General features: G+C 36.4%; 1 protein-coding gene across 1 annotated transcript; it reads right to left on the bottom strand.

Annotated features, from left to right (window-relative positions):
- Positions 1–18,565: 18,565 nt before the first annotated feature.
- On the bottom strand, positions 18,566–52,335 carry LOC139132729 (RAB6-interacting golgin-like). The gene is made up of 11 exons (XM_070698996.1): positions 52,278–52,335; positions 50,791–50,865; positions 45,786–45,885; positions 44,926–45,059; positions 44,654–44,746; positions 36,418–36,543; positions 34,032–34,148; positions 31,836–31,952; positions 27,524–27,694; positions 26,710–26,784; positions 18,566–18,579 (listed from the first exon to the last, which is right to left on the bottom strand). The coding sequence occupies exons 1-11, from the start codon at positions 52,333–52,335 to the stop codon at positions 18,566–18,568; spliced, it is 1,080 nt and encodes a 359-aa protein (XP_070555097.1).
- Between the last annotated feature and the right edge of the window lie 19,754 nt (positions 52,336–72,089).

Below are 72,089 nucleotides of genomic sequence, written 5' to 3'. Positions count from 1 at the left end.
AATTGTTACAATGTTTTTTTTTTATTTTTATTCTAATAAATAGACGTATGGTCACCGAGAGGGTTCACTGCTGTTATATACCTCTAAAATTTCATTTCTGCATGACGTAAAGAAATCATGAAGTTTCAAAGTTTTTAAGTCGGCAGTATGATAACATTAGATTTCATTTAGTTTGTTCAGTTGGATATCAAGAACTAACATCTTATACAATGATTTTTCAAATATCATATAGTAATCAGACGCAGAAGAGGAAATATGCCATTTTAACACGGTATTTGAAAAAGTGTGTTCTAGTAAGCGATTTTGGAATTCGTATTTGTGATTTTACATAAATCAATAGAAATTATACTCTATTCGGTTCATATTTGTACGAAGAATTTGGTGCGATGTAGAGGTAGAAACAATTTCAAATTAGGGTGGAAGAGGCAAACAACTCAGAATGAATGTTGTGGAGACCAAACATATATATTAGCACAAGCATTTAACGAATGGATCTGATGCATTATTAACTCAAAAGTTTTGCTGGAATTTCTGCTTTTCAGTTTCAAATTGATTTGCCACAGTGAAAAAAACAGATAAACAAGAGTTTCCTCATTTTCTTGGCAAGCACCTGAGGGAACTTTAGATGGTGTCATTTTTAAATGGTGACTTTTGTAATTGGAACATTATGTGTCAGCTTCCACTTGAATTCAAGCAATTTGTATCTAAGGCTAACTGAAACGGTGACTGGTAAATATATTTTTACTCATGAATAAGACTGTTCAAAAGTTTTCATGAAATTATCTCTTATTGCTTAACAATACCAGTTACAACCCGCTTTGTTATGCACTGGTTAATATGATCATGAATGCTTCTATAATACTCGTTGAATAAAATGTCAAGCATACCCTCATCATGACCTACTTTAAATGTTGATATATCAGTATTCTGTTTCCAGCTAGCCGGCAATACAGAAATGAAAGCATACCACCTAAGGCTAAGAAAATGCTGGTTTGTTGCACCCTTCTAGACGCTCGCATTTTAGAATGTTACTATTGGTGTCAAACAGGTGACCAACATATTTATAGCCAAGTGCATACAAACCTCTAAAGAAAATATATTTCATTGTTCCAGATGAACTGTTCTAGGAAATGAGTATCCGTGCCTGGTGAAGATGTCAGTAAGTTCCATTTTTTAAGAATGGTATTAAGAAAAGGGCTTAGGTGAACCGGAAAAAACTCGATATCGGAATTGGAACGCAGAACTAGTTTCAAGCTACCCATACATTCCAGTTTCTTTGAAACGCTTTACAGATAGCGACGTAACCAGTTAATGCGTTGAGCTTTTACGATGCAAATATATCAGGCATTCCCAGATCCCCATTCTGAACGCTAGCAATGACTCTCTTTCTGGCGTGTGTTTTCATTTTCGTGGCCATGTCTAACATTGCGTTTTTAAAACCTGAGACTAATCCGAGATTAAAGTGTTCATAGTCAATTTTTCAAACGTCGCAGTAAATCAGTACAGGTAACATGCATTCTGTGGGTGTAGCTGGGGGTGTGGTCATGATTGAGTGAACATCATGGTCGACAGGCTCTGCAAAAGCAGCGGAAATTTAATGCAATATAATGGTTTTCGCCCAACACATGAATTGCAGTGGTGTTAGAAAGTTTATTTTATCACTTCATAGCAGTCAGTAAGTTTTGTTATATCGATGTAGACCCGTGCTGCCATGAAGAATTGTACGCAGGAACACGGTGCCACCTCTCGGTATTTCAAAGATGGCGGCCACCCGTGTTCACATTCTGAAAAGGAAAGTGGCCGTGGGATGCCCGAAACTGAAGCTGGACGACAGAGACTCTCAAAACTATCATTAAAGAATGATAAGACCAAAGTTAAACCACTTGAAGAGAGTGCATCAGGTATGGGCAAAGATCTGACAGGTATGCTCTGCCGTCTCGAGAAGGAAAATCATAGGTCAGAAAAGTTGTTTAAAAAGTCGTCCGAAAGAGTGAAGGTTGTAGAAAATACTTATTTAAACGCCAAACGTCATTCGAGAAGTTACGATCTGAGGTAGACTGCATCACAGGAGGTAAAGGTGAAAACTGTGCGGAAATCGTCTGAGAGAGATAGTCAGATAGAAGTTCAAGATGGCCGATGCCTTCATCGATATTGCGCATCGTACTCCCCCGTCAAGGCAATGGAAGATAGTCGCAGTTCACCTCGGCATATAATCGTCAAGCTTTCCATCAGATTGCAGCGGCACTTAGTCCTAAAGAAGAGGCATTAAAGACTCCGACATTGTTGTGCAAATTGAATTGTGCGACCCGGACTACATGGTGAAACGATGTTTGAGGGAGGTCATTGATAAAGCTTATAAAGAAAGAAAACGAGTTCGCTTTTTCAACGGTAATTTATACATTGCATGGTGAAACGATGTTTGAGGGAGGTCATTGATAAAGCTTATAAAGAAAGAAAACGAGTTCGCTTTTTCAACGGTAATTTATACATTGCATGTTCCAACATCAACGATGTAGTTTTAGCAAGAACCATTCAGAGACTGGGTTGTATTTTACAAAAAGTGGAAATGCTGTTTTTCCTCCGAGGCCAATTTGCTTTTGAAAAGTCTTTTAGTGTGCGTTAAAAGTAGGTAGATGCCGCTTTTTATTGCTCCTTTCTGCCTTTGAGCTGCATTCTGTACTGAGCTCTTTTCTCAGACAGTGAGTTTTTCTGCGACTGACTTGTTTTAGTCACAACATTGCCCAGTATATGTTTATGCATCTCATGTTTATGTATTTCATGCGTCTTTTAACAGACATGCCGACGCCAGATGTTTATCTGAAGTTGTAGAGTCGCTGCATATATTAACGGGATTGCTCTGACAGAGACTGACAGTAAAACATGCTACGATGGCGACTGACGGTATAACAATCTATACTAATGCCGTAGAGATTTCAAGCCGTTTTTTTCTCTTGTGAGCAAAATTAATCAATTGTCATTCTGTTTAGGAGCTCTGAAGTTTCTAGACATTTTTTCTTTTGTTGCAGTTTTTGAAGATAATGTTTTCCTCTCACTGTGTCATATAGATAGAGAGTCTTGTGAAGGCCTTTTAACGTTACAGGAAGGTCAGATGGCATTGCAGAGTGTGAACAAAAACAAAACTCACGGAAACTATGACCTGAATTTAATTAAACGTTCTGGCGTCAAACACGGCAATATGAAAAGAACTGCAAGTCTCATAGCAAATCTCAAGGTGTTATCACTCTTATTGAGAAAAAATAAAGACAAAAGATACATTTCAAACTGGCGCCCTTTTACTTTATTAAATACCGACTATAAAATAGCAGCTAGGTGTATTGCAAAGAGAATGGAGAAAGTCCTTGATAAAATTATAAGTGTCATACAAACAGCTTTTGTAAAAAATAGAATCACTGGCCAGTGTGTCCGACTAGTAGATGGCATCATGAATTACACAAAAGATACTGATACAGAAGGTATATTGATGGCAATAGATTTTCAAAAGGCTTTTGATAGCCTCGAGTGGAAATTTATGTTTAATAGTTTACAGTGTTTTAATTTTGGACCTTCTCTTATGAAATGGGTACATGCTTTTTACAGTAATCCTACAAGTTGTGTTATGAAGAGAGGTCTTTCCACAAAATACTTTAACCTTTCAAGGGGAGTAAGACAAGGCAATCCACTTTCTCCGATTTTATTTATAATTTCTCGAGATTTTTTGTTCACAAGACTGCAACATGACGATACAACATATGGTATCCGTGTCATGGGTCATGAGATCAAAGGATCGGCATGTTCTGATAACCTGACATATTTCATGAAAGACATTCAATCTGCTGAAAACCTTATTTCCCGTTAGTCCGTGGGCTAGAGGGGGTCTACGTGCACCCCCACAGGATAACAAACTTGTATTTTTCAGAAGCCTTGGGATCCCTAGAATACGAAATGGAATTTTAACAGAAAAAATATAGGGATGCAATAGCTTTTACGGTCATGTTTGAAGGGTACCGCAAAATCACGATTTCGCGACCCACATGCATTTTCGTCAAATCTGTCTTCTTGTAAGTCATCTGCTGAGCTTATTTTTTAACATAACCTAAAGGCAATTTATTCGTCTTTACTATGACATATTGTAATATGCAATATCTTATACAGTTATTGTGAAATAGGACCAAAACTTACCGCATACCCCAAAGTTTAACATCGCAAATTACAGTTAATCTCTATTTTTACCAATTTTATAGCTAGACATCATAAACCAGATATGAACTGAATATGCTCACGTGTTTTACAACAGGTTCATTAATAGTGGTACGCTTCACAGAACAATGAGATATATGTTATCACTATATGTAGCAGGTTTTTTTCAACTTCGCACAGTACTCTCAGAGTTTAATCACTAATTACAAAACTTTATTTAATATGCAAATGAGCTGTTAATTAACTTGACACTGCTCAATGCTTTATGGGACAATTAGATATCCATCAGATCAATGCTCAATGTTTCTCAGTACAATTTTATATTTGTCAGATCAACATTTTTTTTTGTCTTCAATGTGGTATTCAACGTGTCTTATAAGCCCAGCGGGCTGGATGTGGCAATAGAAAACATTCCATTGTAATTTATTTAAATGGTGAATAAGTCCACATAGGACACTTAAATAAATAAAATACAACAACAACAACAACTGTAGCACGTTTTATCTAATTTAATGCTGTAATTTTAAAGTAATGTCACTAATTACAAAGTTCATTAAATATGCAAATAAACCCTAAATTAACTTGACACTGTCCAATGATTCATAGCACAATTAAATATTTATCAAATCAATATCTGTAGCACGTTTCACAAAATTTTGGTGCCGAAATTTCAGAGTTATATACCTAATTACAAAGTTTATTAAATATGCAAATGAACCCTTAATTAACTTTACACTACTAAATGCTTTACAACACAGTTAGATATCTGTCGTATCAGTATGTGCAGCAGTTTTCATCACATTTGATGCAGTTATTTCGGAGTTATATGACTAATTATAAGACTTAATGAAATATGCAAATGAGCTAATTATTAACTTGACACTCAATGCTCAATGTTTCTCAGTACAATTTGATATTTGTCAGATCAACATCTGTAGCAACTTTCATCAAATTTAACGCTGTAATTTTGGAGTAATATCACTAATTACAAAGTTCATTAAATATGCAAATGAACCCTTAATTAACTTCACACAACTAAATTCTCTACACCACAATTAGATATCTGTCGGATCAGTATCTGCAGCAGATTTCATCACATTTGGTGCAGTTATTTTGGAGTTATATCACTAATTACAAAACTTCATAAAATATGCAAATGACCTATTTGTTAACTTGACACTGCCAAATACTTCTCAGTACAATTAGATATTTATCAAAACAATATCTGTACCCAATTTCACTGACTTGGGTGCCGTCATTTCAGAGTTATATACCTAATCACAAAGTTCATTAAATATGCAAATGAACCCTTAATTAATTTCACACTACTAAATGCTTTACACTACTGTTAGATATCAGTCAGATCAGTATCTGCAGCAGATTCATCATATTTGGTGAAGTTATATCGGAGTTATATGACTAATTACAAACCTTCATAAAATATGCAAATGAGCTATTTATTAACTTGACACTGCCTAATGCTTCTAAGTATATTTAGATATATATCAGATCAATATTTGTTGCAAGTATCATCAAGTTTGGTGCAGGAATTTCAGAGTTATCTCACTAATAACAAAAGTTCATTAAATATGCAAATGAGAAGATAATTGACATGACACTCACAGTATCATCACAATGTTCTGAGATTGTCATCTGTGAAAAGTTTCATGAAATTTTGTGCAGTATTTCTTGATATATGTCTACACTGTCATTACCGTCTCCATAGGGAAGCCATTGTACGGAAAAAAACGATATTGCATAACTTCATTAATATGTAAGCCATACTAACCAAAATCTAAACAGTTCTTGCAAGTAGCATATGGTACCTGTGTACCAAATCTGACTTGAATCCGTTCAGGCTTTTTTGAGTTATCGTGTAAACAGACAGACAGACAGACAGACACACACACACGGACAGACAGACAGACATCGCTATGACAATAGCCCACGTGTTTACACACGTGAGCTAAAAATGCAATGCTTTGTATGAAATCTGTTTCATATGGTACAGGAGCATGTTGGAAATATGAAATTGACTATTAACAGAAAAAATATTTGAATTCTTTTGCAGTAACAGACATATTCTGAGGGCTACCGCAAAATCACTGTAATGCAGACTCATATGCGTTTTTGGTAATTCTGTCTTATTGTAGGTCATCTGCTGAGCTTATTTTTAACATCACCTAATTTTTTGGTACCATTAGAAAGGTAATTTACTTGTCTTTAAAATGACATATTACAATATGCAATATGTTGTGTAGTTTGCATGGAATATGACCAAAACTTACCCCACGCCCAAAAGTTATATCGAAAATTACTGTCGTAGCTATCGTCAAATTCTGTCAATTTTTAGCTAGACATAATAAAAAGGCAATGTTTTGTATGAAATCTGTTTTATTTGGTACAGGGACATGTCAGAAATATGAAATAGACTTTAAACAGAAAAAATATTAGAATGCTATAGCTGTAACAGTCATATTTGAACGATACCGCAAAATCACAGTATTGCTGACTCGCATGCATTTTTGTTAAATCTGTCTTCTTATAAGTCGTCTGCTGAGCTTGTTTTTGAATATAACCTAACTTGTTAGGTATCATTAGAAAGGTAATTTACTAGTGTTTAAAAATTAAATATTGTAATATGCAATATCTTGTACAGTTTTCATGAAATATGACCAAAATTTACCCCATACCCTAAAGTATATATCGAAAAATTACTGTTATAGCTAACGTCAAATTCTACCAATTTTGTACATAGAAATAACAAATAAGGCAATGCTTTATATGAAATCTTTTTATTTGGTACAGGGACATGTCAGAAATATGAAATATAATTTTGAACAGAAAAAATATTGGGATTCTATAACTGTAACAGTCATATTTTGAAGGGTACCGCAAAATCACAGTATTGCCGACTCACATGCTTTTTTGTTAAATCTGTCTTCTTATAAGTCATCTACTAAGCTTGATTTTAAACATAACCTGGCTTATTAGGTATCAATAGAAAGGTAATTTACTAGTTTTTAAAATGACATATTGTGATATGCAATATCTTGTTTAGGTTTCATGAAATAGGACCAAAGCTTACCCCATACCCCAAGGTGTACACAGCAAATTACAGTGAATCTGAAACTCTACCAATTTTTTACAATTTATTAACTTTTATACAAAAGGCAATGCTTGTATGCAATCTATGAAATCTGTGTTTTTGTTACAAAAGTATGTCACAAATATGAAATTAACTTTTAACAGGAATATAATATGATTTAGTAGCCATTTGGATCATATTTGGAAGGGTACCCAGGTATCATGGCAAATTTGCTGAAACACATACACTTGCCATATATGGGTTCCCCTCCAAAAATGATCTACATGGCTACCAAATCATATTATCTTTCTGTTAAAAGTTTATTTCATATTTGTGACATACTTTTGTAACAAACAAATCAGATTTCATACAAGAATTGCCTTTTATGTGTAGCAAAAATGGTAGAATTTAAGATAAGCCGTAATTTGCGATTTGAACTTTTGGGGTATGGGGTAAAGTTTGACCCTATTTCATGAAAACTATGAAGGACATTGCATAGTACAATATGTAATCTTAAAGAGGAATAAATCGCCCTACTAATAATACTCCACAAGCCAGGTTATGTATAAGTTAGGCTAAGTAGATGACTGACAAGAAGACTGGTTTAACAAAAAATGCTCGTGGGTCGCAAATCGTGACTTTACAGTACCCTTCAAAGCATGAATGTAACAGCTATTGCATCCCAATATTTTTTCTGTTAAAAGTCTATATCATATTTGTGACATGTCCTCGTAGCAAATGAAACAGATTTCATACAAAGCATTGCAATTTGTAAAATGTCTACGTGAAAACTGGTAGAATTTGAGATTAACTGTAAACTTTGGGGTATGGGGTAAGTTTTTGCCCTATTTCATGAAAAGTATAGAATATATTGCATATTACAATATGTCATTGTAAAGACTAATAAATTGCCTTTCTAATGATGCCCAAGAAGCCAGGTTATGTTACAAAATAAGCTCAGCAGATGACTTACAAGAAGAATAATTTAACAAAAAAGGTGCCAGTCTGCAGTACTGTGATTTTGCGTTACCCCTCAAAATATGGCTGTTACAACTATACAATCCCAATATTTTTTCTGTTAAAAGTCTATTTCATATTATATTTCTGACATATAACCATGTACCAAATGCAACAGATTTAATACCAAAAAATTGCCCTTTTTATCATGTCTAGCTAAAACATTCGCAGAATTTGATCACGCTAGCTATGACAGTACTTTCTATATAAACCTTGGGGTATGGGGTAAGTTTTGGTCATATGTCATGGAAACTATACAAGATATTGCATGTTACCATATTTCATTTTAAAAACTAGTAAATTACCTTTCTAATGATACCTAACATACCATGTTATATTCAAAAACAAGCTCAGCAGACGACTTACAAGAAGACAGATTTAACAAAAACGCATGCGAGTCAGCAATATTGTGATTTTGCGGTATCCTTCAAAATATGACTGTTACTGCTATAGCATCCCAATATTTTTTTCTGTTAAAAGTCTATTTTATATTTCTAACATGTCCCTGTACCAAATAAAACAGATTTAATACAAAACATTGGCTTTTTTTATTATGTGTGGGTAAAACTTTTGTAGAATTTGACATTAGGTATGACAGTATCTTTGGATATACACTTTGGGGTATGGGGTAAGTTTTGGTCATATTTCATGAAAACTGTACAAAATATTGCCAACTACAATATGTCATTTTTAAAGACTAGTAATTTAACTTTGTAATGATTTCTGACAAGTCATGTTATATTTAAAACAGGCTCCGCTGACGACTTATAACAAGACAAATTGAACTAAAATGTATGCGTTTGCAATACTTAGATTTGTAGTACCCCTCAAAATATGACTCTTACAGCTATAGAATCCTAATATTTTTCTGTTAAAAGTCTATTTCATATTTCTGATATGTTTCTGTAGCAAATAAAACAGATTCCATTCAAAACATGGTCCTATATTTTATGTCTAGGTAAAAATTTGTAGAATTAGACGTTAGTTGTAACAGTAATATTCGATACAAACTTCGGGGTATGGGATAGGTTTTGGTCATATTCCATGAAAACTGTACAATATATTGTCTGTTGCAATATGTCATTTTAAAAACTAGTTGATTACCTTTCTAATGATACCTAACAAGCCAGGTTATATTCAATAACAAGCTCAGCAGATGACTTATAAGATGACAGATTAACAAAAATGCATGGGAATCAGTAATACTGAGATTTTGCGGTACCCTTAAAAATATGACTGCTACAGATACAGAATCCCTATATTTTTTCTGATAAAGTCTATTTCATATTTCGAACATGTCCCAGTACTAGATAAACCAGATTTCATAGAAAAACACTGCCCGATTATCTATGTCCAGTTCAAAGATTGGAAGAATTTGACATAAGTTATGACAGTAATTTTTATGTAAATTCTGGGGTATGGGCTAATTTTTGATCATATTTAATGATAACTGTACAAATATTGCATGTCACAATATGTCATTTGGAAAACTGGTTAATTAAATTCCTAATGATACCTAACAAGCCAGGTTATATTCAATAACAAGCTCAGCAGATGACTTATAAGGAGACAGATTTTACAAAAATGCATGCAAGTCAGGAATACTGAGATTTTGCTGTACCCTTACAAATATGACGGTAACAGCTATAGAATCCCAATATTTTTTTTTGTTAAAAGTATATTTCATTTTTCTAACATGTTCCGGTACCAAAAAAACCCCCAGATTTCATAGAAAACTCTGCCCGATTATATATGTCTAGGTAAAAGATTGGTAGAATTTGACATTAGCTATGACAGTAATTTTCGATGTAAATTTTGGGGTATGGGGTAAGTTTTGGTCATATTTAATGAAAACTGTACAAAACATTGCATATAACAATATATTATTTTAAAAACTTGTTGATTACCTTTCTAATGATACCTAACAAGCCAGATTATATTCAATAACAAGCTCAGAAGATGACTTATAAGAAGACAGATTTAACAAAAATGCATGCGAGTCAGGAAAACTGAGATTTTGCGGTACCCTTCAAAATCTAACTGTTACCACTACAGAGTCCAAATACTTTTCCTATTTAAAGTCTATTTTATATTTCGGACATAACCCATTACCAAATTAAACAGATTTCATACCAAAAATTGCCCGATTTTCTATGTCTTACTAAAAATTGGTAGAATTTGATTTTAGCTATGATAGTAATTTTCGATATAAACTTTGGGGTATGGGGTAAGTTTTCGTCTTATTTCTTATACTATACAAGATATTGCATATTACAATATGTCATTTTAAAGACTGGTTAATTGGACAAGTGACCCCGTGACCCCACAACCGCTAAATTCAACCGTTAACCGTTAGGTAAATTTCATACTGTCAGTGAATACAACTTCAGCTATCTGGCAACAAGGCAATTAACACAAACCATTGCCTCGGCAGCGTGATGTTCAAATCCCGCCATCTGACATTTGTAAACAAACTCTTCACGGGGTCACTCGTCCACTCGCAAAGGCTTTCGGGAGTAAAAAAGCTATTCAAAATGGCGGAGTGGCAATGCAAGTGCGAGTACTCGCCGGACAGTTAATTATCGCCCATAACTGGCAGATTTGAAAGAAATGCTGTAACCAGAGTAAAGATTTGAAAGTTTGAAGGTATTTCCGACCGGTCGATGTAATTTTTTTAGGTAGATGCTTTATTTCGTTTGTTTCGGGCAACCAGTCGATTTTTCGTGTCATACCTTCCTTTCTTATACAGTACCGAGAGTATAGTTGATATACGTTTTGAGCGAAATTCCAAAGTCAAATATCTTGTTCACATGAGCACTTGTAAACAACCCATGCAAATCAAGTATATTTATATCAGTTATTAAACATCTTTAGATGAACAATATTGCTAGTTTTATATTGCAAAATACACGTTCATAGTTTTCTTATAGTTGACTACCATGTATAGTGAATCAACATTATCAATGAAATCTAAAAATTACATTTTTGTACACGCATGCACTTTTTACCTGCCACTTCAAGTAAAGTACATTTACATGAATTATCACACATATATGATTTGATATTTTTTGGACAAAGCATCATATCGGCCACATTTTGCCTTCCTTTTGGCAGGGGAATTCAAAAGTATAGCAATTTAGAAGGAGGTCTTGAACACATTGCGGGTTTGTCGGGGGGACATTGAGTAACAGGGGAGGGTCACTTATTTTCATGCACAGATAAGGGGAGAGTCACTAGTTTTTGTGTATGAACTTTTGAAGGGTCACTATTGTTGATGCAGCGGTGTTTCGAAAACACCGGCCCACCCCTGTAATTTATGTCCAGTCCCTTACATGTGTGATCTTCTTTCCAAATACCAACCAGTTCGTTGTCTCCGCTCTGAGAGTAGTTGCATATTGAAGTTACCGAGAGTTTCAACAAAGTCATTGGTAATCGTGCATTTAACTGTGCTGCACCGAAATTATGGAATAACCTGCCGATTACCAACAAACAGTATACTTCCTTGGATAATTTTAAACGATTGTTAAGATTCGTCTTTTTAAACACATCTATGGATTTTAATCTGGCCAATGTTTTACGCTCTTTTATTGTTTAGTCCACTTTTTTATTTTGCTCTTCGTGATTCTTTTTTATAATCGAGTTTTTAAATAATTTGTGAGTGTGTTTTACTGATGTCAAAGCGCCTTTGAGCACTTTCATTAGCGGATGTATGGCGCTATACATGTGCTTAATAATAATAATAATAATAATAATAATAATAATAATAATAAATTTCCTATGATCATACTCACCGAGTTTATTGTTCAAGTCAATGATCGTGTCTTCTTGATACTTTGTCTCGTGTTCCATAGCTGCAAAGTCTTTTTCTGCAAAGAAGCATGAGCATTCACGAAGTTCAAGATTCTGATTTCACTACTTTCTTAAAATGTTCAAAATTATATCAAAACATTTGTGTTGTTTGCACCATATGAATGCTCGTCTACAAATAAAAGGGAATATGATGGAAATAAATATTGCATGAAAATATAATGCATTAACTAGGATTAAACTTCATGGAACTTGAATTACATAGCATCTGGACTAACAACTACATAAATTATGTAAATTATGTAAGGACTACACACACACACGTTACCAGGTTTTATTTGTAACGTGTATACCACTCATATCCACACGATACGAATCGTGTGTCTACTTTATGACTACAATTTAAGTAGCACTAGCAGACCGACAAACTGACACATCATACTCGTTAAATTAAGTGTGCAGTTCAATTTTCTTTACGTTTAATGAAACTTTCTTTTATAGCTGCACATTTAGGTTTTGCAAAGTAGAATAAACATCTCACAAGTTCAAGGTATTGTTGGACCTCTACGATTTCATAAATGATAATATAACGGAGAAGTGTGTATACCACATATTGTAAGGTAATATGACAGAGGCAGCTCGCAATATGAACACTAATAATAGCCGTTAACTGATAATTGGGGTCTCAATATATGGTTTTTAGTACTGAATTGAACTACTGTTCTCTGGGCAGCAAAGTTTCTGAAAATCAATGAAACGATAAAGCCGAGAATGACAGAACATTAAAAATGAAGTACTCCAGTAGCAAACAAAACGTGCTTTATTTTACCGGCATTACATGAACTAAGAGAAAGTGACAATAGAGCAACGGTTTGCCTGAAGGAAAATGTCGATTTTTAAATAAATTCATAAAATTTACACGTTCTCACCTGATGTTTGTGATCCAGCGAGCGCTCCAATGTTTTCTGCTCCGTGTTTATACTGTTGACTCTTTATTGCTGCTGTATCGTGGTCATATCTATTCTGAAGTTTCTATACAAATCATACAGTGCATCATATTCTTCAATCCACTTCTTCCTTTCCCAAGCTAAAGATACTGGAGATATTTTGACTTTAAAAGGTATTATTTCACACTGACATTGTTTGTACGTTTTCAGCTCCATACCGATACCTTATCCTCGCCAGTACTAAAACCCATGATCTAATGTAAGGGTCGAGTGTATCAGCTTTGAGAGAAATGTTTATTTCTCGAAGTCATGACGAGATCATCTTCATCGATATTAATACACATATGCTTGCAGCGTGATTGTGCAATGATAGGGAAATATATAAACCTGGACATGTTTCTTGAAAACTGTCGTGATTTCTCTGCTGCATCACAGTCACAAACCATTTTTTATTCACAAATCTGGACCAGGTCTATGGTTGTTCTTACTTAATTAATACAATTCGACATCGCTTGTTTTCCGAAAACACGCTGGCCGGCCGTGCTGAAGAAAACACAGTGTTTACTACATTACGTACGCCGGCCGACCGGTTACAATGTTTCAACCATGTCATCCAGAAATGAGTCAAAGTGATTGTACAGTACTATAGAGCCTTGAAAATCGTGTTTGTGTACATGTATATATATATATATAATATATATATATATATATATATATATATATATATATATATATAATATATATATATATTTGTGTGTGTACATTTTGTCGGATCACACCTTTTCACTGCATGATTATTAAACGGTTATTGATCGATCGCACTTTCACGCTACACATTTAACACGTTAATCGGATTTTTTTTATTGCGACAGTAAAGTAGTGATGACGAAAACGTCACTTAATTCGGAGATGACAGCCAATGTTATACTGTTTGAAAGCTCTGGAAAGGGCCTTTCTAAAGATGTATAGTTTTATTGGTAAAAATTGCATATTTTAAAGTTAAAAAACTTAAGCCTTTCAGATTGTGTCAATTTCAAGTGATTTTTTTTGAACAATATGCACAAAACAGTTAGTCCATTGGCCAGGTATCCAAAGCATCCCCTCTAAGGCATTTTACCCACTATGATTTTCTCATAATCTGCTTAGTTGCCATTTAACTGATGGTGTGTAAGAGTGTAACGACTGGTTTTGTGGGGGGGGGGGGCTGTCACGCCCTCACTAGTAAAATAGGAATGGGTTAGGGGTAACATGTTTACCGCTAGTCGGAAACGAAAACAACAATGTACCATAAACAATACATTCTTTGAAAGCCCAGATAATTTCTTTCCATTGGTATACAACTTAATGGGGATAAATCAATATTCAAACATCGATTAGATGTTATATCGGACATGAAATGTAAATTATAATATTTGCTTAATTTCAAACCCAATAATTAAGTTCCTGTTCCTCAAAACAATTTTACAAGGTATTTATATATTACTTGAAAGAACTTAAAGATCCGTCCCACTTTGCAACATTTTTAAAACACATGTTTTTAATGCCAACAGTCGAAATTTGAGGTGGCCACTGCGCGCGGATCGCGAGTTATCGATATCGTATTTTTCACATCCCGAAGTTTTACGATCGTTTCTGATTATGACCCGAAATCCCCCGAAGGTTTGTTGTTTTGCTGATTGACGATATTCTAGGGAGTGTATAATAAGTTCGAACGACGCAATTTTACCTCCGACTGCGAAGACTTTAGGCCTATATACAGCATTTATGCCTTCACTTGAGTAAGCTTTTTAAAACTTCTCCTTAGTTTTTGTCGTTTCATTATTCTCAATCAGTTCTATTATATTTTTAACCAATACCACATAGATATCAGTTTTTACGTGTAAAATATTAGCCGCCTCTGATGACTACATTTTGTCGTCTGCCACACATACAGTTGCGCGTGGTTCCATACAAAGCGGCCGCCGCGTGGTATGCATGCATAACAAGCGGCCCGGCGGCCGCTATGTATCAACCGCATGTAACTGTGCTAGTCACCTATGCAAATTCTGGTGGAATCAGCAAACTTTGTTTTTCGTTTTTTTGCCGAGTCAGTATAAGACTCAGCTTCCCCCCACGGGGTATGACCGATCACCGACGCGAGTGGTACTGCGGCGTACAGCAGCGTTAGCGTACACGCGTACTCCATAGCTTAGTTGACAATGGCCCCAGTGCCGAACGTTCGATGTTCGGAAGCTGAATTTAGGTGGGCCACCGGAATTCAAACTTTTACTTTTACTTTTTTGGGGACATGTTTTTATCGATATCTCGCGATCCGCGCGCAGTCGCCATGTCAAATATCACCCTTTGCCTTAAAAAATGTGTTTTAAAAATAAAATGTTACAAAGTGGGAGTGCCACTTTAATGCAATAAAGAAGTAAAAAAACATTAAAAGTGTGTATCTTGAGATTTATAGGGTGCGTCGATTGTTTTCCTAATATATGGTATGCCGTACACCCCTCTATAATATACATTTAAGGAATAGGGGTATGGGTAATGTTTCCTCTCCTACCAAACGCAGCAAATAAGGAAGCCACATAAATATCATATCTCTGAAACACTAACGCAGTTGTTTTCCAACAAGATATGGCTTGATGGGGTAAACTAAAAAATTATGCAGTGACAATGCCTAAACTCAAAAGTTTATGTTACTTTACTGATATTTACTTGTTAAAAGGAACATGGAAAAATACTCTATAGGGCATTAAATAGCACTGAAAAGTTAAAATGGTGGTAAATAAAAGACGTTTTACTCATTTCAATAACTCAAACAAGGGAAAGAAAGTTAACAGCTATATAACAGCTTGGATTTCAACAAAATCGCTTATTTGATATAACTTTTGGATGAGGCATCACAGGAAGAATTTATGCGCATGTTTTCGGGCAATTTCGGCATAAGGCATCAATATGAAAGTACTTTTTAATGATGTAAACAAGTTCAATGCGCATAATTTTTAAAACAATATGTCAAAAATTATATATTTCACACCCACAAACACTAAATTGGATTTCATAGTCTTCATGCTAAGTTGATATGACAGCAGCAACAATCAATCCCTTTTCGTTAATTGTATCGCGAGAGATATATAAGCAATAAAGCACCACTTGGAAGGGATACCACACGGTTTCGACCGGTAAACAAAATATTCGCACATACTCCACTCGTGAAATGGTCAAAACTGAGCAGTGTACCCAACCTATAGGGGTTGTTTATCGCTATATTATATCAGTATATTGAAACTTGTGATGAAAATAAAAACAATGTGAAAGTGTGAAAGAAACCAACTTTGGAGATATGAATGGCCAACTGTACAGTATAATGATAATTATATTATAGCTTTGTCAATACCAGTGAATTTTGTGACGTCATATCCATACATTATTACTGATAATGTATTCCATTATTCAGCATTGCGGCCCCACAGCGAGCAAGTTTTTCTTTTGAAAACGAAAAAAGGACTGCGCATTTCAAAGGAGGGAAAGTATCGGATAAACCATGTAATACACAAAACTATAAATCTTGATAATGGTGCACAATATTGATAATAATGTCTTACTGTACGATTTATCACATTTTTTTGAGTCCTCACGCATGCACTTGTCGTCTGTCTGGCTGGCGCTCAGCATGTCCCCGTCCGATACGCTGGTTGTACTACTACGTTTGTTTACAACATGGTTCGCTTCGTTGCCGTATAGGTGAAACAGAACTCAGTACGTTTGCAAACTCCTAGACGATACTTGGTTTGACACATGGCATATTATGTATGTCAGTGGCCATGTAAACTATGCAAGCGTGAAAGGCTACTCGAACCAGCCGTAAACGGGCCAACAACGGCAGCTTGCTGTCATCAACCTTGACCGGAAGTGTCTACGGAAATTACTACGGAGCCATTCAAAGTCTCGGTCCAAGGTCAGCTACTACCAACAATCATGACGACCGTGGACTCTCCGTTGATCTAACATCTCGGCCACCTAATTCTGATACACTGACTGTAATCGGAGACAACTTTCATTCATCGTTTTTTTTCCTTGTCTGTGGTTTTACCTTGCCTTGTTCTCGATATCGCGACGGTACGGAAACCCTCAAGTATGTTTGTCAACTGTACCTTTCAAGCACCCGTTTACGTCAAGTTTTCTCGTTCGCCGAAATAAAATAGCTCTTCTCAAGAAGCCATCGAAAATCAAATTTATAGACACCATTATTATTGAAATATAAACATTAGAATAACAATGTTGAACTCTGTTGATATCGTTTGCAATGAATGCTGTACTACTAGCGACATAATAATGATCGTATTGATCAGCTGATACCATGGCATGCAGCTCGCTGATCATGCTGATGTCGATGCATGAACATTCCGTTTTCTTCATCTCTGGCATTTCACCGTGTCGGCTTTTTGAATGGTATGATATTTAAAGGTGATGTTTCAAGTTTGATATAGACGGTAGGGATGCAGTTCCTTTTCATTTCCTTCGAAAATACATCGTTTTTCAATTCAAAATTGAACCGTGAAAGTGTTGGTCATTTTTTGTGCTGAACGTGCGTGTTCAGTGCAGTGCAGTGTGGAGTGCATGTGATGTGTGCAGAGTCAGGACGCTCACTGGCTTCAAACTCAGTTTAAATTTCCTTTTTTATTCGTTTTCTACAACTACAATTCACTGGAATTGCCAAAACTATAAAATAGTAGCAATAATGCACCCCTCCCGGCCATAATGGACTCAAGCAAACTTTGCACTCCATAATGTACTCGGCTTCGCCTCGTACATCATGTCGTGCAAAGTTTGCTTTCGTCCATTATGGGCCGGGAGGGGGTGCATTATTGCTTAAATATATGCACAGTCCGTGACCGTCTGGGCGAATCAGAGCTCACTATTAATAGTATTTACTTTTAATACCACACGGGAACACGAGAGAATCTTTTATCGCTCAAAACCAATCACCATTAATCCACAATATAGCTTCTCCATACTAAGATAGATGGATCGACAACACTTTACCTTACCAGAAAACAAGAGATCATAACCAATTTGTCGAAATTATTTTACAACGCAGAACACTATATACTCCCAATGAGGATTACATTTTCGACTGGGTACTAAAATTCAATAGCAAAATAATTCTGGAACTAAAACCCGAAAAGCCAAATGTCACAGAACGCATTCAAATTACGCAACTAAATAGTAAACAGAAGGTATACAAACGCTCTATACACCAGGCAATAAGAAGGCGAGACAAACCTCAGAAAATGACTAAAAAGGCTTATATTCCCATTGACACCTAAATGTTTAAAAAGCCTTGGAAGTGAATCTATCATTAGTTTCTTATCATGGATGACATTTAACCAATGATAGACCCTGACTTCTTTGAAGCATAGACCCTAAAAATGGACGTTTTAGGGTCCATGCTTGAAGACACCATTCCACCAGTATGACCGAATCAGAGAGACCAGATTGATCTAACATTCGAGTTAGATCAGCCACCAGCAGCTGAGAAAAAAAGAAGTCAACATAATCACCAGAGTCAAGCGAGCTAGACAACGGCTTTACACATTACTTTACACTCTCCACAGAGATGGCATTCTTACACAAAAAAGCGTTCAAAAGCTTCGTTAAAGGCATTGTTCGCGATCCCAGGGACTGCATGCCAAGATTCCCCGGCGCAAACGCTGTAGGTTCAAAATTATTTCAATATGAAAAGATACCTTACTTGAGGTGTGAACTGATTTTCAATCGGTGATTGCTCTGCAAATATCACGCATGGTGTCATATTTACAAACATTGTGATCTTTTGTTCTACTTGATCGGTAGTTTATTATTATTATTATCGGGAGTCATAAGCCATTAATTCGGTAACGCGGAAATTTTCCGCGTTCAGGGGATCAGGGGATAAGTCTAGATACATGGTTTGTGCCGGCCAATCCTTTCATGTGGGCGTGGCTGGTTGCGTGGCAAATGTAAAATATTAGTCATACTTCTTTGATTTGTATGTTTTACATTCCATGTTGTACAGTACTGCCTGTACTGTACATGAACAGTTCATACATTGGGAAAGTATTCTGTGCTTTTTTTCCATAGTAAGGTCCCCTCAGTCTGAAATAAGTCTATAGTGTCAACCATTTTTAGCTCACGTGTGTAAACACGTGGGCTAATGTCATAGCGATGTCTGTCTGTCTGTCCGTGTATATGTGTGTGTGTGTGTGTGTGTGTGTGTGTGTGGGTGTGGGTGTGGGTGTGGGTGTGTGTCTGTCTGTTTACATGATAACTCAAAAACGCCTGAAGTCAGATTTGGTACACAGGTACCATATGCTACTTGCAAGAACTGATTAGATTTTGGTTAGTGTGGCTTGCATATTAATGAAGTTATTGAATATCGTTTTTTTCCGTTCAATAGTTATCCTATAGGACGGCAATGACAGTATAGACATATATCAAGAAATGCTGCTCAAAATTTCATGAAACTTTTCACAGATGACAATCTCAGAACATTATAATGATACTGTTGGTGTCATGTCAATTATCTTCTCATTTGCATATTAATAACTTTTGTTATTAGTGACATATCTCTGAAATTCCTGCACCAAACTTGATGATACGTGCAACAAATATCAATCTAATATATATCTAATTATACTTAGAAGTACTGGGCAGTGTCAAGTCAATAATTGCTCATTTGCATATTTTATGAAGTTTATAATTAGTTATATAACTCCGATATAACTGCACCAAATTTGATGAATTCTGCTGCAGATACTGATCTGACTGATATCTAGCTGTGGCATAAAGCACTTAGTGTTGTCAAGGTAATTAAGGGTTCATTTGCATATTTAATGAACTTTGTGATAAGGTATATAACTCTGAAATTACAGCACCCAAGTCAGTGAAATCTGGTAATTTAATGAACTGTTGTTATTAATGAGATAACTCTGAAATTCCTGCACCAAACTTGATGATACTTCCAACAAATATTGAACTGATATTTATCTAATTGTACTTAGAAGCATTGGGCAATGTCAAGTTAATAAATAGCTCATTTGCATATTTTATGAAGTTTTGTAATTAGTCATATAACTCCGATATAACTGCACCAAATGTGATGAAATCTGCTGCAGATACTGATCCGACTAATATCTAACTGTGGTGTAAAGCATTTAGTAGTGTGAAGTTAATTAAGGGTTCATTTGCATATTTAATGAACTTTGTAATTAGGTATATAACTCTGAAATTACGGCACCCAAGTCAGTGAAATCGGGTACAGATATTGTTCTGATAAATATCTAATTGTACTGAGAAGCATTTGGCAGTGTCAAGTTAACAAATAGGTCATTTGCATATTTTATGAAGTTTTGTAATTAGTGATATAACTCCAAAATAACTGCACCAAATGTGATGAAATCTGCTGCAGATACTGATCCGACAGATATCTAATTGTGGTGTAAAGCATTTAGTTTTGTGGAGTTAATTAAGGGTTCATTTGCATATTTAATGAACTTTGTAATTAGTGATATTACTCCAAAATTTTTGACGAAACTTGCTGCAGATGTTGATCTGATAAATATCCAATTTTACTGAGAAGCATTAAGCAGTATCAAGTTAATAAGTACCTCATTTGCATATTTCATGAAGTTTTATAATTAGTCATATAACTCCGAAATAATTACATCAAATGTGATGAAAACTGCTACATATACTGATCCGACAGATATCTAAAATAATCGCAATCATACCAATCCATAATCCAATAACACTAGGTCAAAATTTGTAAGACAATAGTTGTAAACATAGACACAAAACAGCACAGAACAGACAGTAAATAGACGGTACACGAACAAAGTCAAATTCATGAAAGAAAGATATATGGACCGCTGGCCAAAAGACCAAGAAGTTGTAAAGCAATAAGTAGTGTGAAGTTAATTAAGGGTTCATTTGCATATTTAATAAACTTTGTAATTAGGTATATAACTCTGAAATTACGGCACCAAATTTGGTGAAACGTGCTACAGATATTGATTTGATAAATATGTAATTGTGCTATGAAACATTGAACAGTGTCAAGTAAATAAACAGCTCATTTGCATATTACATAAAGTTTTTTAATTAGTGATTAAACTCTGTGAGTATTGTGCGAAGTTGATAAACCTGCTGCAAATAGTGATATAACAGATATCTTATTGTTCTGTGAAGCGTACTACTATTAATGAACATGTTGTAAAAAACGTGAGCATATTCAGTTCATATCTGGTCTTCGGTTACTGTAATCTACTCCAATAAATTCCCACTTAACTCATTTGTATGATTACACAGGGAAGCCTAAGCCTATCTCTTACAATCTAAGATTTGAGATATTTGACAACAACATGTATGCAATTTTCATATTTTTCATTGGCCTAAATAACACACAGGAGAAAGTCATACTCAATGTTTTGTCCAATTGAAAGTCAAATTTTCACCGAAACAAGTAGAGGTGGCCATCTGTAAGCCAAACGAGAATTAATATTAGCAAAGATGGATATTAATTGAGCCTTTCCCATTTCCGATCCCAGTTACTCATACAACGGGGTATAAGCGAGATATGGTACCTTCATGACAGCCAAGATTATCGAATGTGTTGAAACCTAAGTGGCCCCTATTCAGTACCACGTAGCCTACAGGTACACCTTAAAGGCATACTTACCAGGCCAAAATAAGACACAGTGGCAACCAATTTATCACCCTGATCTCTAACTATTTACCTATACACCCAATAAAGCACCGGGACACAAGACAGTTGTACATCACAAACTTAAGAGAGAGATCGAAGACACTCACTACACAGAACGCAGGATGGAAGACTGCAAAGACGATTCTTCAAATAGGTAAAAAGGAGGCTAAAAACAACACAAACATTCACAGCAACGACGATAGGTCGGGTTTTCTTCCTATACTACGGTACAAAACCAAACCAAAGGGTCTTTCAAAGGCCACCGCACTTCCCTTAAAGCCCGGCTCGAAATGGACCGGGATCATGATTAGTGCCAAGTTTGGGTGGATGTTTTGGGGCATGGCTCTGCATAATGAGTCTGTTGGTTACGGTTGCGATCATTCACATATCTGCGTAATCTGTCTGCTCTCAAATCACGCTCAGACTCTAACTAATATAGATACGTACAGCCTTCGTTTTCCGGTTCGTTTCAGTTATGCCACGGCAATAATCGAAAGAAAAAAGAAAGATAGAAAAACTATCAACTTCATAAAAAAGGAGTTTGCTTGAGTGAATTTATTTAAGTTTTCAGGCCGTGTCATCGTTCATTATGTGAATGATTCGGCTACTGACCACCATGTACATACGGAATACATGTCTGCCATACATGGTGAAAGTGATAATCAAATTGAAACTTTGAAAGAAGTAATAAACTTATAGAAAATTTACAAATAACACGAAATTGGCAATTTCGTATGGTAAATTACGGATGAAAGTTGACTAAACTGTATTCATCTGAACATGGAAGGAGGAACACGTCAGGAAAATGGTAGGAAATAGGTGAACAACGCGACGTCATGACCGATCGCTATTAAAATCAGAAAATAAAGGAAGTTCACAACATCACGTAAGGGTCGATACTTCCTTGAATCTCGTGTATCACGATACCTGTAATAGCGATAACGGTCGGCTGCTCGGTTGCTTGGCGGGTGACATCGACAACTCATACCGAGTTATGTTTATTTTCGTAGCAATTGGTATGTCAAAACCTTACCAGCCCTCCGAACACGACATGTCATTTCCACGTGTAAAAACGGCCGTTTTCGTGGCCAGCATATATATCCAAAACAACTGTTCGGTACCGTCAAGTTCGACCGTAGATTTGGAAGTTGTTAAAAACGTGAATCTCTTCGACTGACTATAATTAAATTGATCATGGAGGCTACCATCATGTTTTGAAGGTTGTTTTCGATGTCATTCTCGGTGCAAACTACAGACTCTGCCTACAGTTTTGTTTTAAAAAGTTTACGCGCTTTTCGCAAGAATACATCGTACTACCAGTATAGTCCTCTTGCTAAGTCACGTCTGAAAATGGTTCACTTTCGTGATGTCATTGCACCATAAACGCTAGCAAAAGAGTTGATGACAATTTACACAAAGTTTTCATCCTTTGCCCGCTGATATAACTCTAAGCATACTTATGGTTTGTTTACATCGTAATTGTTCTCGTATGCACAGCAAATGTTTGACCAGTTTACACCTCTGCGCGTCACCGAATGATTGACAATTGTTTGAATCATGGAACAACTGTCTTTTGAGGGCCATTCCCTTTGTTCAAATGCGATTTCTCCCCTACTCGTCGTAGTTTTAAAAAATTGTGAAATTTACGGATACGTGTATGGCTTAGGTGTTTGCTAATACTTTTTGTTGTTTGAGAATCGTTTAGGCTGATTTTAACGGAGCGGTCTACCTAGCTGTTGCCAGTTGTCACTCGAGTGCCATTATGAATTTTCAATAAGTTGGGGGGCCTTTTATACTCCACACACCGGTGTAATGGCAAAACATGACCACTCACGAAAATGTGTTAAAAACAGAAAGCGTAATAAAACTAAAAAAGCAAAAATAACTGCACAAAATGACAAACAAAATATCTCAAACACAATATTACAACATACCAAACATAAACGAAACACAGTGACCAACAAAAAACATGGATTTACTAAGAATCTTTCTTAACACGAATTTTCTTTGCAAAGGCTTGAAATTAATTCCAACACCGAAAGGTCCATACAGAATCAATCCCCTAGAAGACACAAATGAATTCATTCCGATACATAATACGACGAAAAAAACTCAGAAAAATAAATTCAAACACAAGTCCACAGGGACTCCACAAACAACACAGGAAGCACAAGACACAAAAATTACCTAGAAGCTACGGTTAACTCTTGTTAGCATTTTCTTCCTCAACGCAAGGCAAACCATAAGTCTATTACAGAGAGGTATGTGACATACTACATATTAAGAAAACATGCTCATGCAGCTTCTAAATCCCAAGATACACACTTTCAACATTGTTTTTCTTCTTTATTGCATTAAGTTTTTTAAAACAATATATAAATACCTTGTAAAATTGTTTGGAGGAACAGGAACTTAATTATTGGGTTTGAAATTAAGCAAATTTTACAATTTACATTTCATGGCCGATATAAAACCTAATCGATGTTTGAATATTGATTTATCCCCATTAAGTTGTATACCAATGGTAAGGAAATTATCTGGGCTTTCTAAGAATGTATTGTTTATGGCACTTTGTTGTTTTTGTTTCCGACTAGCGGTAAATATGTTACCCCTAACCCATTCCTATTTTACTAGTGAGGGCGTGACAGCCCCCTACAAAACAAGTCGCTACACTCTTACACACCATCAGTTAAATGACAAATAAGCAGATTATGACAGCTGAGAATACTGGCTAACAGAAAATCATAGTGGGTAAAATGCCTTAGAGGAGATGATTTTGATACCTTGCCAACGGACTAACTGTTTTGTGCATATTGTTCAAAAAATCACTTAAAATTGACAAAAACTGAAAGGCTACAGCTTTGTAACTTTTTACAATGAGAAATTTTTCCAAATAAAACTATACATCTTTAGAAAGGCCCTTTTCAGAACTTTCGAGCAGTATAACATTTATATGGTTTCATAATTTATGGCTTGAGGCAGAAGGGAAACATTACCCCTACCCCTTATATGATAATTTTGTTTTAAAAAATCACTTCAAATTGACACAAACTGAAAGATTTAAGCTTTGTAACTTTAAAATATGCAATTGACACAAACTGAAAGATTTAAGCTTTATAACTTTAAAATATGCAATTTTCCCAATAAGACTATACATGTTTAGAAAGGCCGTTTTCAGAGCTTTCAATCGGTATAACATTTATAGTCGCGCCAGCGGCTTACTGACTACGCATGCGCGTATTCATAATATACTGTGCGAGTAACCGGAAGTGTACCCTTCTTTCGTGCGCCTCCATTTTTTTTGATTGCTCGTAAATAAACAAATTCGAAACCTGCTCTCTATTATTTTATAACATGCAATTAATAAAATACATCTTTTTTATTAGCGAGTAATTATTATCATCCACCCTGTCGCTGATACAAAATTTCTTATCACACCTAAAAATTAAGAAGAAGAGAGAAAACTGTCGTGCATATGAACGAGAACATTCGCAAAGAATGCTGGGATTGAATCTTAGAAAGGCGCCCTCTGTGTCAATAACTATGTGCAAAATTTACCCGTTTTTAGAAGTAACGCTGGGTTTCAGCTGACAATATCAGAAGTTGGGTGGTACAGTTACTATTGCAAAGTTAATGATGGCACAATACGTCCCTTGTTAAACACAATAGATAGTAATCATGGTAAAAATTGCAAATTTATGTCAAACTTTTTACACATAACAGAAAATCTATACCTACAGGGTCTGACATCGTGTACGTGAACTGTCATCAGAGGGTAAACCGGTCATACTTGTACAAACGTATATAGAAAGTAACAATTAATTTTATTTTATCCTTTATGATTACTAATCATGAATCGATACAAATAACATTTTTAATCTCAACGCCTGGCGCGACACCAAGGGCTGAGCCCTATATAATATTATGGTATATGATTCATGGCTCGAGGCAGAAAGGGAGACATTACCTCTATCCTATATATTATAATTTTGTTTTTAAAAAATCACTTAAAATCGACAGAAACTGAAAGGTTTGTAATTTTCAAATATGCAATGTTTCCCAATGAATCTATATATGTTAAGAGAGGCCTGAAGCAGCATTTTCAAAAATGTAATATTTTAACATTCATGATTCGAAACAGAAAGGGAAACATTACCCCTACCCTACCCCTTATATTACATACGGATATATGGCATACCGCGTAATAAGAAAACAAGCTCATGCATCCACTAAATCTCAAGACACATACTTTTAATGTTGTTTTTCTTATTTATTGCACTGAGTTCTTTCAAAAAATATATAAATACCTTATGAAAAATTGTTTGGAGGAACGGGAACTTAATTATTGGGTGTGAAATTTAGCAAATTTTACGATTTACGGTCAATGGCCGATATAAAGTCTAATCGACGTTCGAATATTAATTTATCCCCATTAAGCTATATATCAATGAAAAGGCCATGATCTGGGCTTTCTAAAAATGTAACGTTTATAGTATTTTATTGTTTCTCTTTCCGTCGAGCGGTAAATATGTGACCCCTACCCCATTGTTGAAATCCAAGATGGCGGCCAAGATGGCGGCCAAGATGGCGCCAAATGAACCCCATGGGACAATATTTGATTTTTGGAACATCAAAATTCATTAAATATAGACCCTAAGGATTACAAAAAATCATAGGTTAAAAAGATATATCCGTGGGGTGCATGGGAACCCTACCTTCGACCCGACTATTAGGAGTAGCATGGAGCTACAGCGACCGAATGGGATAAAAAACATTTACTGGTAGAATTGCAGTCCTGCAATTGTAGGGAATGTGGTCCGAGAAACGTGCACTATTGAAGTATCCATACTTCTAATTCTTGCGGGATCGATTTACAGTATTTGTACACGACATAATAAGTTTCTTATGATCATACTCACCGAGTTTATTGTTCAAGTCAATGATTGTGTCTTCTTGGTTCTTTGCCTCGTCTTCCATAGCTGCAAAGTCTTTTTCTGCAAAGAAGCATGAGCAGTCACGAAGTTCAAGATTCTGATTTCACTACCTTCTCAAAATTTTCAAAATTATATTAAAACATTTGTGTTGTTTGCGCCACATGAATGCTCGTTATAAGGGAATACGATGGAAATAAATATTTCATGAAAATATAATACATTTAACTATGACTTAAACTAAATGGCACTTTAAATACATAGCGTCTCGATTGACAACTACATAAATTCCGTATATTATGTAAGGACTAGACACACACACGTTACCAGGCTTTATTTGTTACATGTACACCACTCATATCTATGACTGCAATTTACGTAGCAGACCGACAAAGTGATACATCATATTCGTTAAATTAAGTGTGCAGTTCAATATTGTTTACGTTACGGGAGAAATGTGTTCCACATATTGTAAGGTAATATGATAGAGGCCGCTCGCAAAAGGAACACTCATAATAGCCGTTAATTGATAATTGTGATTTCAGTATATGGCTTTTAACACTTAATTGAACTCCTTTTCTCTGGGATTAATTCGTATCATGTAAGCAGCAAAGTTTCTTCAAATCAAAGAAAATGATAAAACCGAGGATTAAAAATAATTGACAATGAAGTACTCCATTAGCAAACAAAACGTGCTTTATTTTACCGGCATTACATGAACTATGAGAAAGTGACATTGGAGAAACGGATTGCCTGAAAGTAATGTCGATTTTTAAATATATTCAGAAATTCACGTTCTCACCTGATGTTTGTGATCCAACGAGCGCTCCAATATTTTCTGCTCCATGTTTCTTTTGTTGATTCTTTATTGCAGTTGTGATGTTCTGATCATATCTATCCCGAAGTTTCTCATACAAATAATGCAGTGCATCATATTTTTCAATCCACCTCTTCTTTTCCCAAGCTAAAGATACTGGAGATATTTTGATTTTAAAAGATTATTTCACACTGACATTGCTTGTCCGTTTTCAGCTACATACCGGTAACGTATCCTCGCCAGTACTAAACCAATGATCCAATGTGAGGATCAAGTGTACAGCTTTGAGAGACATGAAGTCATGACGAGATCATCTTCATCGATATATACACATATGCTTGTAGCGTGATAGCGCAATGATAGGGTAATATAAAGCTGGACATGTTTCTGGAAACTGTCGTAATTTCTCTACAACATCACATTCATAAATCATTTTTTATTCACAAATCTGGACCAGGTCTATAGTTGTTCTTACTTAATTAACACAATTCGTTGGCCTACCGGTGAACACTGTTGCATATTTTAATCTTGAAACAGCAAAATGCAATTAAATTATTAAAATGGTGTCGCGCATGTTAGAATATACAGATTGGGCTTAATGGCCGATAATGAGTTCAATGATGGTGAAAAAATAAAACCAATGTAGGTCGCAATCCTAATTACAAAAGGTCATTTAATTAGTTAATTAGTAACTTATTGACTGGATGTTGCCAAATATTTTTGCATCCTATCGTAAGACTGACAGATTATCACCTGCAGCATATTTCATAAAGTTTGATGCAGTGCTTCTGGACATTGACCCCAAACAACAAAAATCCATCATGTAAATGCAAATTAGCAATTAGTTTAAACAATACCACTATGTGTCATTGAATCGTATTTACAACACCATGAGATCAATATCTGTACCAAGTTTCATCAAACTTGATGCAGTATTTGTTGACATATCACTCTAATTAGGAAAGTTCACACTCGGCAAAATGCTTGATTTACAACAATATACGCACTTATACTAATTCTGTACATGTGTCAAATACGTTAAGTATACACGTACGTATACTAATAAAATGCAAAACTACAGTGTACACTTAGTGTGCAAAGATCTGCATAACGTATACTCATGATCTCCATAGAAATACGCGACGCATATCAACGCATTGGAATGTTCCCTATACAAAGATATACGTTGCGTATGCAATAAATATTTTGTTCCATATACATCAATATACGTAAATATCAAATACGTTAAGTATACACGTACGTATACTAATAGAATGCAAAACTACAGTGTACACTTAGTGTGCAAAGATCTGCATTACGTATACCCATGATCTGCATAGAAATACGCTACGCATATCAACGTATTGGAATGTTCCATATACAAAGATATACGTTGCGTATGCAATTAATATTGTGTTCCATATACGTCAATATACGTAAATATGCTAAGCGCATATCAAGCATTTTGTCCAGTGTCATTACATATTGCAATTACAAATTCATTGAAATGGCACTGATAAATGACTTTATTAACAGTTAAAGCAATGTGAGCTTAATATCTGTACCAATTTTCGTGAAATTTGATGCAGCATTTTGTGACATATCAGCCTAATTACGAAAATTCAATAATTGACATGATACTGCTACATGTCGCGAAACAAATTAATGTGCATATGCATGACATTGGTCAATGCCTTGTACCAACTTAGAATAATATTGATGCAAACATGTCTGAGTTATGGCTCTGTACATGAAAAAAAGTATCAAAATGGCCACCAGGCAGCCATTTTTTATTGGATTGTGAAACCAATAGACATGCATACTTATGATATAGGTCAATGTCCTTGTACCAACTTTGAATAAAATCGGTTGCTAAATGTCTGATTTATGGCTCTGGAAATGAAAAAATCATAACAAAATTATCAAACAAATTGACATGCATATATATAACATAAGTCAATGACCTTGTACCAACCTTGAATAAAATCGGTTGCTGCGGACATGAAAAATCATAACATAATGGCCGCCACGCAGCCAATGTATTTGATCTTACCGTAAAAAAATCAAAGTGCATATGTATGACATAAGTCCATGTCCTTGTTCAAACTTTGAATAAAATCGGTTGAGACGTGCCTGAGTTATGGCTCTGGACATAAAAAAATGAAACAAAATGGCCACCACACGGCCATATTGAATCATATCGTGAAACAAAACCACGTGCATAGGTCAATGTCCTTGTACCAACTTTAAATAAAATCGGTTGATACGTGTCTGAGTTATGGCTCCGGACATGAAAAAATCGTAACAAAATGGCTGCCAAGCGGCCATATTGAATCGTATCGTGAAATAAATCCACGTGCATATGTATGACAGAGGTCAATGTCCTTGTACCAACTTTGAATAAAATCGGTTGAGACGTGTCTGAGTTATGGATCAGGACATGAAAAAATTGTAACAAAAATGGCTGCCATGTGGTCATATTGCAAAACAAATTGACGTGCACATGTATGACATAAGTTGATGTCCTTGTACCAACTCACAATAAAATCGGTTGAGATGTGCCTGAGTTATGGCTCCGTACATGAAAAAATCGTAACAAAATGGCCGCCGTGCGGCCATATTGGATCGTATCACAAAACAAATTGACGTGCATATGTATGACATAAGGGGTAATCCTTGTACCAAGTTTGAATGAAATCACTCCAGGCATCTCTGAGATATCTGCGTGAACGGACGCACGGACGCACGGACATGACCAAACCTATAAGTTCCCCGGGCGCTGTCCATGGGGACTCAAAAAGACCGATGAATTTCATTGGTACATGCGAGGTTTGTATACTTCAGACAAGACATAAGTGTCGTTCTGCTCACCACAAAGTAGTAAAGTAGTAAAAGCATTCGCAGGGGTCAGGAGAGGATCTCTGGCCGCGAAAAAAATTGAAAATTTGATATCCAAATAACGCCATCCAAATAACTCAAGACACATATAAATCTTTGAGTAAGCCTTTCACTATTCATTACTTTTGAACCACCTCCCATCCAATTCATCTGGCCCCCTAGGTCATCGAAAATGACGTCGCCCTAATCATAACTCGAGACTACAGAGTTAAAGGTTAAATGTAATTCAAGATAACGAAACGATTATTTAGCTTTAGCAACTTGCCATGGTCACTTGTTGAGATTAAAGACCAAAATTGTCACAGTAAACTCATTGTATTTAGCAGAAAATAATGAAATCTTGGTTTGTGGATGTGATACGTATATTTCTCCACCTTGTTATGTTCTTTGAGATCGAAAACTATCCAGAATGACTATGTCACCATTCCTCGGCACTTGATGACATATCCATACGTCTTTCGTAATGTCCGTCATTTCACGAAGCAAAAACATTGATTATGTAATTTTAAACGCATAACCAACACTTTTGACTAAAAGTAATGGCAGGGGCAAGACCTTTGTTTTCTTGTCGCTGTCCCAAGCGTATGCCAAGTTTCATAGCTCCTCATTTCTCTGTTCAATATATTTGGGACCTGCCATAATAGATTTTCGGAATTTATGTGAGGCCGACGGAAAAAAAATCAATTTACGTGCTTATATTAGGGTGGATCAGGGAAATTCCGAAGGAATCTTGTGGAGACCAGACACATGTATTAGTAAAAGTATTTAACGAATGGATATGATGCAGCATTAACTCAATTTTTTTTTTGGTTGAATTATAAAATATAGTTACCTGATTTCTGCTTTTCAGTTTCAAGTTGTTTTACACATTGTCCTTATCTTCAAGCAGTTGACGATTGCGTTCTTGAAGGGAATAAATTTCATTTATGAACTTCACAGACTCAGTTTCTGCATGATATAAAGAAATCATAAAGATTCAAAGTATTTTCAGTAAGCAGTATGATAAAATGAGATTTAGTTTCGTTCGTTCAGTTGGATACAAAGAACAGACATCTCACACAATGATTTTTCAAATATCATATAGTAATCAGATGCAGAAGAGGAAGTATGCCATTTTAACACGATATTTGAAAAAGTGTGTTATGGTAAGCATTTTTTTGCAATTCGTATTTATAAATCGGTAGCAATTATACACTATTCGGTTATAATTGTACTCAAGAATTCGGTACGATGTAGATGTAGAAAACATTTCAAATTTAATTGTTTATGCAAGGGTGGATCAGCAAACAATTCAGAAGGAATGTTGTGTAGACCAAACATAAATATCGGTACAAGTATTTAACGAATAGTGATGCAACATTAACTCAAATTTTTTAGTTGAATTATGAAATATAGTCACCTGATTTCTGCTTTTCAGTTTCAAGTTGTTTTACCACATTGTCCTTATCTTTAAGCAGTTGACGATTCCGTTCTTGAAGGGAATCAATTTTGTTTTTGAACTTCACGGACTCAGTTTCTGCATGATATAAAGAAATCATGAAGATTCAAAGTATTTTCAGTAGGCAGTATGATAAAATGAGATTTAATTTCGTTTGTTCAGTTAGATACACCTTGACCACTTTAGTGTTGATTAAGCCTGTCTGGTGCAAGCAGAAATTCTGTTTGTATAAACGAAACAAAGTGATGGTCGGTGTAATAAATGTAAGGTTCACTATCGGCACCCCACTGTTAGGATTGAGATAACGTTCTACTAAAATGTCTCGCCTGCCCAATTTAAATCGATCACAACACTGCACTGTAGACACGCTGTAAATCTGCACTCCGACAATGAACATCAATAACAACGGTCGCGAATATCATACGGGAAAATCCTTAAGTAAGGATGTGGGCAGCTTGATTGTTCAAAATATAAGACATTGTGGTGGCAATTTGGCATCTAGCGAGGTACCACGAGGAACTACAAAATAACAAGCAAGCGACCGCTTTAAGATAAGCGCGGAGGGACCCAGAAAAGTTTGGAAGAGATATACATTTATCAGGACACGTTCACTTCAACAGGGATGTAAAAGTGTCGTTCATGGTTACACACATGTGAATACATGTACATGTAAAACGCTACCCAGACTGTACTTTACTCTTACCTTTCCGTACCAAGTGAAATTGGAGTAAGTTTATTCACGGTTTGTAGGAAAAAAAACATGGCTTAGTGCAAGTGAATATTTATTTCGAAATCAAGACGAGCGATGTCTGTAATTTAATTGCTAACATTTTCGAAGTGGCATTTTCTCAATTCCCGCGTCTGAACAAAGTCTGAACACGACACTTACGATACACGCTATAGTATCGTTGGTATTCATTCACTGCAATATTGAAATCGGCACAAAATGTGTGATGTTCTGTAACACTAATTGCATTTGAAACACATGAGTTTTATCTGAAACTAAATACTGATAGGGCAAATGCTGTGGTCAACATCATTTGTATACAGTGTATTTTATAATCACTCCGTAATTTCAGGCTAATCGGCGTGTCCATGGGGTACCGATAGTAGCATCATTATCGCCTGATACAGGGTAAAGTAACCGTTTTATCACCCTTCTGCAGACAGAATTTCTGCTTGCACCAGACAGGCTTGATCAACACTAAAGTGGCCACGGGTGTACCAAGAACAGACATCTCACACAATGATTTTTCAAATATCATATAATAATCAGATGCAGAAGAGGAAGTATGCCATTTTAACACGATATTTGAAAAAGTGTGTTATGGTAAGCATTTTTTTGCAATTCGTATTTATAAATCGGTAGCAATTATACACTATTCGGTTCATATTTGTACACAAGAATTCGGTACGATGTAGATGTAGAAACATTTCAAATTTAATTGTTTATGCAAGGGTGGATGAGGCAACAATTCAGAAGGAATGTTGTGTAGACCAAACATAAATATCGGTACAAGTATTTAACGAATGGGTATGATGCAGCATTAACTCAATTTTTTTAGTTGAATTATGAAATATAGTCACCTGATTTCTGCTTTTCAGTTTCAAGTTGTTTTACCACATTGTCCTTATCTTAAGCAGTTGACGATTGCGTTCTTGAAGGGAATAAATTTTGTTTTTGAACTTCACAGACTCAGTTTCTGCATGATATAAAGAAATCATGAAGATTCAAAGTATTTTCAGTAGGCAGTATGATAAAATGAGATTTATTTCGTTTGTTCAGTTAGATACCAAGAACAGACATCTCACACAATGATTTTTCAAATATCATATAGTAATCAGATGCAGAAGAGGAAGTATGCCATTTTAACACGATATTTGAAAAAGTGTGTTATGGTAAGCATTTTTTTGCAATTCGTATTTGTAAATCGGTAGCAATTATACACTATTCGGTTCATATTTGTACACAAGAATTCGGTACGATGTAGATGTAGAAACATTTCAAATTTAATTGTTTATGCAAGGGTGGATCAGGCAAACAATTCAGAAGGAATGTTTTGTAGACCAAACATAAATATCGGTACAAGTATTTAACGAATGGGTATGATGCAGCATTAACTCAATTTTTTTAGTTGAATTATGAAATATAGTCACCTGATTTCTGCTTTTCAGTTTCAAGTTGTTTTACCACATTGTCCTTATCTTCAAGCAGTTGACGATTGCGTTCTTGAAGGGAATCAATTTTGTTTTTGATCGTCACAGACTCAGTTTCTGCATGATATAAAGAAATCATATAGATTCAAAGTATTTTTAGTAGGCAGTATGATAACATGAGATTTAATTTCGTTCGTTCAGTTGGATACCAAGAACTGACACACATGCAATGATTTTTCAAATATCATATAGTAATCAGATGCAGAAGAGGAAGTATGCCATTTTAACACGATATTTGAAAAAGTGTGTTGTGGTAAGCATTTTTTTGCAATTCGTATTTGTAAATCGGTAGCAATTATACACTATTCGGTTCATATTTGTACACAAGAATTCGGTACGATGTAGATGTAGAAACATTTCAAATTTACTTGTTTATGCAGGGATGGATCAGGCCATAGACCCTCGAGAAAAACGGGACAGGCAACTGCTGAAGTTTCTTTGTGCGATCTATCTGGAATATATCAAAGTTTATTTGCCAATCGGTCCCCGACAACAATTTTTCGTACTTAACACTGAATCTCATTAACGATCAAACTGACGTTCTGAATATGTACACTTTGCTCTTACATGGCACGTTCCGAGTAATGACACAGAGAATTTTGAGGTTTTTTTAATACTAGTCAAGGTAAATGTTCTGGTAACGATGAAGATCATGTTTTGATTCTAGCCGAAGCCAACAGGAAAAAAACCAGACGATAAAAACAGTGTACATTTAGCCATAGACGCTACAGAAAACTCTTGCTAGGTATCGACAATATAAGTTTACATTCCCTACCATAAAAATCTCCGATAACAACAAACATTTACAAGTTAGACAGGTCTACACTTCCCCAGTCCTGAGAAACGAAAATCTGACCTTTATTTCATCTGTCACTCAACATTTGACGAAAATTAGGGTGTACAAAAAATGACTACTCCATTGGAGCTCAAATACACGACCTCTAACATTTTGGTACTGTTTTAGCCTAAAGAAACACCAAATTTCGGATAAGCTACACATGTCTACATCCGCAAAGTACTAGAAAATATATTTGTAACACTGACTTTCGCTGTCAGGAGAAACTTTGCGATAAATCGGGACTCTCCAACGGTTGGTGGAGTCAGAAGCGGTAAGGTAGACATGCATTTATACAAAGCTGAACGCTATCCTCGACAATTTGGCCGTTCACAGTTTTCAAACAACAACATTTCAGTAATTAACAAACATACTTTACCGAATCATGGAGCACTCCTCGCACAGAAAATATTCCGACGTTTAAAAACTGCAAAAACGAGGGAAAATTCGGAGATACACGGACGATTGCAGAATGTAAACAACTCTGTGATGTCAACTGCTGTCAAGTCTGGAACTGCAGCGATATGTGTTTCGGATTTCTATTCGAAACTTTGTCACTTTACAGCAACATACTGACTCCCTGCAGACTTCTAGTTGCATCGAATCTCGCTATCAATATGTAAAAAGTACTTTAAAACCATTTTGACGAATTCTTCTCAAAATAGTTGTAACACTTTTCTTTCTAAAAATGGACTTGCGGGTAATCCGAAATAACTTGTAATCCGAAAACATTATTACCGTATACCCGCATGCACGTGTCTATGAACCGGACGTTGTGCAGTCGATCGGGTCCAGCTTCATTCCGTCCCCGACCCATTAACACCTCTTAATTATTCCAAGTAGGATCGCACGCTGCTAATCCCATAGACCCTTTGTTCTCTATCGCAGTTGCCTGTCCCGTTTTTCTCGAGGGTCTATGATCAGGCAAACAATTCAGAAGAATGTTGTGTAGACCAAACATAAATATCGGTACAAGTATTTAACGAATGGTTATGATGCAGCATTAACTGAAACTTTTTGCTTGAATTATGAAATATAGTCACCTGATTTCTGCTTTTCAGTTTCAAGTTTTTAACCACATTGTCCTTATCTTCAAGCAGTTGACGATTCCGTTCTTGGAGGGAATCAATTTCGTTTTTGAACTTCACAGACTCAGTTTCTGTATGATGTAAAGAAATCATGATGATTCAAAGTATTTTGAGTGGGCAGTATGCGTTCAGTTGGATATCAAGAACTAAGATTTCATAACTGATTTTTTAATTTCATATAGTAATTAGATGCAAAAGAGGAAACATTCAATGTTAACACGATATTTGAAAAAGTGTGTTCCAGTAAGAGATTTTTGCGATTCGTATTGTGATTTTAAGTAAATTAGTAGAATTTATAATATATTCCGTTGATATTTGTACAGAAGATACCGGTGCGATGTAGACGTGAAAAATATATACCTCACTGAAATATTCACAAAAGTAAAAAAAAAACAAAACTTACGTGATCGTTCTATTTCTGTTTTCAGTTTTAATTCCATGGTGTTCTCGTATTCAAGCAGCTGATCAAGTATTTCTTGTAAGGTATTACAGTCTTTTCCCAACTTCTCATACTCTAATGCTGTCTTGTCTACAGGAATAAAAAATATTCAAAGTCATTTTAGTACGAGGCATTGTATAATCGCTATATTCTATGTACAACGCTTATTTCAATATGAAGAACTATTTTATGCCATATGAAGGTGTTAATCAGTAACTTTCATCATCTATGTATATTCATCAATAGTAGATTTGTTACAATGTGTGTTTTTTAATTTTTAATTCTAATAAGTAGACGTATGGTCACCGAGAGGGTTCATGGCTGTTATGTACCTCTAAAATTTCATGTCTGCCTGATATTAAGAAAGCAATAAGATCCAAATTATTTTCAGTAGGAAGTATGATAACATTAGATTTCATTTAGTTCGTTCAGTTGCATATAAAGAGTTTACATCTCATACAATGATTTTAATATATCATATAGTAATCAGATGCAGAAGAGAAAACGTGTCACTGTAACACGATATTTAAAATTAGTAGAAATTATTCTATATTCATTAAATATTTGTACAGAGGCAGAGGAAGGATCATTTTTTCTTGCAAACATTTTAAGGGTCACTATTTTAGAAAAACGCCTACCAGTCCTTCCTATAATTTCTGTCAAGTCCCTTATTGTATTTACCTAGGTCCCTACATGGAGGATTTGTAAACGATCATACTGCAGGTCACCACAATATGGATGCAGAAGGCGCCATTGAAACCCTTATGGTGATTTATCATCGTCGAGGAATAAATAAAGTGAACTGGAATGAAAACGCGTCTGTTTCAAGCTTTAAACTGTAGAACGTAAATTGTAAAGTTCGGCACACTGGCACGCGGCACATGGCACATATCACAAAAGCACGCAGCCCGTGGCGCTTGATTTAGGCTTACCCTCTTCACTTTTTTCTTCCTGATACAGATATTTTTAGCCAAGTAGTATATGGATGTAATTTAATGTACAGTAAAATGACAACGCATTTTGAACAGTTAGATCAGTTATAAATAATTTCTTGGAAATAAGCCCACAAAAATGAAGGAAACAAATATTTGTTTACTTTCGGGTCTTCAAAGGAATTTGCAAATGAACATCTGTTTAACTTTATTTGTCTCTATTATCTATCGCCCTATTTTATTGCTCCCTACATTCAGCAAAATGTTCCAAAAATTGTCTTCCCGCTTTACTATAATCATGTTCATCAGCATGGATTTGGACCGGTGCGTTCTACTAGCGAACTTGCTAAATGCATGAACGAAACGAAACGAAAGGAACGATACACGCCCTATCATTGGCTAAACGCTGCAATGTTCGTTCCTTTCGAATGCAATCCTTTGTTCTGATTGGCTTAACGAAAACGACGAAAGAGGTTTCGTGACATTCTTTTTCTTGATTGGCTGAACGAAAGTGACGAAAGATTTGCATATTCGTTTTGTCTGCGTGGAAGGGCGAGCTGTTGTCAACCAAAATGCTGGCGCCTCACTCGCATTAGGGAGCTTTCAGTAATTACAGGGGGTGGGCCGGGGGAATTTCGCGCACACCTGTACCGTAAAATATGACCCTTCCCTATCCTCCTGTCTAAAATGTGACCCTCCCCCTTGTCCGACATTCTAAAACTTGACCCTCCCCCCAACCACTGCGGTATTCTCCCCAGGAATAACTGAAACAGTATCAGCTAATTTACATAACAATTGGTTCAACTTATGTTAAGGACAAATTACAGAAGGGAGGGCTGGTGTTTTTGGAGGGACAGTCGCAATTTATCACGCAAGAATTTTTGAAGAGATACGGTATTTCATACATTTGAGGGAGGGTCACCATATTTTGTGCAACTATAAGAAGGCAAGATGTGGCTGATTTAGTGCTTCATCCAAAAATATAAATCATAATACATGGAGTCTATTAGGCAAATTATTGACGATTTTCCCCCACAAAACATGCTATATCTGGATATTATATAATGTTGATAATGTATTTAAATGTTCTTTGCTTGAATAGGGAAGTAAAGTGTGCATTCGTGTAGAAGAAATTGATTTCTGAATTTCCTCTAAAAGTTGGTTCACTATCCATGGTGTCTATGATGAAACTATGAATAGATTTTTCCAACACAAAACAGGTAAATCTTTGAATTTGTGTACTCTTGATTATTGATTTTAATGTTATTAATTAGACTTGAATGGTTACAAGTCTATGGTTGTGTAAGAAATTTGATTTTAGAATTTCACCAAAATGTCAGTTTACTATGCATGGGGTTCTATGATGAAACTATGAATAATTTTTTTCAGTACAAAATTAGATAAATCTGTGCATTTATGAATGCTGGATTATTAACATTATTGGTCTTGATTAGACTAGAGTTGTTACAAGTCCATGGTTGTGCAAGAAATTTGATTTCAGAATTTCACTGAAATGTCGATTCACTATGCATGGGGGTCTATGATGGAATTGTATGCTCGACTGGACAGTGAACACGGCAAGCGGACGCTTACTTAACCCGGGCAACTGTAGAGCTCATAGACTGCACTGCACGTTACTCCCCTACCCACTTTTACGCACAGGAGTCGGATAAGTTTTCTTATTATTGTAAATTAATATTTCTTTTATATTTAATTAGATTAAATAGAAGAGTTACTATATTTTTCTGCGTGTGTCTGGATTACTGTTGCATGGACAATAACTGGTAGCATCGATCACATAAAGAGTTCTGTCTCCCCACTAACCCACAGCCAGTCGAAACCAAGGCCTTCCAAATTAATTAACTCGTCCCGAAAACAAGTAAATAAAATCATTGCAATTAGTATACATACGTGTATACTTGACATATATGACACGTATACAGAATCAGTATATGTGTATATATTCATGTATATCAAGCGTTTCGCTCAGTGATATATTATATGTATATATATAATCCCATGGAATTTTCTCTGTTTGACGTTGTCATCGTATACGAGTGTTTTTCGCGAAGCCACACAACTTCGAGCCGACGGCGAGAAGATGTGCGGTTCCGCGAAAAACACGAGTATATGATGACGTCAAACAGAGAAAAATTCCATGGGATTATATATTATCACATGAACAGTCTTCTTATTTTTCTTTGATGTGAATGGATCAAAATTATTGTAACAAATTGCATGATTTTTATTGCGATTTTGTGTTTTATTTGCGCCGATTACTTACATTTAATGAGTAAAGCGGCCCGTCACTAAGGAGATGTGCAAATGTTTACAGTATACTTTCATTCATTAATCCAATTGAGCTGGAAATTTGATACATCGAATGGTATCTCCACCAAACAGACATACGGATTCGGTCACGTGCGCGTATCAATCATCGTCTCGCGCTGAACTGATGCCAAGGCAAGTCTGCCATAGGCGGACATAGCTTTCACAGCGCTAGCAACAGATACCATAGTATTTTGAGTTATTTATAATATTTACAATTATATTTATGAAGTTAATGCAACGACACGATCGAAACAGTATTTATCATTCTTTAAGAGTGGCTTTTAAAATCTCACAAGTTTATGACCTTGGCGAGCCCGAAAGTTTCAGATCGATGACACACACAGTGTACGCTTGTGATGGGCACTGCCGTCACCGGTCTCCGCCGGTGGCCATCTCAGTCGTCAATGTTTTCGTCGTACGGAATTTAATGTTTGATGTGACACATATATCGCTCGTAGGTACATCCAAATTTGTAATTCGTTACTTGACGGGAGCTCTGTTATGTTGTGAGTGTTGTCCGAGTTAGACTCTCTCACAGCCCCTTCGTTCGCTACGCAGTTATGCGCCCTCAACGGTATTTCTAACAAGTGTGCTCACTGAGCCAGCCGTGTCGTTCGCTACGCAGTTATGCGCCCTCAACGGTATTTCTAACAAGCGCGCTCACTGAGCCAGCCGTGTATAGCGTAGCGGAACTTGGGGCTGTTAACACTTGTTTTTTTGAATTTTTTTCCGATTTTTCTGATAGGCCATATGTTATTCTATGTTAGGCACCGTCGAGGCCCAATCTATGTCTCTGTGTCCACCCCTATCGTAATTGACAGGCTGCGTTATCTATCAAACGTAAGTCTGATGCAGCTACGAAGTTAATTTATTATTATTATAAAGAAGGATAAACAACTCTGTCTCCTTATCTAAACGTAGGACCTTTGTACTTGCCAGTCTACGTAATCACTGTCCCGACTGTGATACTATTGAAAGAGCTGTGCATAGTTATTCATTACAATTACTTCTCCTCAGAGATGGAAACTTTAAATTTGGCAATGATGACATTATGTACATGTCTTATTTCTACAATGGCAGTCCTATACTCCTGAACCGTCTACTGAACTGTAAGTGTTGGTTATAATACATGATGGTTTTGTTTTGACGTTTGTCTGCAACCGTTGCATAACATTTCCTTGCAAATTTAGACCAGTCACTGAATGAGACAGGTCCAAGGTTCAGTTCTCTTACACATGTCAACTTCATAACAGTCCAAAAGTATGCAGCAGCATAAAACTGTTAAAATTACTATTTCATTGGTCTACCGTCCATAGGCATTGCTGTCAATATCGACAACTGTCTGGTCATCAGCAATTTCGTCAGTGCTTGATTACTAAATTTGAATTTCTGTCAAAACTTATTAGATTCTGTAGCATATATAGTCATGTGCATATAAGGGGAGAACCATTTGATTTCTGGGGGGGGGGGTATGGAGGAAGAGGGTATGGGAGCAAATTTTTTTTTCCTGTCAGAGTGACAGCAATTTTTTTTTCTACTGTCAGACCTGCATCAATTTTTTTTCCAAATGGAGTAGCAGTGCAAATTTTTTTTTATTGGTCATCAAGTTTGTAATGTGTTGTATATAAGGGAGCCGTCATTATTGACGGCCTGAAACTCCGAAATTTCGAGTGACCCTCCCCCCTTCACCAACCATGATGAATTTAAGTAACCTCCCTCTCTAACTCTGAAATTTTGACCATTCCCCACTTAGAAAAGTTAAATACCAATACATGTAATTACAGCAACAGTAAAGACCTTTCAAATCTTGATGTACCCTGCTAGACTATCATCAGTTATCTCATGATGGTTCAAAAAAGGTGAACACATCAAAATGAAATTCAAAGTCACAATAAAATAAAAATATAAAAGATCACGCAGTATCTAACCATATAGTATATTGTTTAATTTGGATGGATATTATGACAGGGTTTTCACTAGGATATCTGACGGGGCAGAATTTGAAAGTACAGGGGGAGAACATGAGAGAGGCTTAGGGGAAGTGTCACAGGGGCTTTCCCCTATCTTACATGGAATTTTTAGGGGTTATTACACGAAGTTTGGGCGATACCGCGTCGTATTCGAGTGATGTGTCCGTATTTTGACGAGTTGCGCAGCAACGAGTCAAAATACGGACACATCACGAGAATACGACACGGTATCGCCCAAACTTCGTGTAATAACCCCTTTATCATACATGCATGCTTTGGTAATGACTGTTTTCCTACGGACGTTCCGAAATTAGCGACGAAATCAACTGAAATCGACCTTGCTTGCTCATCGCTGTACTGATAAAAAGTTGGTTGCTAAGGAGTGATGACAACCGTATCACTTCTTGATATTATTCCGCTGTTGGGCCATTCCACTTCAAAGGAGGGTTTATGGCACACTTTTAAAGCGAACAATTTAAATATAAAGATGTCGACACAGGTTTTCACACTTTGAAGAAGATTTATTTTTTACTTGAAATGGCGGTGGATTTAAAAATAGGCTGGAGTGTGTAAAATGAGTGTGTTTTCGTGTTTTGAAATATACACTCATCCCTTCGCGAAAGTTATGAGGCCGGCCAAAATTGGGTCAAAATACTCGCGCCGCGCCAACGTTCGATTTCAAACTCGATCATGTCGATCGAGCAGCTGAGAGCATAAAGCAAGCAGCTCTGCGACATCATCTATGAATGCACAGTGGATATAATAGCCGTACCATCAGTTATTCCAGATTATACATGTCCTCAGTCGTCAAATATGCCGAATTTACCATCTTAGAAAGGAATTTGGAGGGATTAGGGAAAACGTGAAGTGAGTACACTGTAAGCCGTAGCGTCGTAACTCGTCTAGTGATTTTGTTGCTGTACGAATAAAACATTTCAAAGCTATTTACATCGTCTGCTCGTATACTTTCGTCACTGGCTGGCCTAAATAGAACTAAATTTCTCTCACAACAACCTAAACAAAAGTTGTACTTTCCCTAGTATGTTACATTGTCTCCGAAACCCGCACCGGTGGGACCGGACACCATCATGACCTGTGAATCTCACTGACAGGTACAAATCGGAAATATAAAACATGTGCACATTGTCTGTCGTGAGTAATTTCAGTGCGGTTGCATTTTTATGGACCCGTTGTAAACGATGTAATTCATCACTCAGATACTTAAACTCGTCAACAGGAAACTTTTCGTATAGCGGTTCTGTCAATCGAGATCGTAATCTTCGGCAGCGCAAAGTAGACGAAAACACCACCGTATGGAAATGGCCGTGAACGATGACAGATGTCGGGTCGGCAAAACATCTACATTTTCAATGCGTTCGTTTGTATGTTTTTGGTACAACTACTTGTACCTAAGTGCGATGCCCATGAACTGACTGCAAAGAACAAAATTTTGACCATAAATCACATTCACAATGACGTTTCGAAGTGTCACAAGTCTACGTCTAAGTTTTACATGTATGTGAACATTCAAGCGAAGGTCACGCGTACGCGTAGCTGTAAGTAGTTCGGTTACAGTGAAAATATAATTCGTATTTTCACTAGTTAAAATACGGGTTCATACTAGTAGCGTCTAAACAATAGGAGAATGGCAATACAGGCATAGCATGTATGATAATTTAAGATATTGATGTGTGCAATGGTGCAGTCTGGTGCAATCTGAGAGTTTTTTTAATTTGTTTACTAAGTGAAACTATTAGAATACCCCAAGGGGGGAGAGCACGAGAGGGGGTTCCCCTCTCGTATTGGAAATTTGAGAAATTGATGTGTTTAATGGTGCAATCTGAGAGGAGTTTCAGTTTATTTTGCACTCGGTAAAACTGTTTGAAATGACATTGAACACTGATATTTTTTACATTTTTTGCATGATCAGTTTTTGAGTCACAATATTCAACAACCAAACAATGACAATACAATTTGTGAAAAACAGTTCTGTTTGCCAGAGACTGAAGACATGAATATACAGGAACGGAAAATCTGTGACCTTCTTGTGTCATTTCTCCAGCTGCCAGCTTCTAATGAAAAGCCTGAATATGGTATGTTTGCGATCCGGTGTTTGTGGTCAGAAAAACAAGGCTCACACATTGTATTTCATCATATTTGTTGTTCCTCAATTTTTCATTGTCAAGGTACATCTTTCTAACAAATTCATATTGAGAAAATAATATTGGTTTAACTCTAGTTTATTGACTACTGTCTTGTGTTTTAAATTTTCACAATTTACAGAAGTCAAATAGTCCCCTTTAGATAGTGCCTATGCTATTGAGATATGGCAACAGAAATCCTGAATGATTTCTTGGGTCAGAAAATGGAAGGAAAACATTGAGTGTACTGAGGTGTAAAGTAGACCCATGTAGTGCATGCTTATATCATAAGTGCTGGGAAAAGAAACATAAGAATTGCTTGTGGTAAAACATTTGCGCCGCCTATGGCGGCGCGCCGGCAAAGAATACATGACAATAAGGTTTCCAAATTTTGCTATTTCTGGTGACAATTTTTTTTTCTCTTCTGTCTGTTATGACAATTTTTTTTTCTCAGGCCATGACAGGATCAATTTTTTTTTCTTCTCTCTCTCACCTGGTGACAAATTTTTTTTTTCTCAAAATCCTCCATACCCCCCCCCCCCAGAAATCAAATGGTTCTCCCCTAACCATTCAGTCTTTAGTATCTATTTCGGCAATTGCGTAACAGTACACAAGCCTCAGATATTTGAGCAGTGTGCTATCAACACCGATATCACTTCTTATATCATAAGACATGTCTGTCTCGAAAGCTGGTCCAATGGCAGGCAAAATGGAAAAAGTATGGGTGGAGTTTTGACAACCAATCAAAAAAATCGAAAATAAAATCGAAAAAACAATTGTTAACAGCCCCTCGCCGGCTTCGCCGGCTCGGCTTCGCTCGGCTCACCTTCTGAGGGCGGTATTATTGTCAGAGGTGAAGCAGGCGAGGGCTGTGAGAGAGTCTCCGGCTTCGCCGGCTCGGCTTCGCTCGGCTCACCTTCTGAGGGCGGTATTATCGTCAGAGGTGAAGCAGGCGAGGGGCTGTGAGAGAGTCTCCGGCTTCGCCGGCTCGGCTTCGCTCGGCTCACCTTCTGAGGGCGGTATTATGGTCAGAGGTGAAGCAGGCGAGGGGCTGTGAGAGAGTCTCCGGCTTGGCCGGCTCGGCTTCGCTCGGCTCACCTTCTGAGGGCGGTATTATTGTCAGAGGTGAAGCAGGCGAGGGCTGTGGGAGAGTCTCCGGCTTGGCCGGCTCGGCTTCGCTCGGCTCACCTTCTGAGGGCGGTATTATCGTCAGAGGTGAAGCAGGCGAGGGGCTGTGAGAGAGTCTATGTCCGAGTCAACTTTCGAAATACATCGGATTCTACAGCGCTACACTGTACAGGTCGACAGCTGATGTCACATCCTTACGCTGCAGGAAGGAAATTTATCGTTGTTCGTCGAATGACTTTATGCTTGTGCCTTCTATGTCGCTTTCCCGAAGATTATACCACAGGGGGCTCACAAATGGCTATATAAGTCAATATTACAGCGTTTTTCTTTCTTTTTCAATGTTACAAATAAACTAGCTGAGCCTGAAGAGCACAACACTTGTGTAGCTGTCTTTTGTGTAGCTTGTATTGGCATGTATAGTGCGCCCTCAATAGGGAGTGTGATCATATGTAAATGCGACCTTTAGTTCCGTGACCTCTAGCCATTCCTACTTCCTGTCCTCGCTATGCTTACTGTACAGTAAACACAGCGACGTCAGTAAACACAGCGACGTCTGTACGCATGGCCGGCCATATGGAGAGGGAAGTAGGCATGGCTAGAGGTCACGGAACCAAAGGTCGCATTTACATATGATCACACTCCCTATTGAGGGCGCACTATACATGCCAATACAAGCTACACAAAAGACAGCTACACAAGTGTTGTGCTCTTCAGGCTCAGCTAGTTTATTTGTAACATTGAAAAAGAAGAAAAACGCTGTAATATTGACTTATATAGCCATTTGTGAGCCCCTGTGATTATACGGTACACATTTATTAAGTTGAACTTACGTTGAGGTGTATCTTTCGGGTTTATCGCCAACAGGCATCGCCAGGTACGACATCGCTTGGTGATCGCCAGGTACGACGACGTCCACATTGAGCCTTACGACTAGAACCGTGAGGTTACTGAGCCATTAAAACGATCAACGATATCCTCATTCGATTCTTGGGAATAGCTAAAGTTTTAGTAACTCGAAATTTCGTCGGACATGCCTTCTATATGTCCCTATCTGGATTTATCGGTCACCTTCTTTGTCAAAATGCCATGACAGCACGGCATCGATCACGACAAATCGGTCTGTGTCGCGACGTGCATGTACGAACGGTACCATTGCAGGAAAAAAATAATATTGATTTTATCTCTGTGTGCTGGTGTACGTCACACAGGTGGAGATACGGGCCAGACCATGTGATTAATTATATATATATATATATATATATATATATATATATATATATATATATTCTCTCCCAGTATTTCGAACGAGTGTGACGTCATCGAAGACGACGGTTTCTCCAATATATAGCGGCAAAAAAGACGTCACATGAGTGAGAAATACTGGGAGATTATATATTTTTTCACATGAATAGAACCAATTTTTTTATTCGAATAAATTCACTTTCCCGTGCGATTTAATTTGGACCTTTATTATGTCAGCGTCGCGGATGAAGTTGTTCGGCCCCAGCTGATTCCGTTCGCATTCGGACGCACGTTCCTCTCGATGCGTCAGAGTAGCCTCTCGCTGTCGGATTTTCCACGCAAAACTTGAATTGATATAGTCGTTATCATCGAGGAAAAGGGACTGGAGGATGATTTAATATCTTCAGACGCATTTTTTTTGTTTTAAGGTAAAGTGATAATGTAAAAAATGCGTCGAAATGTAACCTTGTCTTGCTGTTCCTAGCGGCACTCATACGTTGTGTTATACGAACACACCGTGCAATGCTGCAGTCGTCATTTTTACTGCTATCTAAAAATCGTGTCAAATCTTGACTTCGGTCACAATATATGAACAAAACCACCATTGAACTGTATCACGTCGTTCTTCTTGGTCATTTATGCACCCACACTGCACCTAGAAAATTAAATGCTCGAAACTGGCGAAGACTGTAGGAGTACGATGCCGTATGTAGATCGTACGTTCGCATATATTCTCAACACCTTAGACGCTGTTTGACACAGCCTATGTTCAGTGGAGGCTATTCATGATTAAAGAGATGCCGCTTTACACATCAAAACTAAGAAAAAGTGCTGCTGTTGGAACATTTATGAACAATTTTTTCTAAATAAGCGCACATAACGTACCCAGACAAATATTGGTTTACCTTTGGGTCTTAAAATGAATTTCCTAATGAATGATAGTTTAGCTTTATTTTGTTGGATTGAATTAACATCTTAGAAGTATAAATTAATGAATAAATGAATAAAAACTCGGATTGATATCTTCATTTCACACGCTGCGTCGCAATCTCTGATTCTCATCAATAACATATGAGATGTGGCATTTGAAAAATCATGGTTTATAATATACCGCATTTGATAACATGAAAAAGCTAATGAGATGTACGTAAAGTGACCCTATGAAGAAAAGTTTTTTGCAGCCATAGCCAAGATCATATGCAAACTGACGAATAATTTGGTTACTCACCAATTTTAAACTTAAAGAAGCTCATGTTGGATTTCTTCGACTTAGCTTATGTTTCTTAGCTTGAATTACTGTACCTGCGAAGACATAAATCCAATGCACGTCTCAATTCTTTAATGATCAGCGGTCATCGTGCAAAATTTGGTATCCAAGAAACAAATCACCAAAGATTCACCACAGTCGCCGCAATTTGAAATTAAAATAGCTGTCATGTCTTAAACGCTATAAGAAAAAAATAATGTTTCATTTTCACAAAAAATTTAGGCAGTGAAAAGTTTATTTACTTGAATGGTTTCAAAATTAGCTGCCCAGAGCAGTGGATCAGATATTTGTAAAACTGAAGAGTCACAATATCTGTCACCAAGGCACAATATTCCATCTGAAACTAACAAATCAGTAATAAATTTAAGGGTATTTTCAGCAATTTTTCATTGCCTTTTTAGTCCCCACGGACACCGTACGGGGTACTTATAATTTTGGTCATGTCCGTGCGTGCGTATGTACGTGCATTCATGCAGATATCTCAGAGATGCCTTGAGCGATATCATTCAAACTGGGTACAAGGATTGCTCCTTATGTCATACATATGTACGTCAGTTGCTTTGCTACCCGATAAAATATGGCCATGTGAAAGCCATTTAATTGAAAAAGTGGGGACTATGTCATTGGAAATGCGTCTTTGAAAAAGAGCACTGTTATTAGAGCGACTGCATTAAATTTGATGAAACTTTGTAAAGATGTTTGTCACACAGAGCTCTGATAGCACATAATGACATATGTCATTATTGCATCATTTAATTTTTAATTAATACTGCATCAATTTTGTTGAAACATGGTACAGATATTGATCTCTCAGACATTACAAAACACTGTCGGGGTACTGCTATACCCTTTGAAGGCATTAAGCGGTATCGCGTCAATTAACTGCTAATTTTCATATTTGATGAACTTTCATAATTAGTTAGATATGTCTAGAAATATTGCTTCGATGAAACATGGCACAGATATTTATCTTTTTACCTTTTTAATCTAACAATTCTCTAATGGTTAATAAGCTCAGAACTGCTGTAAAGTATACATTTACTGAAAACCTAGATATAGGGGAACATTTTGGTAACCACAGTGTCACAATTATTTACGTAATTATCACATGACAGGTAATTTGCATAACCTTTAAAAAATCGGTTTTCCCTATGTTTTGTCTCCATACTTCAAAATATCGGACTGGTATGCAAGCTGTCAAAACGCTCTTTTAAAGAGTGTCTCAGATTTTTTATATCTTGCTTAGTATTTTGGAGCACAATTACAGAAATCAGTAAGGTTAAATTCACCGCTCTGGAACCGCTCTGGAAAATTCTGAGACACACTTTGGAAGATCCATAGGACAGCTTGCACTCACACAAATTTCAGCCAATTATCTGAAAGCATTGAAACAAAACATAGGGAAAACCGATTTTTGAAAGGTTATGCAAATTACCTGTCATGTGATAGTTATGTAAACAATGGTGACATTATGGTAACCAAAATTTTCCCCTATATCTAGGCTTTCCGAAAATATATAATTTACGGGGGTTCTGAGCTTATTAAACACTAGAGAATTGTTAGTTTAAAAAGGTCAATATCTTGTCTTGGAACCTTAAAAGAGAAAATCGAAATCGAGAGCTAATTTTGAATTTTCAAATGGTTTTATCATCTTGATTATTAGCTCTTAGGCCGTTTTCTAAATTTAAAATCTTTGGGCTGAGATTGAAATGTAGGAAACAGGCGTACACTGAAGTAAGGATGGTACTTTGCGGCCATTCAAATTTCCCTCTGACAATTTTCAATTTCCAATTTACTCCACTTTTCCCATTTCATTTTGGGCGTGGTGCAGTATCTTTGGCATCATTGGATACTATAGCGGAAATAAATGAATCACACTGGAATTAAATTTAATCAAATGTACTTGGGGGTGGTAACAATAATTGCACAAGATAGTTTTAAAAATTAGCGGGAATAACATCGTCTCTCGACCGACATAGTTATACTGGAAGAGAAGCAAACACTGTTCTTTGGTTGGTAGAGTACGTGTACTTCAGGCAATGAATTTAAGTTGGTGCGTTCAGCCGCAAGAAATTAAAGAAATGGTTGATAAAGGAAGAAGCCACTGCGAAATAAGTGTTCATCTCCAAAATGTTTTGCCCAGTGCAAGTGGTATCTCTGAACGAAGTGTAAGACGATACTGTCTCAAACATGATATCAAACGCCTTCAAGGTCAAGATTTGGATCGGGTTGTAACGGATGCAATTCATAAAGAGGACCGGCATACGGTTTAAAAAAACTATGCGGAGAACATCATTGCTTACAAAGATTGACAGCTGAATAAATTAATCAGATAAAATTAAATGTGGATGTCGCACTCTGATATTGCTGATAGCTGTCACAACGTATATCCTTTGAAACAAGTTCCCCACGCAAATAAATGTCACAGTTTGGATACATTCCTAGGCCAGAGGTAGATACTGTCAGCTGCCATGCGCAAAATTAGGAAAATAAGATCTTTGGTAAATTGAAAATTAGGAAAACGGAAATATGCATAGCGGGAAATAGAGTTTGTTAGAGGGAAAGTTGAACGGCCACAAAGTGCCATCAATCCATGACATTATTCGGCCAACTATTTCTTCGCCCTGAAATCAAAGAATGAAATCGAAATCTGTACAAATTTCATTATTTCACCGGTTCATATCACCATTTACTTTAAAATTGTACCAAATTTCGATCTTAGATGTGTTTTCTAAGCGCTGTATTTCTGAATTGACAATAACACCGGCCGACGCACAGATTTTAATGTAACTGGTCATGTAAGCCGGTGAAATAATAAAATGTGCGCTTATTTCGACTTCCATTTCATGATTTCAGGGTTAAATAAAATGGTTGGCCGAATAATGCCAAGGATTGCTAGCATTACGGCAGTATATACCTATTTCGTATATTTCAATTTGAGACCAAAGATTTTAAATTTAAAAATGGGCCTTGCAGTTAATAATCAAGATGATGAAACCATTTGAATATTCAAAATTAGATCCATTTCGATTTTCTTTTTAGAAAGTGCAAATTGGTTTATAGGTTGGCAAAAATGTGCTAGGATTGTACGGTGTCTGTTAGTGGATTGGGTAAACGTTTTAGAAGAAGCATGGAGCTACAACCTCATACAACTCGTAGTCGACCGAGCGGGATAAAAAACCTAAATGGTAGAATTGCAGCCCTGCAATTGTAGGGAATGTGGTACGAGAAACATGCACTATTGAAGTATCCATACTTTTAATCCCTGCGGGATTGATTAACAGTATTTGTACACGTCATAATAAATTTTCTATGATCATACTCACCGAGTTTATTTTTCATGTCAGTGATTGTGTCTTCTTGATACTTTGCCTCGTCTTCCATAGCTACAACGTCCTTATCTGCAAAGAAGCGTGAGCATTTACCAAGTTCAAGATTCTGATGATGTCACTGCTTTCTGAATACTTTCAAAAATTAAATCATTTATGTTCAAATAATCAGAGAGATCAAACGCCGGAAATTCAGCGGCCGATACCAAGCATTTTTATAAGTTTGGATTGCGACGCACAGTATCCTACGATAAAATACGCATAACGTTCATTAACATTGCATTTTATTCACATGCAATGCGAACACTAACTTGCGCCCTGCTGCAAACACAGAAAACGGGTCAGGAGTTCAAATCACAACAAAAAGTACAAAAGTACATTTCTTTTCGTAAATTTACATGAGAACAATAGTCCTTGTTGTTTTGGCACACTAAAAAGAGATTTTTCTTATTTTGTACTGATGCGTCGACCATCGCAACATTCAGTCTTAGTACAATGACATTACAGGCGCTAGTTTTGAATGATGGATAATTTGGACGTTATTGTACCAAAAATATCTCGAAGTGTCCATGACAAGCATTCTAATATTCAATTTTACATTTGCTGACGAAAAATTTCGGAAAACACATTTCCTGTGACACAAGCGCGTATCCTTGTATTGGAATGATTTGAAATTGTGTTCGCTAAATATGATTAATTGACATTATATCATACCAGTATATTGATGGCGCAATATATACAGCGATCTGATTGGTCGAGACGCGAAAAGAACCGTGGTATATTGGCGATATACCACGGCTGGCATACGTGCGAGCTCTCAGTTTGAGCAAAAATCCGTTTTTGACGTTCCATGCCAGAATTTCAATATACTGTTATGATATAATAGCAATAAATCACACCCAGCGACGGTATACCACTCGAATTTGACCAGTTCACTTCATATATGCACTCGCTATCGCTCGTGCATATACCGTCGGTATACCGTCGCTTGGTGTGCTTTATTGCTTAAATATACTTCAGATTTACAAATATTTAACGGAGATATGTATAGAACGTGGCAGAGGCGTGACTATAGCAAATTCTCAAATCTCATTACATAAGAACCAATATGTGTCATCATGGTGTATTATCAAAAGAAAACGACAGCCGAAAGAAAATAATTCACCGTAGGCCAGAGGGCGTAAATATGCGAATTGCGACCATTTTGTTTTTAAAACTAAGTTCCAATAGGCTAACACACATGTGACCGGTGTCCATTAGTGGATTGACTTAAGTTTTAGTAGAAGCATGGAGCTACAACCTCATACAACTCGTAGTCGACCGAGCGGGATAAAAAACCCTAAATGGTAGAATTGCAGCTCTGCCATTGTGGGGAATGTGGTACGAGAAACGTGCACTATTGAAGTATCCATACTTTTAATCCTTGCGGGATCGATTTACCGTATTTCTACACGTCATAATAAATTTCCTATGATCATACTTACCGAGTTTATTTTTCATGTCAGTGATTGTGTCTTCTTGATACTTTGCCTCGTCTTCCATAGCTGCAGTCTTTTTCTGCAAAGAAGCATGAGCATTTATCAACTTGAAGTTCAAGATTCTGATGATGTCACTGCTTTCTCAATACTTTCAAAAATTACATAAAAACATCGATATCTTTGTTGTTTACACCATATGAATATTCATTTACAAATAAAAGGGAATACTATGGAAATGAATATTGCACAAAAAATTCACATTTTACTAGGATTTTAACCTTATAAACATGAAATACATAGCGACTTGATTGACAACTGCATAAATTCTGTAAATTATTAATGACCGCACATACACATGTTACCAGGCTTTATTTTTAACATGTACCCCACTCATTTCCAAGCGATGTAATTCGTATGTCTATGACTACAATTTACGTAGCACTGGCAGACCGACAAAATGATGCATCATACACGTCAAATTAAGTGTGCAGTTCAATTTTGGTAACTTTTAATTGAACTATTCTTTCATTCTTCCTGTTCAGTTTCTGCAAAAAGAGAATAAACGTCTCACAAATTCAGGTATTGTTGGACCTCTGAAATTTCATAAATAATACCGGAGAAGTGTGTATACCATATATAATATATATATATATATATATATATATAATATATATATATATAATATATATATATATATATATATATATATATATATATATATATATATATATATATATGTTAGGTAATGTGACAGAGGCCGCTCGCAATAGGAACACTAATAATAGCCGTTAACTGATAATCGGGGTTTCGATATATTGATTTTAATAGTTAAGTGAACTCTTTCCCTGGGCATTTATTCAGCAATTTGTAAGCAGCAATGTTTCTTGAAATCAAAGAAAGATAAAAATACGAATGGCAGATAATCCAGCAGTAATTAAAACTTGCTTTTATTGTACAGGCGTTACGTGAATTGAGAGAAAGTGAAACTAGAGAAATAGATTGCCTGAAAGGGAATGGCGATTTTAAATATATTTAAGCAATAACCCCCGCCGCAGGAGGGTATACACGAGATTTTGGTACAATGCGCGACATATAGCACGAGCCGATAGGCGAATGCTATATGGAGCGAATTGTACCAAAATCGAGTGTATACCCGACTGCGAAGGGGGTTATTGCTATTATATTATATCAACTTGTGTGTCTTTGTTGTCTTGCTTGGGTATTTTCGTCACTTTAAGCCCCAAATGCAGAAAACGGACGTCTGAGAGATCAAACGCAGGAAATTCAGCGGCCGAAACCAAGCATTTTTAGCTCACGTGTTCACACGTGGCTAATGTCATAGCGATGTCTGTCTGTCTGTCCGTGTGTGTGTGTGTGTGTGTTTGTGTGTGTGTGTATGTGTCTGTCTGTCTGTTTACACGATAACTCAAAAACGCCTGAACGGATTCAAGTCAGATTTGGTACACAGGTACCATATGCTACTTGCAAGAACTGATTAGATTTTGGTTAGTGTGGCTTGCATATTAATGAAGTTATGCAATATCTTTTTTTTCCGTACAATGGTTTCCTTATGGAGACGGTAATGACAGTATAGACATATATCAAGAAATACTGCACCAGATTTTCATGAAACTTTTCACAGATGACAATCTCAGAATATTATGATGATACTGTGAGTGTCATGTCAATTATCTGCTCATTTGCATATTTAATTAACTTTTGTTATTAGTTACATATCTCTGAAATTCCTGCACTAAACTAGATGATACGTGCAACAAATATTGATCTGATATATTAGTTATCCGATAGATAGCTTTATCTCTTGAGTAAATATTTCGAAACTATCCATGAGAAGACAAATGTGCCTTTCTACGTTATTTAACCGATATAGAGGTGACATAACGGCCAATATTGACCCGCTATTTTATAGGAGAATAATATTTGTAACATACGTGTCGATGAAGGACCTGGAAATCTGTCATAGCACACTTCGAGATGGGCTTACAAAAAATGCCAAAAATAGCTGCACAAATACACGATTGAAGATTCATCGTAATTTGAAAATATCACATCTAGGTCATCCCTCAGGAAATGTCAACCAAAGCTATCAGACGAGTAGCTTTTTGAGAAACAACCTTGTGATCAAAAATGGCAAAAATACCCCAATATGCAAAATTAAAGATTCCATTATTATATCAAAGCATCATAAATTAGATAACCCCTACGAACCTGTATACAAGGTATACCTAATATACCAATATCAAAGCTATCAGACGACCATTTTAGAGTAATAGAATTTTTTTACTTTTGCTTACTTATTTCATTTCGGTAAAAATCAAAATTATTTTAAAAAATATTTCGAGTACACTTGTTATTCAGAACAAAGTTTTACAAATGGTCGATTTATCTTACTAGATTTAACAATACAAGATTTCCGTGTCACTCTTGTCTGTTTGTACGATCCAAATGAGAACAACACGGCTTTCTTTGTTGATATAAAGGAAAAACTAATATGATTGGTATTGACTCCGTCATATTAATTGGATATTGGAATGTCGAATGTCGAAATGATAAGCATTCTAAGGCGCGATTCGAAATTGATCTTCTTTATGAACAGTAAATTTAACTGATATCAGGCGTATGACAAATGAATCTGTACGTCACTTCACATGGCGGAGGCGAAACCCGTTATTTATCCAAATGGATTGAACTTTCCTTATCACGCCTGATTTGGTTTCTATGACTACTGGGGCAAAGATTCGCGCGGGTTACAGAAGTGACCACTCTCTGATAGTTTTATCAATATGTTTTGATCAAACTCGTCGTGGTAAAGGATTCTGGAAGTTTAATTCTTCACTTCTGAATGATGATGCGTATGTTGACTTGGTCAAGAAAACAATACGCGATACTGTAAATGATTATAGAGATGTAAATTCACAATCTGAGCACTGTTTTAGTATCTCGGACCAATTATTGCTTGATGTATTGAAAATCAATATTCGGGGGGCTACTATCCCGCACGCAGCGAGAAAAAATGCTGAATTTGTAAAGGTTGAAAAAAACTTTCCAATCTGAAATTGAGTTGTCACATTTTCAAGTTAACTTATTGTCCTCAGATGAACAGCTGAATGATCTCAATGAAAAACAAGAGCAGCTGGTTAAACTTCGTACGAGCAAAGTAGAGGGAAGTAGAGAGAGCCTTTACGAGGCGGTCGGCTGAGGATGAAAACCTAGTAAATATTTTTGCTCATTGGAAAAACGGAACTATATCAACAAAATCATTGGGAATAACGTTCAATGATGGAACGACAACTACAGATGACAAAACCATTCTTAATGCACTAGTAGACTTTTATGAAAAGCTCTACTCTGCCCCTACAATTGTACAGTGTACTCAAACTGGTTTGAATGATTTCATGATGCACGAAAATTCTACGAAAAAGCTAAATGCTGATGAAAGCGAGGTCTTTGGAAAGAAATATATTTATGCGAGAATACCAGCGTGTGTTAAATCAATGAAAAATAATAAGTCTCCGGGTACAGACAGTTGAATTTTTTAAAACAAGTTCGGTCAGATATAAGTCAGTATGTAGTACGCGCCTTTAATTTTGCTTATCGTTCAGGTGAAAGGTCAATTTCAAAGAGCAGGGGCATTATCATATGTAACCGAAAGCAATTAAAAATAGGTATCAGATTCTTTGAAGATCTGGCGTCCGATCATGCTCCTCAATACAGATTACAAAATTGCTTCAGGCGCATTAGCAAATCGTATGAAAAGCATTTTGCCTAAAATTATTCACTCAGACCAAAATAGGGAGGTTTATTGGCGAAATACTCACTTAATTTTTGGTGTATTGTTAACCGCAAAGTTGGACAAAGTTCCTTGTTTGCTGGCCCTTCTGGACTTTGAAAAGGCGTGTGACACTCCTTCGTGGGAATTTATTGATAATGCTTTGCTCAGGTTTGATTTTGGATCTTCCTTTCGAAACTGGGTCAAAGTTTGTATGCGAACATCTCAAGCTGTGTTATAAATAACGGAAATTTTTCTCACTTCTTCTCTCTTGAGCGCGTGTCCGACAAGGGGACCCACTGTCCCCTTATTTTTTTATCACGTGCGTAGAAATTCTTGCTCATGAATCAGAGCAAACCATAACATCAAAGGTATTCGGCTCAGAGATAAGGAATGTTTGCTCGGTCAGTACGCCGACAACACATTTTCATTTTTAAGATGGCTCTCAAAATCATTAAAATGTCTTTTAGACATATTAGACGCCTTTGCACGTTTATCAGGTCTATGTATAAACTATGATAAAACAAAAATGGTCTGGTTTGGCTCAAAAGGTCACTCCGATGAGGTCTTGATACCAGACAGAAATTAGCTTTGGATTGATAAAGATTTCAATATACTTGGTATTAATTTTAATGTTGACTTGGATCATCTTGAGCTGATTAATTTTGTCCCTAAAATAAAGGAAGTAGCAATTTTGTTAGACAAATGGTCCTTGCGTCCAATGACTTAATGTGTAAAATCACAGTTATAAAGACTATAGCTTTATCTAAATTTGTACACATTTCTTCATTGCTACTTCCTATCTCTCCTATTAATCTAATTGCCTTATTTAAAATATTCTATAATTTTATTTGGAACTCGAAGCAGGACAAAATAAATAGGTTGAGATTGTGTTGCGATTATAAGATGAGTGGCTGGAGAATGACACATCTTCCGCTTTTGTTCAAGCTCTCCATGCGTCATGGGTTCAGAGACTTGTACAAAACAGAGATTCCACATGGTCTAAAATTTTTGAGGCATGGGCAGGTATTAGTCTGACTACTCTTTTTTCCACCGAGTAAATTAGAGAGTTGGCGAGATGGAAACGTTCTTGTCATAATTTGCTGTTCTATATAGTTGGTCTGAAACCCTCCGCGAGAGAAGCCTTGTTCCTCCCTTACGTCAATGTATTTGGTTTAATCCCGTTGTGAGGGTTAATAATATGAGCATTTTTTATATTGAGTGGTATCGGAAGAGTACAATGTATCTTTCCGATTTATTAGACGAGAATAATGATTTTTTATCATACGATGTGTTGTGTAATAGATACAACTTTACTCCCGACCGACTCAAGTATTATTGTTTGATTCGAGCTATCCCAAAGCCTTTGTTGAGTATAACACGTCAACTCAATACTCAGTCAATACGGCAGTCAACTAGTGATTTCTTGTCAAAAGCCACATGTAAAAGGAGTTACGAAATCAAACTTGAACTATTCACGAACGAGCATTTAAAACCTTTGAAATGTAAACAGAAGTGGGAACTTCTTTTTGGTGCTTTTGATTTTCAATTTTATGCTTCTTTACCGTTTCGGATTACACAGGATTGTTCATTACGTAATCTTCAATATAGGATGACCAGTAGAATATATTTAAACAAAAGATGCAAATCGGAGACCAAAAATTGGTCAATTTTATTCTACGGAAAAAATATCATATTCCAAAGCTACAGTTGTTCCAGTAGATGATCTCAGCCAGTTCAATCAACTCCCGAGGGTAATAGCCACTGTAGATGGCCTGCCAGAAAAGGGACAAAAAGCAAGTGTAGGTAAGATATTGAAAGGAAGATACCCGTCTGCTTTTCATTCAGAATTGCCAAGGACTTTTACAGTAGACTGTGTTGTCTTAGAGGGAATGTTTCTAATAAACACAACACCACTTGCATTTAATCACACCTTCAAGGATTATGTGTCGTTTCTGTGTAGAAGGTGGGTGAAACCATACTTCAGTAAAGAAAGCACTCATGAAATACACATTGTCTTTGATCACCCACAACGTCATGGCATTAGTCCTAAGTATATCAAAAGGGCAAGGCGAGTTACGGGTAAAGAGGATGATGTGGTATTTGAAACATTAACGGTTGAGCATGTTCTTCCGACAAATTGGAGAAAATTTCTCGGAGTGCGTAAACACAAACGACTATTAGTTAACCTACTATGTGATGCCATGTTGACATTGTCAAAGCCATACATCTCAGGAGATCAGAAACTTGTAACAGCTGGTGGCTTTGATGGAGTAGACACTGACGGGGCAAACAAATTGATGCAAATGGTGTCCTATCAATCATTTCCCTGTACAAATCCAACCATTAAGGAGTGACTCCAGAGTACCATGCACTCTAATCACAGTATCAGAGTATTCTCATATAATCTCTTGATACTGATGTTTATAACATTGGTTTGCCCTTGCTACATTCTGTTGATAATAATGTTTTGATACAGTTGAGAGCAGTACCATTTGATAATGTTTACCTCCATATGCCTCATGACGCGACCATCCCATTACAACTTACACCAGTTTTAGGCCTTCTAATCGGGTTTACTGGGGTTGGAAGTTAATGCAATACACAAACAATACAATCAAAGGTTACATAATCCATGTACACATTCAGCCATGGATCAACACTGATTTTGCAGCTGCTGAGACTAAGTACGACTGCAAAATATTCATGGGCACGAATATTTTTGTTTTATTTGGAAGTAAATGAAGTAAGTACATCAAAGTCTCAGAGTGTCTACTTCTCAGAGAATGCCTCTCGCTTGAAAGGGTGCAAATTAAATCGTCTCCAAAACTAAATATTGTGAATGCCTATTTTCGAGTTATAACTCATAAATGATGATTCTCTGAGACACAAGAAAATTGTCAAGAAAAGGGGCAATTTTCAAATTGACTCTAAAGTTTTTACAATCATGGTAGTTAAAGGGCACACTGATACAACAGACCACTTTAAAACATGTAATCAAACTGGCCATTGTATGGATTTTGTATTTACTACTTAACTGGGAAATAAATTTGTTATGTGGATTGGATATTTTATTATTTTCTCCAGAATAGACTGATAAATTCCAATAATTTCCCCCTAAAATATTAAAGTTTCCTTCAAAATATGAAAGAAGAATTCCCAGGCCTAAAACAGATTTGCATACTTGATTCGCTTACTTAATGTAGACATTGTTGATGAGGACATTAAATTCTCAGTCTTATCAGGAAGTCAGTGTTTGCTTCACCTGAGCTGTAATGCTTAGAGTATACACAGGAAGGGCTTGAGTGCTGATAAAAAAGTGGGGTTTGCTGTCTCTGTTTTTTAATGGGGTGGTTGCGACATGTACACTTTTGACCTGTATGAATCACGACCTTTCACTAACATCAATACCACCAACTGAGCAAGGCAAAGTTTTTCAAACTTTATTTGCCTGCAGTGAACATGACTACGTGTCTTACTTTCGTGGTTATTGCAAAAAGGACTTTTTAGATGCATTTATAAAAATGCAAAGTTTATATATAGGACTTGGAACAGAAAATTGCCACATGACCGGTTTGCTTAGTGATACGCATGATTAAATTGATCAAGGGCCATTGGCCTTTTATAGGTTGTTTGACTGTGCGTTCTACAGGAAACGTTCATCTGCTTTTTCCCACAAACAACTTTCCTATAGCCGTATATATATAACTTTCTATAGGGAGGAGGCTAATGAGCAATGACGTCATTTTTTGAAGAGCGCCGCCATTGGCTCATGCGGACAGGTTTTGCTTGTCTTGGAATCACGCTCGATTCTGAATCAACAACTGGCTGAAAACATTCTGCACATGCGCAAATCGCAAGACAGAAAGACAACCTTGTAAAAAGTGAAAACCCGGTGAAATTCTGTCATTTCTTTCGTAAGATACATATTTTTGAAAATCGCTCTCAAAAATTTGTGATTTTCTGAAGTTTTCTGGGCATTTTTTCTGTCCTTTTTAGAGGACCTGGAGAAGATGAATGAGATTTTTCATGTGGAAACCGCTAATTTTCCCAGTGACCTGAATACATCACCTAACATTTCCACTCACAACCAAGTCGGGAACGCGACTGTAATGTAGGGAACGGGATTTTATTCATAGCCTATTTTTCCGTTTTTTGACAAATAGGATTGGCTTGTTTGACCTAGAAAATGGAGGTAAGCGGTGATAGACCCTCTGAGGAGAAGCATATCTCATGCTGACACGTCTATGCCGTGTGTGTGGCACACAAGACCTAAAAAAGCCTGCAAATGTCAACTTATATGCCAATGAACTCATGAAGGTGTGCCAGTGCCACCACAATGTTGATCACGTCCGTCCAGGCCTTTCCGACACCCCCCCCCCAATGGCAGTACGTACGTACGCGTACGGCAAATCGTCGGCATACGACCACAAAATTACCACTGAAAACTGTTTCACGCTGCACAATTCGATGACCCTCTGCTGGGAAGTAGTTATCCGACTGCTGCAGTCTTTTTGTTGAGGCTTTCCGTTTGTTCTCTATTGCCTTTATCAATGGGACAACGCGAAATGTTTTGCCGTCGCTAGCCATTGTTTACGTATTGATTTTGAAATTCGCTGGATATTGCGGGGTCAAGTCAGGTCGTAAGCCATGTGCGCATGAGCACCAAATTTACCCAGCAGCCTTGGCGAAAAGTTATACGGCCATAGGGCTCTATGGGTAGGGATTTTAGGTCACATGACATTCGTGTTGAACGTACGCGTTCGATGCAGGTCTAGTCCGAACTTTCGTGTGAATTCTTAATTAGACCAAATAATCAGAGAAAATGAAACTGTAGTGTTGAAGATTATTATTTTAACTTCATTTTGGGAAATTTTCACTTTTGTACTACGATAAATGGCAAAGCAGCACGACTACAAACTCACGCGTACCGGCGATTTTGGCGTCCATTATAAGCGTTGTACCGTGATCTCAAATGTCCCGCTAAAGAGATCGAATATATACCTCTTTGATAGGCTCTCCGCATGACTTATTCCGATCGCATCACTATTTTTAGGGGTGGTACGAAAGACGAGATCATGGGCTTCATTTTGAGGGGGCGAACGTTAAAATCGGCCGAGAAAAACTCAATCAATGATCAAACTTTATGTTTTGTTTGTGTTTTTTTGAAAGAAAATCTTGATTTCCTTAAACGTTCGGCCCAAAAATTAATTTTATGATAAATATTAATTGTAATTCTGCAATAATTACAAGTCTGACGATGCGAAAAATGATGCTTAAGGCCCTTTTTAGCGAGTATGGTTTCACCCCAACTTTACATCCGGGCACTCCCAGGAATCACATACAAGTAATCAGCGCTTCGCCACATGTTCTGTGTTAGGTCTAAGCTGAGTTCCGACGTTCTCGATTTTGCAGCTAGATTTGTCTGATTTCTTATTAAACGCAAGGATCTAGAGATATATTTATATACTTTACCCTTTCAAACGTTATCTTGTTCGAAGTAGTTTGATTTCCGGGTGATATTTTTCGATAGACACTGAGAAGTTGTCAAGCCAGCACTGCAGCGTAGGCATACGCACGTGCACCGCACTTTGCCGATACCATACTGAACTGCTCACGTGCACCGCACTTTGCCGATACTATATACTGAAATTTTAGTTTCGATCTTTAGTTCCCGAGAAGGGAAATATTTTGGTTCTCTCTGAAGAAAAAGGCCGTAGATTATTAATTTGTTCTTTCCTCATTGATGGTGTTCCGGACTTTGGAAAAGTTGGTTTTTATACTGGTTTGTATTTTGGACCGCTGACTTCGAGGGTCTATGGTATTTCCGGGGCAGCGTAATTTTGCATCCAGTTTAATGCAGTTGTTCATTCTATAAATGCGTGTTGCTGTTTTACGGCATAGAAAAAGGGTTGAGAACGAAGTTTTTTTTGACTTTTTGGATAAGTTCTCTGTAATTGTTAAACTTAAAATCTACATTAATCAGACATATTTCATAATCATTTAATAAAAGTTGTAATCACACACAAAAACATTAAAAAACAATTCCGAAGTTCAAATTAAAAAAAAATATAAAAAAATATTTTGTTAAATTTAAATCAAGTTCTAAAATGTCACAGGTATCATTTGATTGTTTACAGGTATTGTTGTTTATTTGTTTACCTTGTAAACATAAATCTAAATAACTTTTTTCATATATGCAAAGTAATATATGATGGAATATGATTATCATATTTCTGTTGATGTTCACAATACATAATGCATACAGTGATCAATGTCACAGGTATCATTTGATTGTTTACAGGTATTGTTTATTTGTTTACCTTGTAAAGAGCATTCTAAATAATATTTTTCATTTATAAAAATTAAAAACCATTGAACATTTCATCAGCAATATCCACAAAAAATTTCATCAATTTTCGATAAGAAATGCTTGAGTTATTGCAAAAAGCACAAGAAATTGCAATTCTAGTTTCCTCAAACAATGTTCAATATGGGGTCACCTGGTTGTAATGAAAACTACAGGTGTCTACCATGGCATAATTTCTAAATAGGAAGCTGATTTTTTCAAATTCAACAGGACATATCTCTGCACGTACTGAACCAATTTTCATCAAACAAAATGCAATCAATTGGTCTTGAAGAGAACTTTCTTTTGATATATTATTTATCATAATTGTAGCTATCTATTAATTTCATGTAAAATCCCTACTATGGGGAAAGTTGTTTGTGTTTCCTGGATATGACAGACCTGAGGAACATTTTACATCATTCATTAGTGACGAATTGACAACTTTGGACATTCATCACAAATGGCTTGATGATATTAGAAATAGAATATGGGATAGAATAGACTCTGAAGTTGGATTTGTATCATCAAATGAGGAATTGAAATATCACTGGAAACGGTCATGTTGGGTATCCTATTTGTGGGCGAATGCAAGAGTAGATGGTGTACAAATACCCCCAATAACTGAGTTTTGATGGAAAGTTGAGAATGGAAAATTATAAATTATTTGGGACTTTAATGAGAACCTCGACGAAGTTAAGAAAACGTTGAATTTTGGACAACCGGATGCAAATGTAAAAATCTAAATGTACCAATAGGTGCTGTAAATGTGTGAAATCTGGAAGTGTATGTGGACCTGGCTGCAAGTGCTTGTTATTTAAAACTTGCCAAACCAACCCACTGCAGTTGACACTACAGGTGATGACTATCAGTTAGCTTTAGATGAAGCAGAAGAAGATGATTACAATTTTGAAGAGGTTGTTTATAGCACTAATGACAGGATGTAATTGTTGATGATGATACAGATTCAGTGGTTAATAATTTGGAAGTGACTGCTGAACAGTCTTTGGAAATTGAAGAGGAATCTGAAATAGACTATTTAATGTATGTTGGACTATGGTGATAACAATTTGTTATTATTGGCTCATACTATATGAAGACATCAACAATTATAAGCAAACTTTGCTGCACAATATTAAATGGGGTGAGCTAAACGGAAATCGTCCTCATACAGAAAATTATGACAATATTTCAGCATGTAAAATATGATTCAGGTATTTATTTAGCCTGTAAGGTAGCAATTCTTACATCACCACGGCAATTTTGTTTTTGTCTGACATGAAATCACGGTCAAAGTGTAAGGGGCCTACCGCGTACCTGTACTGTTTGGCTTTCGTAGTATACATATACAGTATAGCCTACATTAACACTTCGTGTATATTTTTCACCAAGATGTGCAGCAAATACATATTCATGCACGTCGTATTTTTATGAAAGGAGGCTGCCATTTTGAAATTAATCACGTGATCTCTGCTAAATGAGAGCCCTCTATGACAGCTACTGCATTTCTACTGAATACTTAACGATGCTGAAGTTAGACTTGGTTTCGGATTCGGTTTCGGATTCGTTTCGGATTCGGTTTCGGATTCGAGTGACTGAAAGAAATTTTATATTTTTTAGCCGATTTAGACATACTGAGGAATACTTTATTTACACTTGGAGTTTTTTTTCGTTACTCTCGCTTGACCTTTTTTTCAGCTAAAATAAAATCCAATCAGACTAGACAAAGTCAAAATAAGACACAGTGAAACAGTGAAAATCAGTTTTAGGCTTAAATAAATTCCAGTGAAAATAAAATGGCCCACATTACTTTCGTATTCAAAGATAAATACTTGTTGTCCAGAACAAGTTTTTACAGGATTACCTTTCGGCATATGTAGTATATATTTTAAAGCATAAATTGTGTGCATGTTTTCACAATTAAGTGTCGAGCAAGGAAAACAACATTTACAAAAAAATTTATACTTTAATTTGTTTTTTTGTCACAATGTGTATCACGTGGTGTAATGCTAATGTTTTGTATTACTTTGTTGTTTTGATTGGTGCTCTTCTACACAGATTTCATTTTGAATGTACCATACTAAACTCCCTGACTAAACTATCAGTTAATATGTTGAACAATAAAGATTGTATTGAATGCATTTCTTTGTATTGTGTGTATTACTGAAGCTTAATAGTCCATAAGTTGTAACTTTTGACTAATTTTTCAGCAGTTTTGTTTGGTGTATTCATGCTCTATAGTTTATTGCTCTACTGCCTAAAGTGTTTTGTTTTTTACACTGCATAAATTATGATTTTGTACGAAACATTTATGTCATAAAATGCATGCTACATGTGCAGTAAGCTGATCTAGTTAAAATATCTCCTTGTGTATCAGTAGTTATCATATCCTTCAAAAAATAATATTATACGCTACTCTCAGTTATTCGAATCCGAAACCGAATCCGAACCGAATCCGAAACCGAATCTGAAACCGAATCCGAAACTGAGTCTAACTTCAGCATCGTGAATACTTATAACAAATAAATACTTGAAAATTAGTGGGATAACTGATTTTGATAAATGCTCCTTTTGTGAATTTATGAGGAGAGCCTCTTGTATTTATTTTTGAATGTAAGTATATCATAGAGTTCTGGAAAGTGATAGAGGCAGCTTTACAGAACAAATGTAATATTTACATAGAGTTGTTACCTCTTGACGTGCTCTTGGGCATTAGAACGAAGCATCACCAATAAAAAGATTCTCGGAATATTTGCAATTGTAGATCAAAACGAAAAATATCCTCACTTGATGGCTAACTTCTTTTTTCAGTATTGTACGAAAATCGGACACTTACTAAGCAAAAGTGATGGGAAAGGACACTCATGACAAGTACTGGGGGAATATTAAAAGATCTTGCGTAATTTTAATACCGATGTCATTCTTTTCATTCAATGTAATTAATTTTGTTTATTGAGGACAATAAAGTGGAATTAAAAAATCAAAATTATGATATCATAATGATAAATGAATCATCTTCCTTGCATTTTTAGACAAGAAAACTAATAAATATAGGCATGGACATGATTCATGTACCCATTAAAGGTATACTGTCACCTGTTCCAATTTTGTCAGAGTTACCATGGAAAGAGAAAATCTAACCAATCACAGATTTTATGTGGGTGGCCGCCTTTAAAAACAGCGCCCTCACATTGGCATTTTGAATACCACTTACCAAGCAAATTGCAAATATTCCGAGAATCTTTTATTGGTGATGCTTCGTTCTAACGCCCCTTTGACCATATATGGGCATATTTAGGTTACAAATGACTGTATGCCTTTTATATGGTACAACAAATTTCTTCTTGAACTCGATCAGAAAGTGTTGTTGACGAGACTTGTTATTGTTTCGGTATTATTCTAGCCGTGGTGTTTAACATTTTTTCAGCTGCGTGAAAATTTAAATTATATAACGTTGTCTTATCCAAGTAGAACTTCATTTCACGATCTATATATAGCCATGGTGAACATAGGTATTGCCACGGTAACTCTAACCGTAGTATGAGCAAGTTTCAAAGTTCGCGTTTTGTCATGCGGAATGGCAAGAAAAATGGCTGTTTGAGTTCTTTCCGTTGCGACAATTTCGTAACACCGTGCGCCGGTTTTTTCTGTCGTATTGGCTGTGTAGTGCTGTGGTTTTCCAGTCTATTATATACACTGTCGACCATTTCGTTAGCATAGATGACATCGCTGATGACCAAGAAGCAAGAATATGGTAAAATTTCCATGAGGTAAGGGAAGATTCGTTTCCCATGCGACCGTTTTTATGCACAGTAGATGTGCTGTGCAAAATTTCCACCTTTTCTATGGGTAGGAATTGTAGCCCTACTGGCTGGCGCTACAAAACCAACACGACAGAAAAAGCCGGATATTTGGCAGCCAAGGTCAGGTTTTGTGGCGATCGAACGCTTTACTTTTGAGTCTGCGGAGTAGTGAGTCAGTTTTTCTGCCGGATTCCGGGTGAAACCCTGTATCGCGATTACCACACGCTCACGATTCATCTGAAAATAGATCATAAATCATCGCGTTCACCCTACTCAAACATTCACAAATCATTGACTTGAACAGAGTCTAGAATTGTCAGTCAAAAAAACCCAGCAAATCTGAAAAAGTGGCAACCAGAGGAAAAGTTACTGTTACAGTCCCCTTTCTTCAGGTTGCATTATGAATCAGCAACTGTGACTTTTGGTGATTTTAAGGTGTTTTTTGTAATGTCAACCATAGTTTCCCGCTCTTCTCTCAAAAACCTATTCAGATGAAATTGTTGAACTTGTCGACGTATCCTGTGCATGTACAGACTGCATATTGTTTTTGCTGACTTGGATTTTTTTTACAAATCAGGAAAAATTGCTCCAGAAAAACTGTATTCAATAACGCAGATTTCGTCATTATTTGAACAAACCTGACATAGATGTCAAAAATTTCAAAGTAAAAAGACAAGCTATTTCAGAGTTGAAGATTTTTGACCGAAACACGAACAATTTTTCCAAAACACAAATATGAAAATTCCACACATTTAAACCGCCTAACTAAAGCTACCACAAGAACGTGCATACCGAATATTAAAGTAATCACATCAGCAGTTTCAGATAAGAAACCAATTGTTGACAGACGACGACAGACAATTAGCCTATCGGATAGGCTCCGCGTCACTGAAAGCGGAGCGAAAAACGAATTTGCAAGTTCCCATTTTTCTAGGGTCTATGCACGGTCGTTTGTGGTTATTATTGTAATTTATTAATGTGTACGTTAATCATATATATGCCTTACTGAGCCCAGAGCTAAAATACACATTTGCCAGTTCCTCTTTTTCCAGGGCCTATGCACAATCGCTTATGATTATTGTTGTACTTTATTAATGTGTAAATTAATCACATCAACGTCTTACTAAGTAAAAAAGTTATAAAACCTTTCATAATTTTTGAATTCTCACAGAAAATAGCTGGTGTCTCGGTCATTAGGGTAACAGAATATTGATGTTACCATATCAAAATTAGTATGCAGACTTCAAGTACTACATCGCACAATCCAATAACAAAAGTGAGCCTCCGTGGTCAACAAGTTTTCAGGAAACGGGAGTATCAATCTTATATTTCTGCAACTTTTCTTTTTTAGATCTGTTAGTATTAGCGTAACCCTGACCTGTGCCATGACAGTCAAATCACTTCACAGGCTAAATACCAACCTATATCTAACGGCACTTTAATTGTATCAAAGTTCATCTTCAGTTTCAGATATCACATAGCGTGATAAAGGATTTTATGTCAGTTCTTATCGCGACATAATTTAGTTATTAAACAAGAAGTCTGTGAAAGTTAATTAAGATAAAAATCCTCTGATCACCAATTTACAGCCTTCCAGGGCTAATAATTTGAGTAAATGTCAATTGTATTCGTCCATCATGATGTAAAGAATCATCGGTCATGGTGACAAAGTATAGCCCATATTCTGGTAAGCAACTCTAAATACCTGAATGTCGTATTTACCATTTCTGAGACCAGAGATATCGTGTTTTTACAACTGCAAAGAACTACCATGGTTAACGTTGCCACGACAACAGTCCCCACGGCTCTATTCACCACTGTTATAATATCAGACAACCTGATTCCGATAAGCTCGATAGATTAGCTTTCCGAAAATCCTCATCTGCAAACATGCACAGGAGATTGAGGGTTTCGGTTCCAAACACATAGATAACAAGCTTCTGACCAGATTGTTTTATACCATCGACAAACAGTCACTTGTAGTCAGGTAAACGGCGGATAACCCCTTGTCTGAGGTGCCATGAATCGTGTACCTGATCATTTCTTCCCATTCACACCGAAAATGGCAACAAAACTCGAATAAATCCGATAAGATGTTGTCTAAATATCATCTGAGTACACATGTAGACATCAGTAACACATCAGATTACACGTATGAACATTATGCGAACACAGGAGGTAACAAGTGTATATCCTGTAGTTGTAATAGATAATCAATAATAATGGACAAAAATATGATATTGATTGGCGATTCTTAGGGAATTTTATATAAAATAATCCTCACAGAATTATAGTAAGTCTCAAAATCATGTGTGAATAGCAGCGCGATGTTGATTTATATCCGTTGAGGATTAAACATCAGACCGAATTTTAGTTTAAAATGCTCGCTGGTGTGTCTGATATTCGCTGGCAAATAAGAATTCTCTTACAATAGGTAAAAATCGAGTATCTTTCATGAGCCTAATCATCAAAATTACTGTAATATCATTTCCAGTAGAGACTAAAAAAGTCCATTGCATCGGTACAGATTTCTGAGAGGTACTGGAGACCACTCATCGGGTTGACAAGGCAATGGGTCACAAAACAAGATGGAAGTTTAGCTTCTAGTAAGGCGAAAATGACATTGTAACTAGATTTGATATCATGAACAAATGGCACAAGTACAATTAAATTATAGTTCGGAATTTAAACACAAATAAGATAGCCTTTTGAATATTTTTGTTTCTACTTAAGAATATTCTAACAGTAGCAGACCTGGTTTGGTTTCAATAGACCAGCTAGGCACAAGAATTCCATTCGCGCATCTGGTGGTGTCGGTATCCTTGTAAAGAACTCGTTGTTCAATTCATTTTCTGTGTCCATCATTGACAAAGGTCGTGTATGTATACTCGATCTCAAATTGCCATCAAGTTTACAGATTATAGTGTTTTGGTGTTTACTTGTTATTTGTCACCCGAGAATTCTACTTGGGGTAGAGATTCAACTTCTTTCTTTAGTCATTTAATTTGTCAGCTCTATATAAATTCCGATGTTGATAATGTTATTATTTGTGGTGATCTAAATGGCAGAGTTGGTTCATTGCAATTTTATATACCAGATATTGACAATATAGGTGAAAGATGTTGTATCGACCATACTGTCAACAAACATGGAGAAAGCCTCATTGATTTTGAAAGACATCAAACAGTTTATTGTGAATGGTAGGATTTCGCCTGCAAATGATAATTTTACTTAAATTGCTCATAGAGGTAAAGCGGTAGTTGACTATTTATTCTACCGCACAACTATATTGAGTATTGTAAGGAATTCAAAGTGTTACAAGTATCTCAGTTGATTGATTGTTTTCATTTGCATGGACTTTCAAGTGATTGAGGTGTCCCAGATTATTCCATTCTTTCAATTGTGTTTTCAACATGCGAAGCTCGTATGTATAAATCGTCTTCAAATATGTATAATGCTAGTAGTGAAGCAACACAAAGAAAGTACAAGATTTCGAGCATCCAGCCAATTTCCTTGATTCTGATATGTGTAGGCATGTCATAATTCCAATCGCAGACGCTATACAAGCTAGTCAACAAAACCAATATGTCACTGATAATATGTATAATTCTCTCTGTTAGTGTATTTTTCATAAAATTGACTCGAAACTTGATTATCGGGATTTCCCTACTTGTTTTAGAAAACGTAAAACGTCTAAATTTTTCTGGTCAAGTGAACGAAAAAGAACGTAAATTTCTGAATAGTCATTGTTCTAAACAACTTGGCCTAATTTTGAAACGCGAGTTTTTGACAGCAAGAAGAAAGTTTGACAAAGCTTTTCTAAGTGTCAAGAGAGAACATCATCGTACGTTGATGGCAAATATTGATTACTAAAATGCGTCAAATCTGACAGAATTTTGGAACTAAATTAATAAGTTAGGACCTAGGGACGTGTAAGAAGGATATTCCATCTGAAGTTTATGGTGACGATGGTACGATAATTAATGATATTAATTTTGTTTTACAAAAATGGAAAAGTGATTTTTGAGGGATTGTATAATTTATCTGATATCGAAAATGAATCGACTTTCGATGATTCTTTCTATACAAAATCATCCTCGCCAAAGTTCAGTGTGGGAAAATATATCTGGCAAATAATGCAAGTCTTAGTATGTATCTGAATAGTGGTATTACTTTACAAGAAGTTGTCTATATTGTTAATCGCTCTAAATGCAACAGGCACTTGGTCTAGAGAAAATCCCATACGAGATCCTAGAGATAATGATCTGATGCGATTAAAATTCTTCATAACCTTTTCCAATTTTGTTTTACTTCTGGTAGAGTCCCCTCACAGTTGGGAAAGGCAGTTATCACACCCATCCAAAAGGTTCTCTGTCTGACCCACGTGTCCCGTTAAATTACAGGGGATCAGTTTATTGTCTAACATTAGTAAGCTTTACTCTTATATTCTAAATAATAGATTAACGCATTATGTTGACTTGAAAAAAATATCTTGAAAAAAATAGTTGTTGATGAACGGAATGGTTTCTGAAAAGCAAGAACTTGTCTTGACCATATTTATGTACTTACATCTATCATAAGAAATAGAATAGCTCAAAACTTACCAACTTTTTCTGTTTTTGTTGACATGAAAAGGCAGCGCTTTTGATTCGGTTGATAGCAACTTGTTGTTCTATAAATTGTTGCAAATAATATTAATGGGAGGTTCTATGAGTCATTAAAAGTAGGTATTGTAACTCTTTATCATGTATTTATGTAAACGGATGCCTTGCTTCTTGGTTTGCAACAACTTATGGAGTCAGGCGATGGCTTTCCCCAACACTTTTTTCTATTTTAATCAATGATTTAGCAATTGAAATTAATGATTTAGCTTTAGGTATCCCAGTGGGTAACTCATTATTAATATTCTTTTGTATGCCGATGATATTGTTATTCTCGCTGTAAGTGAGACAAATTTACTCAAAATGATTAACCATCCATAAGATTGGTGTAAAAGGTGGAGTATGATGATGAACAAGTCCAAAATACAAATTGTTCATTTTCGAAATACGGGACAATAGAAAACATACTTCATTTTTCAATTTGGTGGTACAAATCTTGCGTAATTTCTAAATATAAATATTGGGTTTATTTTTAGATCAGTTCTTAAATTCTGAAGTGACAGGTGAAACTCTAGCAAATGCTGCAGTAGAGCTTTGAGATCAGTTATTTCTAAGATATACATGTTTATAGATTAACACTTTACTACTCTGTTTCAATCTTGTATTACTGTTCTGCAATGTGAGTCAATTCAAAACAGAGCGCTTACATATTTCCTTGGTCCACAAATTTGCCCCTGTACTTGCTATAAATGGAAATATGGGCTGGGACCCCTATCTTTTTAAGCAATAACCCCCGCCGCAGGAAGGTATACACGAGATTTTGGTATAGTGCGCGAGATATAGCACGAGCCCGGGGGGTACTCCCATAGAAAGGTGAACGGGTATGTGCCGCCCGAATGGGTCACTTTTTCGCGGAAAAATCCCTAACTATGGGTCGACTTTTCATTGGAAAAATCCCTAAACATGGGTCGCAAACACAGCGAACGTCCCCAAATTTTTACATGGATTAGAATAACGGTATAAAATCCTCAAGAACCATCCCTGGGGCCGGCCGCGCCGACCGTGATAGGCAATGCGCGTATGCGGTGATGTGGTGACGCGACTCTCGATCGAGAACCTTCTCTGCAGTGACGTGACCCAGGTTGACCCCACTGAAAGACTGTTACTTAGCAACCAATGTCGTCAGTTCCTGTGCGTCTGATCCTTGGAAGTCATCTGTCATGGCGGCGTTTGGTGTTTAAGGTGTCGCGGGAGGTTTTGCTCGTGGCATTCACA

This window comes from Ptychodera flava, chromosome 5, assembly GCF_041260155.1.
Source record: "Ptychodera flava strain L36383 chromosome 5, AS_Pfla_20210202, whole genome shotgun sequence".
Classification (NCBI taxonomy): domain Eukaryota; kingdom Metazoa; phylum Hemichordata; class Enteropneusta; family Ptychoderidae; genus Ptychodera; species Ptychodera flava.
Note: the sequence above shows the minus strand (reverse complement) of the source record. Positions and strands in the feature narration are given on the sequence as shown.

Coding starts and splice junctions, on each gene's coding strand:
- LOC139132729 (XM_070698996.1), bottom strand. CDS start 52,335: ATGGAAGACGAGGCAAAGTATCAAGAAGACACAATCACTGACATGAAA. Junction 50,866..52,277: donor TGACATGAAAAATAAACTCG/GTAAGTATGATC, acceptor GCTTCTTTGCAG/ATAAGGACGTTGTAGCTATG. Junction 45,060..45,785: donor CCCGAAAGATACACCTCAAC/GTAAGTTCAACT, acceptor ACTCTCTCACAG/CCCCTCGCCTGCTTCACCTC.